The sequence below is a fragment of the Coffea arabica genome, chromosome 1c, assembly GCF_036785885.1.
Source record: "Coffea arabica cultivar ET-39 chromosome 1c, Coffea Arabica ET-39 HiFi, whole genome shotgun sequence".
Lineage (NCBI taxonomy): Eukaryota > Viridiplantae > Streptophyta > Magnoliopsida > Gentianales > Rubiaceae > Coffea > Coffea arabica.
The window spans coordinates 43,961,289-44,033,377 of NC_092310.1; the positions used below are offsets into that span (position 1 = coordinate 43,961,289).

The following is a 72,089-nucleotide window of genomic DNA, read 5'->3' on the forward strand; positions in this document are numbered from 1 at the left end:
CTTGAAGCCAGCAAGAAACACTATGAATGAAATACTTACTTACAATTCCTGTCAATAAGTTGATTTAGTAATTTCTCTGAAAGCAGACACCTTAAAGCAAAATTGATGAAAGAAAAGATGTATCTGTTCACTGTATTTTGACCAAATTCCAGCAGATTTGCACAATTTTTTAGAATAAAAAATCAACTAAAATAACAACATCTTTGTTCATGTTTACATATCTATACTTGAAATTCAGCTTGTAATTCCCCAAAATCAAGCCTGCTTACCAATAACCAATATCAAAATTTAATAAATGAATCTAAGATACATAAAGAATCAAAATTGGCTTCGACTAAACACACCAAGCCAAGAAAGAACATCAGCCACAACTTCCATCACGAGTTAAAAGCAACTAAACAAAAAAAAAATTACTTCGGAAGCGGAGTCTTCGGATTGTGACTGAGAAGCTTTAAGAAATCGGCATCTCCTGCTGCTGTTGTTATTGATTACCGGAATGTTTGCATTTTTGGGCAAACAAAAACAAAAGCCTCTGGAGGAAATGGGTTTCAAGGGAAAATGGGTTTGGAAATAATTTGAAGAAGATGAAGGAAGGGATGGGCGATGAGGAGAAGCATATGAACAAAGATAAGCTGTTGAAGCTGAAGCTGTTGGTGCCGCCGCCATAGAAGTTTCTAGTATTATCACTGAAGATTGAAAGGGAGGAGTCTGGTAATTTCACACCAAGCGGAGGAAGAAGAAGGTGGAGTTGGTGTAGGGGTTTTGGGATAAGAGAAAACGATGTCGTTAAGTCAGAAAGCCGAAAACGACAAAAAAGAATAAAATAAAAACAAAAGGCCCAACTTAGCCTTATTCTAGATACATCTTCACGCGTGTGCTGCATTTTCTGGTCTCTCACTAGCGCCAAAACAGCTGCATTTGAGTTGAGTTCAACAGTTGACAACTCGAATTTTAACTAAAATATCGCTGAGTTTTTAGAAACCGAATCGTGCTAGCTCGATTTTAGTTTAACTTTTCTTTTTTGCCGTAACTGCACGTTTAACATAACCTAACCTACTCTTACTTCTACCAGGGGAACCTACTCTATAAGATGGCTTAATTGAGTCAGAAAACCTGACGAGAACTGAACAATCATTAAACTAAACGGATGCACCACACACTCAATGGATTTTGAACTCTTAACCTCCCACCCCACAATAAATGCGATGACCAATTCCTCTTGAGGGAGTTTTAGTTTAACTTGAGTTCATAAAAATTCGAGATCGAGCTAGATCGATTTTAGTTTTACTTGAGTTTGAACTTAAGTTAATTGAGTTTGATGAAATCTAATCAAGTTTAATGGAGTCTATTCAATCTAATCAAATTCACCTAATAAAATGATATTTCGATATTTCGCTTGTATTATAAACACATTTTTTAATTTACTTTTTTCTATTTTCAACCATTTTTTTTATCTCACGTACATCATATCACAAAAAATGTTACAGTAATTATTTCAAATAATACTCTATCTTACATATAATTTTAAACAAAGAATATAATCGATATTTTACAATAATAAACATAAAAAATAAAAATAATATATATGTGTGTGTATGTGGGTGCATGTGTGTGTGTGTCGGTTAGATTTGTCAAGCTTACAAGTTTAGAAATATAATACTCAAGCACGATTTTTAAGTATTTTGAAGTTGTTTAAACTTGACTCGAGTTTAGTCAATGTCTAACTCAAGCCGGATAGTTGAGTTAGTTACTCGCGAATTTGAGTCTAATAGCTTGATCAACTCGCAGTCCTAGTTTACTGAACGACTACTTGACCCGTGAAAGGGAAAAGTGACCCGACCGGTAGTATTGATTGAACACAAATTTGAACTGTATCCATCCGTAGTTATAAATCAATATGGGTGGGTAAGGGTCAAGTATGCGCTCCATGCATCACTTGACCGATGTCAGGATATGAAATTGTTGAATTGAGATTAATTGGGTATATTTCAATTAAAGGTCAAAACGATGTCGTTTGGGTTAGTAGTTAGTTAAAGTAGTTACTTAGCAATTGCAGGTTGTTAAGTTTGTTATAAGTAGAGGACCCACGCATGAGAGATACAGACTTTGTTTTTGGTAATCAGATGTATTTCAATTCCTCTTTCTAAATTCTATTTCTTCCCCATTCTCTCTGATTCTCTCCCTCTCTGCAATCTTCAGCTCATTTCCCAACTTAATCCCCAATCGTAACTCAGATATAAACAATTGCACTTAAGTTCCTGACAAATTGGTATCAGAGCAAGAGATCCTTGGAAATTACCATTAGCAATGGCAGAAGGCACTAGATTCCGGTCATTGGAGGAGCAAGTTAAGAAACAAGAAATCAAGCTGCAGGAATTGGTAGAATCTCTCCATACATCACAGTCGGAGCAGCAGCAAATTAAAAAGGAATTGAAACAGGAACTGGAGGAGAGTAGCAAACGGATGGAAGGCCTATTATTAGGTATGGAGCAGAATTTTCTCAAAATTTTGGAGCAAAAGCTGAACAATCTTCTGCTAAGGACTCCTATGAAGGAGAAGACTACTGAAGGGGATGGAAGATTGCCAGTAGATCAGACGCCACTGTTACCAACTCCACCAGCTCACTGCAGGATACAACCTGAAGGCGAAGCTCAGAAACTCTTCAAGAAGGACTGGAGTAAGTTTCAGATTCCAAATCCTCCTAAAATTGATTTACAGCTATTTTCTGGAGAACATCCTAGGGTTTGGCTGAGGAAATGTAATAAATACTTTTTGAATTATCAAGTTCCACACGAGCATAAAATTGAAATCATTGAAATGTATCTGGATGGCAAGGCTGACAAATGGTTCCAAGGTGTAAAAATTGAAAAGCCTAGATTAGGATGGGAGGAATTTGAAGATATGTTATGTAGGAGGTTTAATGATAGATCGTGTAAGGATATAGTGGAAGAATTCAATAAACTGCAACAAGTAGGCAGTATCGAGGACTATCAGGAGAGATTTGAGGAGCTGAAGCCTTTGATGATGATCAAAAATAGAAACCTGGATGAAAACTATTTTATTTCCAGTTTCATAAGTGGACTTAAGGAAGAAATTAAGCCTGTGGTCAGGATGCTGAAACCTGCCACACTATCTGAAGCCTTCGAGCTATCTCAATGGCAAGAGCAAGTCATAAGAATCCAGAATAAAAGCTCCAAGGAAAACACCAGGCCAATGGGAGAAAACAAATTTGGCATAACCAGAAGTGCTAACACTTCTGTTGGAACAAATTCTTACAAGGTCCCTGCCACTAGCAATTTTAAGCACACTAAGTTTAGGAGTTCACCAGGGGATACTAAGGAACCAGCAAAGTTGTCTGCTCAGGAGTTGCAGTATAGGAGGAGTAATGGATTGTGTTTCAGGTGCGGAGAGAAGTATGGAATGGGACATCAGTGTAGAGTGGGTCACTCAAATTGTATGACACTGGAAGAGGAGGAGGATTCTGCATTTGAGGATGCCCTTGGAGAACAAGATGAACAGACTGGGAATCTTGGACAGGCCATGGAAGTGTCACTGCATGCTTTATCTGAGGCTCTTAAGAGAAAAACTATTACACTCTCTGGAATCTTAGATGGGGAGGAAGTACTGATATTGGTGGACACTGGGAGCTCAGACAGCTACATTAGCAGTGAGCTTGTAATTGGGATGGACATAGGCTATCAGTGGGTGGATCAACCATTCTCTGTCATAATGGGGAATGGATCATGTGTCACCAGCAATGCAATATGCAATGGGGTGCAGTGGAGGATTAATCAACACAACTTCAGGTATAACCTCAAGGTAATGGAACTGGGAGGTTGGGACATAATCCTAGGAGTGGACTGGATGACACACTTCAGTCCCATCACATTCGACTTCCAACAACTCAGGATATCCCTGCACCATGAAGGAGATGAAATCCATCTACATGGCCAAGCCGATAACTGTGACATGGATTTGATCAGGGGCAAGGACTTAAGAACATTTATAGAATACAAGAAACAGATGTGTATGGCTATGTGTGGCCAACAGGAAAAAGACAGACAAGGGAAGTCAGAAACCACACCTCAAGAGGTAGAGGCCCTGCTACAGGACTATAAGGATGTCTTTCAGACTCCTAGCTCATTACCCCCAAGTAGGAGCGTAGACCATGAGATTCCTCTCAAACAGGAGGCTCAGCCATTCAAACTTAAGCCTTACAGATATCCTCACTGTCACAAGGAGGAGATAGAGAGACAGGTTACTGAAATGCTGCAGAAAGGTATTGTGAAACACAGTAACAGCCCCTTTGCCTCCCCTGTACTACTAGTCAAGAAGAAGGAAGGCACCTGGAGGTTTTGTGTGGACTACAGGAAGCTGAATGAGATCACTATTAAAGACAGATTTCCAATACCCAATGTAGATGAACTGTTGGATGAGTTATCAGGAGCTGTGTTCAAAACCAAGTTAGCAATGGAGGCTTTCAGTAAACAGCAGCAACTAACATTGCAGACAACTATTACAAAAAAGATTCTAAGCTAGAAGAATTACATGTAAACACTGAAAGTTTCAGATGAATTTTCCAGTGACACTCAATCTCTCGTCAAGCTGATTAAAAGCAGTATTATTGCCTTGAAAATTTCGTTTTATTTCATGGTTCCAAGTGTTCAAAGAGTAGCGTAAGCAAAGAAATTTGATCTCTGGATGAGAGGTTCATTGCATATGGAGATTTAACACTAAGTTTGGGTTGGGACATTGGGCCAAATGTAACAAAGTATTACGGGGTACATTCGTGGTAAATTTCATTTTCTGGAAGCTGGAACAGATGATAGTTACCTAAACAAAGAAACTTACTCCCAGATTTATTATGGAGGAAGAGACAATATTTGGCTTTTCTTTTGGGTTGGGGGGGGAGGGGGGGGAATACACCTATTAAAAACTTTTGGCCTTCATAATGTAAATACCCCTTATTTTCAGAGAAAAGAATTTCTTATGGGTGGCATTGCAAGTGGAAGGACATTTCTGATAAGTTGGAAGTATGTCAGGCCAATTATAGAGAAGATTAATCATTCTTGTTCTGAGAGTTGTAACTGATGCTTGGTTACAAAAAGTTACCGAACAAAATGCTACATGGAGAAGCCCAACGGCCTAAAAGTTTAAGTTTTAAGATGAAAACTGCTATGAAATGCTCCTTTACAAATGAATCGGAGATTGACAGGAATCAAGAATTTCCAAACTTGTCTATCTAAGATAAATCACTACTATACAAAAAGCCTTTTCTTGGAAATCAAGTATGCCAAAGCACATGAATTCCAAACCTATTCTTTAAAACTTTTAATAGTTTGGGTGCTATTGTTCATGTTGCAGAAATTGAGGCAAGAATGACCTCTTGCAAAAAAATAAACAAGAGGAACTTACAAGACAAAATGAATCGTGTTCAGCAGCTAATCTAGGACCTAAGGAACTTCAATCTCAAATTGCTAGCTCTCCAAGCTTCGTACTTTTAATTTCATCCAGTTGAGTATTCTCAGCATGAAAAATATCTCAGTCCATATGCATTTTTTGTAGTAGCTTTGTATTTCTCAATTACAATCATGAAGAACAATGCTATTGTGTATCTTTCCACATGGATGCAAACATTCAACACCACAAACCATCAGATGGTAACTGTAAAACTTGACAAGTTCAATGCCAACTTTCTAGGTCTGATCTTTCTTTTCCACATTTTTTATCCCTCAAGCTTGTCACCTCAAAATTTAAGTGTCCACCATCACTCAACAATCACAACCACAACAGCCTATTTTCACCTTCTTGGTGCTGTATTTCAGCTTCCATTGCAGTTTATAAAGTTGTCCTGATTGGAGAGAAGGAAATAGAGCTTTTGGGGGTGTACCAAGACAGTATGAATATGAAAATTTTACTGCCTTCACCCAAAACTGAAGGCCATAGTTCGACTAAAGAGAATATGAATAAAAAAACTGAATAACATAATAGCCCAAAGAGAGTGTGAACAGAATACAGGAATTCCAATAGAGTTAGTGAAAAACATGTAGATGAACCCTTTAATCATTTCTGTTATACACAAAGGATACATCAAATGAAGAAATATCAAAGAAAACAACAATTCTTTTTGGGGAGGCCAAAACAAGAAATCAGAATTCGAAACACCAGGGAGTTTATAATTCTCCATACTTTCTTGGAGTAGGCAATCTTGTGAATTCATGGACGTATAACAAATATACTTCCAAAACAGCCTACTTTTCTTGCAAAAATGATTGCAACCCATAATAGTGGTTCAGTTCTTATAGGCTTGGTTTACATTGTTTTACAACCTGGCCAACTATCATAGTACTTCTAGGTGGATAACTAATCCAGTCAAACTAGGATACCAGGTCCTGATTTAATATGTAAGGGGATCCAATACTGTATCTTCATTACAGTTGCTCCAGCATCATTTCTTTCTCGTCGAGTCTCAGCCTGACGGCCTACTCAAGGGTTCCCCACCAATAATCAACTAAATTTGGAAAACCAAAACTTCACTAAATTTCTAAGCATTAGCACATTTATTCACCAAAAATTATTTAGCCCCTCAGACTAGAGGGTACATTTGCTTATCTGGGTTGAGGTCTCAGTTTTACCATCTGCATCAAAGTTTTGAAAGAGTTCATAAGTGGCTAAATCTGCCACCAACCAATCAGTTATAGATCCTGCTGAAAGTAAGAAAAAAGAAATCAGCAGGAATGCTGGAAGCAATAAGAGTGTTGGCTTACCATAGGATCAAATAATGTCCCAACAGTTGGTACAACAGATACACCCAAGTTCTTCATGATTTCTACAAATTGCTTGTATATGCCCTGATAACTTGCATCAATTTTCTTTTCCTGCTCTGTCTCTAGTTTCATATGTTGCTTGGCTCGTTCAAAGTTATCTACCATAGGCAAGAGACTCTCAATCACTTCTCCCTGGGCATTACTCCTTATTGTTAGCTTCTCATTCTCTGTTCTCTTCCTGAAGTTGTCAAAATCTGCTTGCAAACGAACATACTTGTCCTTCTGAGCACCAATTTCATCTGACAAAACAGAAACCTTTTCTAACAACTCATTCCTCTCCTTTTCTACCATGTGTATTATCTCTTCAAAATCGGATATACTTTTCTCATCTCCATTTAAAATGGCCTCCTTATAAGCTGAGATAGTAGACTCCAATCTTGAAGGAAGTTCTTGGTCCGCTTCCTCTTCTGTTTTACTGAGAGGAGTCTCATCTTCATCATCAGTCTATCATGTATCACATTGATATTATTAAGCATGCAATGGCAGCTATAAAAGTACTCAAAATTTCTACCATTATACAGAAAATTTATATGGTTGATGAAAAATTACCATTACTTGTTACCTTTGTAAATGAACTGAACATTGCATGAGATAAGAACCAATAATAGGTTCAAAACAGAGACACTGACAGAGGAAGCGATCTCTAAACTTTGAAGTATGAGACACACACTGTAAAGTATACAGACATGGTACACTAACTCTCTCTCTCTCTCTCTCTCTCTGTTTTGATTCATTGGTGGTGGTGTAAGGGGAACTCAACTTAACCTCGTCCCGTTTTAATAGTTTTTGAAAAAAGAGACAAACAAAACTTCATTTTTCAGCAGCAGCCTTGAAGCCAGCAAGAAACACTATGAATGAAATACTTACTTACAATTCCTGTCAATAAGTTGATTTAGTAATTTCTCTGAAAGCAGACACCTTAAAGCAAAATTGATGAAAGAAAAGATGTATCTGTTCACTGTATTTTGACCAAATTCCAGCAGATTTGCACAATTTTTTAGAATAAAAAATCAACTAAAATAACAACATCTTTGTTCATGTTTACATATCTATACTTGAAATTCAGCTTGTAATTCCCCAAAATCAAGCCTGCTTACCAATAACCAATATCAAAATTTAATAAATGAATCTAAGATACATAAAGAATCAAAATTGGCTTCGACTAAACACACCAAGCCAAGAAAGAACATCAGCCACAACTTCCATCACGAGTTAAAAGCAACTAAACAAAAAAAAAATTACTTCGGAAGCGGAGTCTTCGGATTGTGACTGAGAAGCTTTAAGAAATCGGCATCTCCTGCTGCTGTTGTTATTGATTACCGGAATGTTTGCATTTTTGGGCAAACAAAAACAAAAGCCTCTGGAGGAAATGGGTTTCAAGGGAAAATGGGTTTGGAAATAATTTGAAGAAGATGAAGGAAGGGATGGGCGATGAGGAGAAGCATATGAACAAAGATAAGCTGTTGAAGCTGAAGCTGTTGGTGCCGCCGCCATAGAAGTTTCTAGTATTATCACTGAAGATTGAAAGGGAGGAGTCTGGTAATTTCACACCAAGCGGAGGAAGAAGAAGGTGGAGTTGGTGTAGGGGTTTTGGGATAAGAGAAAACGATGTCGTTAAGTCAGAAAGCCGAAAACGACAAAAAAGAATAAAATAAAAACAAAAGGCCCAACTTAGCCTTATTCTAGATACATCTTCACGCGTGTGCTGCATTTTCTGGTCTCTCACTAGCGCCAAAACAGCTGCATTTGAGTTGAGTTCAACAGTTGACAACTCGAATTTTAACTAAAATATCGCTGAGTTTTTAGAAACCGAATCGTGCTAGCTCGATTTTAGTTTAACTTTTCTTTTTTGCCGTAACTGCACGTTTAACATAACCTAACCTACTCTTACTTCTACCAGGGGAACCTACTCTATAAGATGGCTTAATTGAGTCAGAAAACCTGACGAGAACTGAACAATCATTAAACTAAACGGATGCACCACACACTCAATGGATTTTGAACTCTTAACCTCCCACCCCACAATAAATGCGATGACCAATTCCTCTTGAGGGAGTTTTAGTTTAACTTGAGTTCATAAAAATTCGAGATCGAGCTAGATCGATTTTAGTTTTACTTGAGTTTGAACTTAAGTTAATTGAGTTTGATGAAATCTAATCAAGTTTAATGGAGTCTATTCAATCTAATCAAATTCACCTAATAAAATGATATTTCGATATTTCGCTTGTATTATAAACACATTTTTTAATTTACTTTTTTCTATTTTCAACCATTTTTTTTATCTCACGTACATCATATCACAAAAAATGTTACAGTAATTATTTCAAATAATACTCTATCTTACATATAATTTTAAACAAAGAATATAATCGATATTTTACAATAATAAACATAAAAAATAAAAATAATATATATGTGTGTGTATGTGGGTGCATGTGTGTGTGTGTCGGTTAGATTTGTCAAGCTTACAAGTTTAGAAATATAATACTCAAGCACGATTTTTAAGTATTTTGAAGTTGTTTAAACTTGACTCGAGTTTAGTCAATGTCTAACTCAAGCCGGATAGTTGAGTTAGTTACTCGCGAATTTGAGTCTAATAGCTTGATCAACTCGCAGTCCTAGTTTACTGAACGACTACTTGACCCGTGAAAGGGAAAAGTGACCCGACCGGTAGTATTGATTGAACACAAATTTGAACTGTATCCATCCGTAGTTATAAATCAATATGGGTGGGTAAGGGTCAAGTATGCGCTCCATGCATCACTTGACCGATGTCAGGATATGAAATTGTTGAATTGAGATTAATTGGGTATATTTCAATTAAAGGTCAAAACGATGTCGTTTGGGTTAGTAGTTAGTTAAAGTAGTTACTTAGCAATTGCAGGTTGTTAAGTTTGTTATAAGTAGAGGACCCACGCATGAGAGATACAGACTTTGTTTTTGGTAATCAGATGTATTTCAATTCCTCTTTCTAAATTCTATTTCTTCCCCATTCTCTCTGATTCTCTCCCTCTCTGCAATCTTCAGCTCATTTCCCAACTTAATCCCCAATCGTAACTCAGATATAAACAATTGCACTTAAGTTCCTGACAAATTGGTATCAGAGCAAGAGATCCTTGGAAATTACCATTAGCAATGGCAGAAGGCACTAGATTCCGGTCATTGGAGGAGCAAGTTAAGAAACAAGAAATCAAGCTGCAGGAATTGGTAGAATCTCTCCATACATCACAGTCGGAGCAGCAGCAAATTAAAAAGGAATTGAAACAGGAACTGGAGGAGAGTAGCAAACGGATGGAAGGCCTATTATTAGGTATGGAGCAGAATTTTCTCAAAATTTTGGAGCAAAAGCTGAACAATCTTCTGCTAAGGACTCCTATGAAGGAGAAGACTACTGAAGGGGATGGAAGATTGCCAGTAGATCAGACGCCACTGTTACCAACTCCACCAGCTCACTGCAGGATACAACCTGAAGGCGAAGCTCAGAAACTCTTCAAGAAGGACTGGAGTAAGTTTCAGATTCCAAATCCTCCTAAAATTGATTTACAGCTATTTTCTGGAGAACATCCTAGGGTTTGGCTGAGGAAATGTAATAAATACTTTTTGAATTATCAAGTTCCACACGAGCATAAAATTGAAATCATTGAAATGTATCTGGATGGCAAGGCTGACAAATGGTTCCAAGGTGTAAAAATTGAAAAGCCTAGATTAGGATGGGAGGAATTTGAAGATATGTTATGTAGGAGGTTTAATGATAGATCGTGTAAGGATATAGTGGAAGAATTCAATAAACTGCAACAAGTAGGCAGTATCGAGGACTATCAGGAGAGATTTGAGGAGCTGAAGCCTTTGATGATGATCAAAAATAGAAACCTGGATGAAAACTATTTTATTTCCAGTTTCATAAGTGGACTTAAGGAAGAAATTAAGCCTGTGGTCAGGATGCTGAAACCTGCCACACTATCTGAAGCCTTCGAGCTATCTCAATGGCAAGAGCAAGTCATAAGAATCCAGAATAAAAGCTCCAAGGAAAACACCAGGCCAATGGGAGAAAACAAATTTGGCATAACCAGAAGTGCTAACACTTCTGTTGGAACAAATTCTTACAAGGTCCCTGCCACTAGCAATTTTAAGCACACTAAGTTTAGGAGTTCACCAGGGGATACTAAGGAACCAGCAAAGTTGTCTGCTCAGGAGTTGCAGTATAGGAGGAGTAATGGATTGTGTTTCAGGTGCGGAGAGAAGTATGGAATGGGACATCAGTGTAGAGTGGGTCACTCAAATTGTATGACACTGGAAGAGGAGGAGGATTCTGCATTTGAGGATGCCCTTGGAGAACAAGATGAACAGACTGGGAATCTTGGACAGGCCATGGAAGTGTCACTGCATGCTTTATCTGAGGCTCTTAAGAGAAAAACTATTACACTCTCTGGAATCTTAGATGGGGAGGAAGTACTGATATTGGTGGACACTGGGAGCTCAGACAGCTACATTAGCAGTGAGCTTGTAATTGGGATGGACATAGGCTATCAGTGGGTGGATCAACCATTCTCTGTCATAATGGGGAATGGATCATGTGTCACCAGCAATGCAATATGCAATGGGGTGCAGTGGAGGATTAATCAACACAACTTCAGGTATAACCTCAAGGTAATGGAACTGGGAGGTTGGGACATAATCCTAGGAGTGGACTGGATGACACACTTCAGTCCCATCACATTCGACTTCCAACAACTCAGGATATCCCTGCACCATGAAGGAGATGAAATCCATCTACATGGCCAAGCCGATAACTGTGACATGGATTTGATCAGGGGCAAGGACTTAAGAACATTTATAGAATACAAGAAACAGATGTGTATGGCTATGTGTGGCCAACAGGAAAAAGACAGACAAGGGAAGTCAGAAACCACACCTCAAGAGGTAGAGGCCCTGCTACAGGACTATAAGGATGTCTTTCAGACTCCTAGCTCATTACCCCCAAGTAGGAGCGTAGACCATGAGATTCCTCTCAAACAGGAGGCTCAGCCATTCAAACTTAAGCCTTACAGATATCCTCACTGTCACAAGGAGGAGATAGAGAGACAGGTTACTGAAATGCTGCAGAAAGGTATTGTGAAACACAGTAACAGCCCCTTTGCCTCCCCTGTACTACTAGTCAAGAAGAAGGAAGGCACCTGGAGGTTTTGTGTGGACTACAGGAAGCTGAATGAGATCACTATTAAAGACAAATTTCCAATACCCAATGTAGATGAACTGTTGGATGAGTTATCAGGAGCTGTGTTCAAAACCAAGTTAGATTTGACTGCAGGCTATCACCAAATCAGAGTGAAACCACAGGACACCTTTAAAACAGCCTTCCAAACTCACTGTGGTCATTTTGAATTCTTGGTAATGCCTTTTGGGCTCACAAATGCCCCTGCAACCTTTCAGTCACTCATGAATCAGGTATTTCAACCTTACCTGAGGAAATTTATTTTAGTCTTCTTTGATGATATTTTGATATATAGCCACACACTGGAAGATCATGTTCAACATCTAAGGATTGTACTGGACCTGCTGAGAAAGCATCAACTCTATGTGAAGAAATCCAAGTGTGCGTTTGCTCAGAAACAAGTGGACTACCTGGGGCACACTATCATTGATCAGGGGGTTAGTATGGATGACTCCAAGGTCCATAGCATTTGACAATGGCCAATACCAAGATCTGTCAAGGAACTGAGAGGATTTTTGGGACTTACTGGCTATTATAGGAGGTTCATTAAACAATATGGACCTGTATGCAAGCCACTGACTGAGTTACTTAGAAAGGACAATTTTAAGTGGAACACACAGGCACAGGCTGCATTTGATCTCTTGAAGCAACTCATGTGTTCAGCTCCTGTTCTTAAATTACCAGATTTTAAGCAGGCTTTTGTGATAGAGACAGATGCCAGTGGAGGGGGCATTGGAGCAGTTCTGATGCAGGAAGGACATCCCATAGCCTTCCTGAGCAAGGCACTATCCACAAGGAACCTGGGCCTATCAGTCTATGAGAAAGAATTGCTTGCTCTGGTGATGGCAGTTACCAAATGGAGACACTACTTGGTTGGAAATCACTTCATCATCCGCATGGATCATCAGTCATTGAAGTACCTACTGGATCAGAAGCTGAACACTGCCCTTCAACACAAATGGATGACCAAGCTAATGGGATTGGACTATGAGATACAATACAAGAAGGGTGCTGAGAATCAAGTAGCAGATGCACTATCCAGGCGACCTAATGATGTTCACCACCTTCCACTTAGTTCCTGTCTAGCCATCACTACTGTTAGACCTGGGTGGATTGAGGAACTGCAGAGGAGCTATGAGGGTGACACTCAGTGCCAAGATATCATAGCTCAGTTACTGTTGGATTCCACCTCACATTCTGACTACACTTGGGTTGATGGAGTACTTAGACATCAAGGTAAGATTTTTGTTGGTAGTGCCAATGAGACCAGGAACAAGGTCATTAGGGTCCTACATGCCTCAGCATTAGGGGGCCACTCTGGTCAGAGGAATTGTTGGCATAAGGTAAAGAGCCTGTTTTACTGGCCAGGAATGAAGGAAGAAGTAGTGTCATTCATAAGGAACTGTGACGTCTGCCAGAGAAATAAGTCTGAGCATGTTCCCTACCCTGGACTACTGCAATTACCATTCCTAAACAAGCTTGGTCTCACATATCCATGGATTTTATTGAAAAACTGCCAAAATCTCAGGGTTTTGATACCATATTGGTAGTCATTGACAGATTCACCAAGTTTGGCCACTTCATTCTGCTCACTCATCCATTCACAGCCAAAACAGTAGCTCAAGCCTTCCTAGACAACATCTACAAGATGCATGGTCTGCCAGAATCCATTATTACTGACAGGGATAGGATTTTCACTAGTGGGTTCTGGAGAGAGCTGTTCAAGGTGATGGGAACTGAACTGCATTATACTTCATCCTACCATCCCCAGTCTGATGGACAAAGCGAGCGACTCAACCAGTGCGTGGAAAATTATCTCAGATGCATGACTGGGGAAATGCCTTCCCAGTGGAGTAAGTGGGTGGCAATGGCTGAGTGGTGGTACAACTCTACTTACCATTCCAGTCTTGAAATGACTCCCTTTGAGGCCCTGTTTGGATACAAACCAGTACCCCTGTCCCTTGGTCCTTACTTAGAGTCGGTAGTGCCAGTAGCTTCTGACATGATCCAGGAAAGGACCAGAATTGCCAACTGCATCAAGGATAACTTAGTCAAAGCTCAACAGAGAATGAAGTATTTTGCTGATCAACACAGAACTGAAAGGAAATTTGCTGTGGGAGACTGGGTGTTTCTGAAGTTGCAGCCATACAGACAACAAACTATTGCGGTCAGGAAATGTCTCAAGTTATCTGCTAAATTTTTTGGTCCCTTTCAAGTGGAAGAGAAGATTGGGTCTGTGGCCTATAAACTTAAACTACCTGCAGGCACTAAACTGCACCCTGTGTTTCATGTGTCATTACTCAAAAAGAAGTTGGGGCCATTGCAGAACAGCTCCACCAAACTTCCAGAGTTTGACACTCAGGATCAATGCCCTTTACAACCAGAAGTCATCCTGAAGAGGAGGGCCATTATGCGGGGAGACCAACCTGTTATACAATTGTTGATCAAATGGGATCAACTGGACTATGAGGAAGCATCATGGGAGGACAAGTCCTTCATTGAGCACCAGTTTCCCACGTTCCAGACTTGAGGACAAGTCTGATCTTAAGAGGCGGGAATTGTCAGGATATGAAATTGTTGAATTGAGATTAATTGGGTATATTTCAATTAAAGGTCAAAACGATGTCGTTTGGGTTAGTAGTTAGCTAAAGTAGTTACTTAGCAATTGCAGGTTGTTAAGTTTGTTATAAGTAGGGGGCCCACGCATGAGAGATACAGACTTTGTTTTTGGTAATCAGATGTATTTCAATTCCTCTTTCTAAATTCTGTTTCTTCCCCATTCTCTCTGATTCTCTCCCTCTCTGCAATCTTCAGCTCATTTCCCAACTTAATCCCCAATCGTAACTCAGATATAAACAATTGCACTTAAGTTCCTGACAACCGAACCGACCTGCACCCACACCCGCATCTTGCCTGATTAGCCAGTTTTTGACCCTCACTTGCCCCATATATCAGCGAGTATTCGATTATCGAATATCCACCAAGATAGAGTTGGGTCAATGGGTACTCGTCCTACCATGCTCTCCATTTGATTTTTTATAATGCTAATTTAATTTTGTATTTTACATATTGATTTAAGATTTAACAAAGATTTTTTTCAAAAAAAGTATTTTGTCAAGAAACAAACATGTAAAGAGAATACAGGAAAAAGGGGAAAAAATTAAAAGAGTTCAAAATCAATGAAAATTTGAAATAAATAATACCTCTTTTAATATATATTCCACAACAATTAAACTCTTTCCTAAAATACATAAGATCATAATTTCTACAAATGAATCTTGTATATAATCTATACTCTCCCATATTTGTGGTGCAATTTGTTCAATGAAACTAATTAACTAGCTCTAAAAAGATTATTTTGTAGTATGTGTGTGTGTGTGTGCGCGCATGCACGGGTCGGGTCAAGTACTCGTGGGTTCTTAATCTTGTGACCTTAAACGTACTGTATATCCGACTCTCTTTTGACTTAGTTAAATAATGAAGATCAGATAACCTATATTCGAATTATATTGTATAGGATACGGTGGATTTTCATGTCAACGAGTAATTTTGTCTACTACTATTATTTTGCGTAACAAAGTACCCGCGCATACTGGAACCTACACTTGATTATTAAAATATAAATAAAGAAAATAAGTATTCTACTATCATGGAGCTGGAAATTGCCGAGTAGGAGTACGGTACAAGTACTTGATTGACAAAAAAAATTTGGTAGATAGTAAAAATTAATGATTAATTCCAAGTCAAGCAAAAGTGACCCATGGCTAAGCAAAACGAGCTCATTGAGTATTTTGCCGTGTGAATCTTTCAACTTGAGTTAATTATGATAAAATCCTTTTCTAATCACTGAATATCATTCGGTATCAAAAACTCTTGAAAAAAAAATCAACATAAGCTTCATGGTTTCAGGCCACCACATCCAAAGCCAGCTTCACAAAAAAAATTAATTTTATTAGACTCAAAAGGAAAAAAGGAATCTAATTGGCCTTTCTTTGACGGTTTCACCTTACAACTTCAAATCTCTCCTGTCCTTAATGCTGCGTTTTTCTGCGTTTTGTTGCTTAATGTTGGATTTTATCTCACAAATCGTTTATTTTATTGAATTTAGATTTTATCCCACCAACTGTTATTTTGTTGAATTTGAGTTTTATTCCACCAACTGTTTATTTTCTTGATATTGGATTTTATCCTACTAGCCATTATTTTGTTGGATTTGGATTTTATCCCACAAACCGTTATTTCATTGGATTTGAATTTCATTCCACCAACTGTTATTTTTGTTGGGATTGGGTTTTATTTCATCCCACCAATTTATTAAGGTTTCACTAGTTGTTCAGATTTGGATTGTATCCAACCGATCGATTTAGTTTCAAAATAACGCTTCAAGTTTTCACTAGTTGTTTGGGATTCAGTCAAATCCTGCCAATGAATTTAAGCACACGTGTTATTTTTACTAATTTCAATTTTGTTTAAGAACTCATTTTGTTTGTTTTGATTCGATTGCAGTTGAAGCAGACAGGTAAATAATTTGGTGTCTATGTTTTTGTCTTGAATTTCTGTGAAACTCAGACAAAAAGGGGCAATTTGTAGAGACCAAAATTTTTATAAATCATTTCATTATTTTATTTTTATTTTTATTTATCTCTATTCTTATTTTTATTTTTATTTTTCTAAGAAAAATAATTTCATCTCATTTGATTTTTATTTCATTGTTTTTGCAGAAAAATCAGAAAGAAAAGGAAAGGAAAAAAAAAAAAAAAAGAAGAAGGAACAATCAGATCAGTTGTAAAAAAAAAAAAAAAAAATTCCCATCACCACATTCACCAATTGTACCAAAAGCAAGGAACCAGTACAAGAGACAGCTGGATTTTTGAACAAATTTCGTGCAATTTTTTTCTTGCTTTTCTTTGTCCCCAAGCCTTGCTAGTACAAGACCACATCACCTCTACAAGATTCATCAAGAAAATTCCAGAAACAAGAGGATCAATGGTTCCAAAACCTCCAGCAAAACCAGCTTTCATAACAACCCTTGAGATAAGGGTTTGGAGGGATTTTACCTCACTTAAATAGCAACAAAACGCAGCATTAAGGATAGGAGAGGACAAAATGGTGGAGGAAAAAAAGAAGAGAGAAAGGGAGAGAGCGGGGAGAGAGAAAAAGAAGAAAAAAGAAGCAGAAAAAATTTCTTGAAAATGTTGAGTCAAGGTTGAACATTCTGCCTTCTTCTGGATCAAAATTCGATCTCAATTTTAGTCATTTAGATGTTTTATTCATTTCTGCACTATCTACAGTAGTAGAGGGACAAAATTTGTTCACAAAACTTTTAGAGAAAACGCCTTTAAGATTGTCGAATTCGGGCTTGAAGTCACGACATTGTTAGCTCTTGAAGTCAGTTCCAAAGAGCTTTCAGCTTCACCTTCCCGCTCTTGGATTCATCTTTCTTCGATGTTTACTGCATTTACTCATCAAAAGTAGTTCCTTTTAATCATTTCCTCTTCATATAAGCCTCAATCCTCACCCAATCCATCAAAATTTTTCCTGCACTTATGCTTGCTATTTCTTCTTTTGATGTTTTTTTCCTTTTGTGAACCATTAGCTCAAGTTTCTATTATAATCTTGAGTAAAATATGATATTTGGTTAATAAGATTGGGTGTTGATGATGAGGTTGCATAATCCTATGTGTTTTGAATCCGAATTTTTTTTGGAAATCATTTGAGAATGGTTGCGGTGTTTGAAGGACTGCAAAGATTGCACAAAGCTTCGAACATCTTTGAAATGGAAATTTAGAAAAATTACAATCTCACCCCCCCATTTTTGCATAATGACACTAAGGCCCAAAATATTGTGAAAAATGAACCAAATCTTCCCTTTTCGAGCCTTGACCCTTTGTTGCATATTTTATGTATGTTTTGAGTAAATTAATTCTGTGTTTTGGGATGTAATTAAGGGCTAAATAATTTTGTTGAATTTATTTTTTTAGGGAGACATGTTCTTTCCTTTCTTTGGATTTAGGAAAATAGTTTAAGAATTGGGTTAAGGTCATTTTGCTGTTGGGTTTTGTTTTTGTGACATGGGTTTTGTACCTAAAGCCTAACCTTTTTTGATTGGATTTACTTAGCCAAATAAACGGGCTAGACCATTCTTTTTCTTTGGATTTTTCATTGGGCCAAAGGAGTTTAGGCCCAGAAAATAAATAAAATGGCCCGTTGGCCTTTTTTGGTAAGAAATTTAATACAAAAATTGCAATCTAGTCCCTAATCTTTTGAGAAATTTCACTATGACCCTAAAATTTTTGAATTTCTTTCAATTAGTTTATTAATTTAATTATAATTTGATCCCTAAAATTTATCTTTTGTTCAATTTTGATCCCTAATTTTTTAAAAATTATAATGTTGACCTCAAAATTTTTAAAATTTTTAAATTTTTACAATTGAGGCCCTATCAGTTTTGATTTATTAAGTATAATTGGTTTATTTTCTTTAATTGTTATTCATGTCTCATTTAAATGCATTTAATTAGTAAAATTTAGAAAGTTTATGATTATTTGTGGCTATGTTTGGATTAGTTGTTTTTGGAGATGTTTTTTAAAAAATTTACTGTACATGTTTTTTAAAAACAACAAATATTGTTTGGATTACTGTCGTTGACAAACAGATTATTTTTGAATAATAAACGTGTTTGGATCCACTGTTTTTGAAAAATAACAATTAAATTTTGTAATCAATCTGGCTTTGCATAGCCTTCCTCCTGGCCTAATTTGTCTATGGTACAATTAAAGATAAGCATTACATAGGTCCATAAGACTACGTGTCATTTAGTTTGGTCGTGGAAACATTAATTATTAAAAAGGCAACAACAATCCCTTACAGTAATTAGAAAGACCCACGAGGGAGAGATCACCATGTTCTATTGATATTGGTGATAGTACATGTGATTGGCTATTGCTCTCCGATCTTTATTCTAGTTAGCAATTCCTCAACTGACATATCGACTGGTTGTGGCCCAAAGATTTGGTTGCCCTGGTTTAAATCATTCGCTAGTGCTCCAACAGCTTCTTCTTCAACAAAATATGTGTCGTTGGGAACATGATCCCGCATGAAATTGTGCCAAGGCACAACAAGCAAGGATAATGTTGTTTTGCATTGCTATCAAATATTTCTGCATGGGCCCCTGTAGCATCGAAAAATGCTTTTTCAACACACCAAATGTGTGTTCTATAATATTTCTTAACAATGCATGGCATCTATTGAAAAGTGCTTTTACTGCCTACTCTTGTGGGGTTTCCCATGCACCCCTAAAGGGAGTCATAAATCTTGGCATATTTGTGTATGTCGCATCCACCTTAAAATATTTGTCTGCATATTAATGGTGAGATCAACGAGATTCATTATTGAGAAATGCATTTAGTTGGAAGAAAACTCAATAGCCTGTGATTTATGAATTAAATTTCACGCACCTGCTGGTGGCATTGGAAAGGCACAATTAGGATCAAGTAAAACATTACGTAAGATCCTAAAATCATGGGCACTACCCTCCCACCCTACCCTAACATAAATGAATCTCATATTATGATCACATGCGGCTAGAATATTTTGTGATATGCCGCCATGCTTGTTTTGGTAACGATCCCTGTCTTTAGCTCTGCACCAAACTGATACGTGTGTTCCATCAGTAGCTCAAACGCAATCCTAATGACATGGGCCAGTGTTACATATTTAATAGGTTTTCATAATGGCTAATTGAAAATTTAGTCCCTAACGTTAAACCATGGCCAGAACAGAGTACTGTTCTGTATTCTTGGATGAGTTGTGTGATAATCTATTGGCCTGACACAATCACATCCCAATCGAATGAGAGATCGAAGGCAACATCGTAGATGACGATCCACTGTCTCTAACGAATGTTGAAATCTCTCGGCTTGAACCCTATGTCGCTCATTATGACTCAAGCACATAAGAGTAATGGTGACAGACTCATGAATTCCAATCTGTTGTGTGGGGTGCGGCTCCCAATAGCCACGCTCCAGCAACATGTCACATAATTGTAGGAAAAGGGGAGCTTCCATGCAAAGATTGTTGAATATTCTATCTCGATGGCCGTTTATTAGCTCTACAACCCATTGTTTACCTGACAGTGAACCATCTCGGATTCGTTGACTCTGGAAAGGGTTTAGGTACGGGTCGAGTAGCGCCAGCCCTAGAAGCACAAGGTCAAAAGGAGCTCATCCTTGTTAGATTCATCAGCTTCGTCGCCTTTGGAAAGGGTTTAGGTACGGGTCGAATAGCGCCAACCCTAGAAGCACAAACATGGCAAAGGTCAAAAGGAGCTCATCCTTATTAGATTCGTCAGAAGTGTCCCCACTATGTGCATAATGTTCATTTTTCATCAAGTCTTATCGGTGCAGCTTCGTTAAAGGTGAATCTGCAGGGTGTAGGCCAATAATATAGATCAAAATCAAGGCCACTAGAAAAATAAACCTAAAGACTTAAAAAGTGCTAAATACCTGGAACCCAAACTCTTAAAATTTGGGAGGTTCTTACGAGGCAAGGCATTGCCTTCCTAACACAATTGAACAATTTCACATTAAAAAAAATGGTATCGTAACAATCAAATGGAAAAAGACTAGGAATTAAAGTATTGACAAAGTATGCACAACTAGAAGAGCAACATATGACTATATGAGTTGGCCACCTATATTATCAATCAACTGACACAACTATTTGCTAACTTGTCTGAATTTATAAAATACTCAAAAAAGTCATGGTATCCCAAAAGCACATGACTTAAAAGAAACAAATGATAGTCGCAGAAAAAAAAAACATTCAAAGTTCTGGTAGCAAATGCTACAACTAAGGTTCTCAAACATAAGCAAACAAAGGCAATGACAGCCAGTTTTAAAGAAGTGCTCCAATGCACAAACGACTATAATGGGGGTGGGGAGGGCTCCTGAGTGCAATATTTAGGTGAGAGGCAGCCACGACGCTTCATAAAGGTGATGCAGTCGGCGTCCGATCCAGCTAAATTCCAAATAGCCAACTCCTGAGGGTCCTTCAATATTTCTGTAGCTGCTATTTTGGCTTTGTAATTCACGTCCTCTAATGCCCGAAGTTGAGCCATAGCAACATCATACTCCGATTTCTTTGATCCAGGGCAAGAACGATGCTTGGTCGGAGAGCTTACTGACACACTCATGCTGCTAGTTTTCTTTCGGCTAACAAGCGATTCAATAGTGTCAAGAGCCTTCAAGTATCTATTAGTCACTGAACCGGACGCAATGGCCATAGGACTACCGCTTGATGTGTCACTAGACTTCCGCTTTCCTTTACCCTTCTTCCCTTTCTCTTTATTTGCCCCTACTACTTGTACATTGGCATCCTAGTCCTCATGCTCCGACTTTCCTTTTTCTCGTGCACATCATGCAGCAGTTTTCATGTCTAACTCATCGACTGAATTACGGGAGTCATTTTTGAAGTTAGAGCTGAAGTCTCTCATTGCGCCTTGATTGACAAACACTTTCTCCAGTAAATGATAGACTAAGCAGTCATTTGGAAATTTTATGAATTTTGGGGTTGACCTTGTACAAAAAAGGAAAAAAAAAAGAAGTTAACAAATTAGTCAAAATAAGAAAAAATAAACATACGCAGCTAGATCTGTAATTCATGAATAGTTGTACCTGCTCCATCCCGGCCCACTTGTTATCGTCCATAAGGAATGTATGGTTCTAGCTATCCCAACCCAATCCCGTTCCCCTTCTCTTAAAGAAAATGTACAGTTTGGTTAACTCTCGCATTACATAGTATTTGCCTCTTATACTATCGAAAGGGAAGGAGGTGCCGTATTGGCCATTCAACCGCCATTGTATTTCGGGAACCACATAGCTAGAAATGTTATTGTCCCTAATTTCATTAGCCCTATACATGTTGACAAGGTGCTGGGCAAAGGCAATTTCGTGATCCTTAGAGAAATGCACACGCTCTGAATATCCGCGCCTTTGTTTTCTCATCTCAATTAACCCATAGACAAATCTAGAAACAATAAACAAAATGCATTGGCAGGCAGTGTATTCGATTAATAGCGTATATTCTTAATAATGTCCAAACAGGAGGAGGAGCAAGAAAACCTTGTAGTAGTTAGAAATGCATTGGATCAAATCGTTCCCCCCCATGTAGAAATGGATGCACGGGTAGTCTGGCTGCTTGCCTGTTTCAATACTAGCAAGATAATTACAAAAAATTATATTGTGTCTTACCTAAATATTCAACAAATCCCAACAAAGCAAATATACCTTTATAAGCATGTTGGGTTACAAGGGGCATGTAGCTTTAAATGGTGGCAACCATACAATCAAATGACAACTTGTTTTTGAGCACACCAGGAAGGATGAATTTAGACAGAGTACAAAGTGTATCACAAGTGGCAGTCGAATTACATGCATTAAATAACCATTAGCCAGCCACATGGAGTTAAAAAATACAGTAGTAGAATATTATGACTACAAGAGTAATTATTTGTATGCAATAAGCAACAATAGCTTCATTGTCATGAGGTGAAAGCAGGCTAAGAAGCAGGAAACAAACATTTATTGCTCTCCTATAATATAGAAATGTATTTAGACCCTAAAAGTAGCCATTTCTATACCAATGCCGGCCATTTCTTCCCCAAAAAAGGAAAAAGATAAAATCCCCTGGAACAGTTTATCAACCAGTAAAGAAGGGGGAAGCTTACCACAACAGCAAATTCGATGGCCGTGGAAGCAAGCTAAGAAGCAGCAAATAAACATTTATGCAATGAAAGCAAGCTAAGAAGCAGCAAACAAACATTTATTGCTCTCCTATAGTACAGAAATGCATTTAGACCTAAAAGTAGCCATATCCATACCAATGCTAGCAGTTTCTTCCCCAAAAAAGAAAAAAAAATGAAATCTCATGAAACGGTTTAGCATCCGGTAAAAAAAGAGGAAGCTTACCATAAAAACAAATTTGCTGGCCATGGAGCGTGCTCTCTGTCGAAGCACCCGGTAATCTGGTGGTCATTTCTCGAACCGAAATTTGCAAAATTGGGAGTAGGTCGGCTGAGCGAATCTGCAGATGGGTGTGAATTACTGTAGCCTCCAACCTTTGCAACGATTGAGCACAACCGTACAAAGATGTGCAAAATTACCGCTGAAATTTGTGTCTCACTGATGGAGAGCTTTCTTCAGATCTGTAACAGTAGAAAGAGAGAAAAACAGGGTATGGAGGGCAACGTCGTTATTCTCAATTGGGAGTGGGTTGTGTTTTAGGGTTGAGTTTTCAGGTTTCAAATACAAGACAATTGGTTCAACAGTTGCAAAAACGACGTAGGTTTGCCTACCTTGTACTATGCACTAATCTGATACTGATTAATAGTAAGTGTGTTGTTTAAAGACAAAAACAATTTTTTGAAATAATTGCAAATCCAAACGTAGCCTTTATTCCTTTATAGTAGTGAAGTGAGTTTGTCATATGTTTACACTTTCTTTTTTAATTATTAATTAAATTGGTGTCTTGACTATTTTGTTAATTTTGAAGTATAACTATAGCAATTCTATCTCATCTAACCACTATTTCAAGGGACGTATTTTTTATTATTATTTTAAATCCTTTTATGTGTTCCTATGTATTTTTTTTATGTGTGATTGCATATTTTGAGTGTTTTTCTTGTATTTACTCATTTTATTCATTTCAAAATTTTATTTATTATATTTAATTTTTATGATTATTTGGAGGATATTTAAACACCAAATTATAATAGATTGATGCCCAAAAAATATATTTAATTAGGCTATGTAATAGATAGATTTTATTTTTGTCCGAACGTAATTAATTAGATAAATATAATAGTTAGATTATTATTTCTTTAAAGTCCACCCTTAAATTGTAATTAAAGCCCCACATGTAATAGTTAGATATTTATGTGCATTTCTTTACTTGTGTGCTTGCATGCTTGTGTGTTTATATGTTTATTCGATTTTTCTAGAATTTTGCATCTAAATATTATACGTATGTGTTATGTGCTCTATTTGATTTGTGTGTTTATTTATTTTAATTACGTTTTATATGCTTTATTTATTTATAATAAATGCATGATGTCATCACGCTAGTCCAATGCTCATTTATAAACTCATTTTTTGTTAAATGAAATTGATAATTTCACATCCCTACCTTAAGATTTAGTACAATTGTAGAAAGCTCTACTTAGGTAAAGAAAATGTAACTCCCTTGACAATATAATATACCTATTTTACTCTTAACCAAAAAAAACCTAAAGCATTTATCCATTTTAGTTTAAACAAAAAGAGGTATTGAGTGTGTTTGGATATGAAACTATTAGAAAATGATTATTTAGAATAATACTGTAGAACTTTTATGATGTAATGCATGTAAGATAAAAACGTGATTGAAAATTGTGTTTATGATATATGTAAGATAATATTTGTTAATTTTTTCCCAAATTATACTATCAAAATGAACCACTATCCTTTGATTCCCCTCTAATAAAGTACTGGAGTACTAGTGGATTTTTTTTTTTGAGTTGTGATAGAAAATATGAAATGTTTAGGATTTTATTTACTGATTTTGCTAATAATAGCTATATTTTAGGTTCCATTTGTTTGACAAAAATGTCATGCAAGAAAGTGTGTCGTGGGAAAAGTGAGATGAAGTGATGTAAAGGTAAAAGAAACTAAATTTCCTGTATGTGTTTGATAGATAAGAAAATAATATAGGAAAATTTGAATTGTTGTGTTTGGTTGATAAATGTTACAGGAAAATTGTTTAAACTTCTTGGATAGATACTATCGAAGTACTAGTACATTGGTTAGAGACTAACATATTGAAATATAAAAATACATTCATTTGCTAAAATATTACCTAAAAGGAGCATAAAATAAGTCATAACATATTTAACTGCATAATTATTTCAAAAAAAATAATAACTAACATGAAAATAAAGTTGAATGACGCTATTAAATCTACGTAATTTATTCAAAGTCATACCATGAAAATAAAGAAAACACAAAAATACATCACCGTCAATAAACTAAAAATTATTTTTTTTCTCTTTATAAACTAGAAATTCTTATTAGTTACTATTTTAATCAGACTCAAACTTTCATAAGCCATTTAAGAAATCCTCACTATAATCGTCGTCATCATCAACCCTGCTCAAGCCGCCAATGTTATAATGCCTCTTTAAATAGATATAATTCTCTTATCAGGTGGATAAGTTAAAAATGTCATTGCTTCAGTCTTATCTGCCACAAGACTCTCAAATATTTCTTAAACACAATTTTCATCCAAACCTTCAACTGCCTTTATGTCGTTAAGCAAAGTAGATAGATTGATAAATGCTTGTTCATCTTTTCTATCAATTGCTTCTGCCATTTGCTTGATACTTGATGCAACTACATTTATGGTCTGAATGTAGGTTTTGGCATTTTTTGCACGATGAGTTTCATCCTTATCAGTTGTATTTGAGGATGAAGCGCCTCGACCCTTAGCAGCAATTTGTTGGGGAGTTTCTTTAACTTGACTGTTATGTTCACCTTCATCTACTTCCACCACATCTTCCAATTCATTTTCATTTATGGTTCCATTCTTTCTCATTTGTTTTGCATTGATATTAGGACCACCTTGACACCATTCGCTAGTTGCTGCATCACTTCCACAAAACGATTCCCAATTCTTCAAGCATTTTAATGCGCTTATGTCTTAATATTTTTAGTCTTGGGTGTGCCTACAAAAAGAATATATAACATTATCTAAACTTTAAGAATAGTTTTAATAATAAACATGATTTTTTTCAGGATGAGTTTTGTTGGAAACTTGGGGGAAAATTTTTTTCTTGTGGGTCCCACTACTTTCGTCAAACAAACGACAAAAAATTGCGCTTCTTTTCCACTTTTCCAGTGAGGTTGTGTAGTAAAAACAGTAAGAGAAGGGAAGGTTTGAGAAACTTTCTAAACCTTTGGCGAACTGTCAACAATTATTTTAAATTTTAGGGGAAGTTTGTCGAATTATCCCTCAAATCAGAAAATAGTGCAGGTGCGGCACCCCAGCACCCGATTCGGTTTACTAAAATTAAAACTAAGGGCCAAAAATCTAAATGGCCCTCAAATTATATGGTTGGTTAATTTTTAACCCTCCAACTATTAAGTACATACCTTTGCCTTTCGAATATGTAAAAGGAATACCCTTCACCTTTTTTATTAGAGATAATTTCAGAAATCTTCCCTAAAATTTATGATAATATCACTTGGTACCTTTACAGTTTTAGAGATATTACTCAACTCCCATATTAATCAGATGGGACCATTAATCACCATCATAATACATGAATTAACAAAATTATCTTCACTACTTTAACAATTTTTAGGCAAAACATTAAAGAAAAGAAAATTTTAAGGCAAAACATGCAAATATAATATTCTAATCAACTTGATAGAAAATTCAATACAAAAGGGTAGAATTGGGAGAGAAATATATATCTCTCATTAAATAATTATTATAAGAATATTTTAATGGTACAAGTGTGAAATTGTTACAAAATGCATGATTTTATGGGAAGTTAGTGAATATTTTTTAAACTATAAGGGTGACAAATAATATTAACATAAATATTGGAGAGGTTTCTAAAATTATTTTTAGCCAGGATGGTGGAAAATATGTCTTTCTACGCGTCGGAGAAGGAAAAACACATAGGAAAAATCGCCAATTTAGTCCTTAAACTATTTTACTAAAACCAATTTGATCCCTCAACATTCTATCACACGAATTAAGTCCCTTGACTAAAATTGTTGTGCTAATTGAGGACCTATACGGCGTCGCTACCCAAAACACATTATCTGTACAGAAACCAACGGCGAGGCTTTGGAAGTACACATCCTAATTTCTACAGGAAGCAAGACAAATCCCATTTTGCATCCAAATTAGGGGAAACCTGTGAAATTAGGGGTTTCCAAGACATAACCCATTTCGCATCCAAATAGCGGAAGAAATTAGGGGCTTGAAACCGATTCCCAATTACCAGCAATGGAGGGAGATAAGATGACGAAAACAGAGCGGAACGGAGAAATTGGTTCACAGGCAGCACATCAAAGCAAGGAAAAGCTCGAGGATGAAAATTCTGACGGAATGGCAGCGAGGATTTCTGGTAAGTCTTGGCCTGCATGTGCGATGTTTGAAGTTAATTTTTTTGCTAATAAGTTGAAATTTGCATCTTATAGACGTTGTTTGTTGTTGAACTACAGTTGGTAGATTTTCCCTTTTCTAATTTAAATGATAGGATTTTGGTAGATATGAGATATGGGGTATGTGTAGTAAACTCTCTTGTTATTTTAGTTTCGGTGGTCCCTTTGCTATGAAGAATGCACTATGTTGTTGTTTTCATGCTACTTAATTGGGTTACAGGATAGTGACCGAGCATATGGATGTCTAATTAATTTTTTTTTTATTTTTTATGCCAAAAAAAACATAGGACATGAGTTGGACTGCTTTACACTAAAAATATATTACGGTGGGGTATATTTTGGACCATCACAAGAAAAGTATGTGGGGGGGAGTATGGAATCATTTGAAGGTGTTATTGCAAATGTAGTTAACATGTTACATCTCCATGGCTTTTGCACTCTTGTCGAATGTGGAAAAAATGTGAAAATGCTTTATAGAGTTCCTTGTGGAGATTGTAGTTTCAAACTATGGAATATAGAAAGTGAGGATGATGTTATAGACATGGCATGTATAGGGAAACAAACTGGCATGGTTGAGGTGTACTTGGTGCAAGAATTTCATATTATATTTATTGATAGTAAAGTGGGCAGTTCTAATGTGGATATTGGAGAGGTTGGTATATCAAATGAAGATGCTTTTTATGTTGACATCATGTTTGAGGAGTCTACCACATTTGAAGAAATCACTGTGTGACAGCCCCACCTTCCCCTAAGGCGAACCAAAGGGGTTAGCGGACTGCCTGTCCAGTTCTCGCCAGGACTAACGGTGCAATTTAGAGCGATCTATTGTGTTCCGGAACTTATAACGCGCGTAAACAAGTCAAAATGGCAAAATAACCCAAAATAAAAAAAATGAAATCCGGAGTCGGTCATGAATAGTAACCGACCCGTCAGAACCCAATCAAACATCAAAATACATATACAACATAACATTTAGTATTTACAAGCCAAAATGGCATACAAAAGTTACTACATGTATGGTTTGCCAAAATTAAAAGTGAAACGGCCCTAAAGGTACATTTAGGGTTTCGATTCATAAGCTATACAAAAGAGACATTCATTTAGCTCATTCGGCAACTAACTAGTAAGAATCATTCCAAAAGTAGTCATATGCCTGTAAGGAAAACAAAAGGAACGGTGTGAGTTAATTGCCCAGTGAGATACTATCACTTAAGCAACCAAGTTCATGTAATCATAAAGCTTTTCATTTCAATTCACCAAGAGTAAACAAAGGCACACATTAATGGTGGTGAGAAAAGGATACGGATGGCTCTCAAGAGCCCTTTTCCCTCGTTTGCATTTCTTGATTGGACGTCATTGACTCTCCGTCAATGTTCAAAAGTAACCAACCGTAGACTCCACTTTACTTCCATTCCTTCCACTTAACATTCCCCTACCAGGCCCGAAATCCAAACACTTGCATTGTGGTATTACTCGAGTAAACCGGAATCGAGAGTCTCTCATACTACAAGATTCCATATAACACTTCCCCAAGGAACATCAATTGGCACGACCAAGCCCTCGCCGGCTCGATTCAATCAATTATCAATGGGGTTGAGCTCGAGGATAACAATTGTAGTCGTTGGATACTCGTCCAAACGACACCAAGTCATGTATTTTTATTTCATGTAACATTTCATATAATATTTCAAGAACATGATAAACAATAAGTGAGAGTGATAAAGTACGCTCTCACTTCAATCAATTAACATTCAACGTATCAATTTCAAGTATCAAAGCCATATAGTAACACACAAGTGAGTAGTACACTCACCAAGCTTGCAAATGGTGTTTCATGCACTTCCGTCAAAAGAACGTCGTGAACCACCGTCACGCCCTAAAACATGCAAACAAGTACAATGAGACTCGATAACGAGTCATAAACCAATGCCAAATACGACCACAATAGGGTTTCATAAGCATATACAAGCATTAGAGGAAACCAGAAAATCCGGAAATGCAATTAGCTTTGCCCTGAAAAAAACAGTTTTTGACCTCATTTTGCGGTAATGGCACCAAAGGCACTACAATTATCGGATGAAGGTACAAGACCCACCATTTCGAAGCTAAGAAATAGGGCTACAATATTGTAGAAGGTCACTCAGCCCAGTTCCGAGTGCAAACAGGTCAAAAATGCAAGATACTACACTAGAACCGCAAAAACAGATTCACAAACCACATTCTGCTGCAAACAGCATAACTCAGCCTACTTAAGTCCAAATCCAGAAATTAAAGCCATCCAAAAGCTTAGAAACAGGGCTACATTTCATCAGAAGACCTCAACAACAAATTCCGAAGCAATGCCAACCAAAACACCCAATTACAGGCGCAATTCTTACATTCGGGTAAAACCAGGACAGCAAGGATAATTTCGACTTTTCTCAGGCTACGCTACTCTGATTGACTTGAAATTTTGTAGGCACCTCTAAAATATCATTCCCTACAACTTTCATGTTTTAAGCCAAGGCCAATTCGGCCTCTAACCATAAGCTACAAAACGGGGCAGAATGTTCCCAATAAAACCCTAACTTTCTAAAATTTCTTCCAAACCAGAAATTGGTTGCAATTAATCACTTTTTTCACCTCCTAGAGTCATTAAACATCATTTCCAATCATCATAGATAGCCACACAATCATGTTCATATTAAAACAGAAAAATCACCAATAAATATAAAACTTCACTAATTCAACCACAAATCAAGATGTAATCCATAATATTACATCTTATACCACCACTAATCATGATTTAAGCATCATTAGAGGAAGGAGAGTGGTTCTTCACAACTCACCTTAGAAACAAGAGAGAGAGAGCAATTGGTCCTCTTAGTTTTCCAAATAACTCCACACAACACCTCACTAACACTCACTTAAGGTTTTCTATGGAACAAAAGTAAGATTAAATGGTTGTTTTGTTGATTTGGAGCAAGATGAAATCAAGAACTTGGAGAGTTTCTTCCTTTCTTTTTGCGAGAGAGGGCCGGCCAAGATGAAGAGCAAAATGGTGAAATTTTTGGTTAATTTTGTGATTTATTTGGTCAAATAGAAAAGGTGAATAGTGGTCTTATGTAAGAAGCAATCCTATGGTGACACTTGTCACCTCATTTAATGACTTGCCTAACTTTTGTCTCTCTTATACCAATCCACTTAGCATCCTCTGCTTATCTCTTAACACTCAGTAAATTAATTTCAGTATCCAAAACTTAATCAAATTGGCCGAATTTTTCTGAACTTTTCGCCCTAGTGGGTCCCACATCCGGTATACACTCTTAATTTCTCAAAACCTATTCGATACTAGAAAAATCATCCAAAAACTATATCTGCTCATAAAAATTATCTAGAAAATTTTCCTACTAAAGAAAATGCAGAAAACAAGCCATTAAATAAATAAAACCCTAGAAAATGAGAAAAGTACGGGTTCTCACACACTGTGCCAATTAAATTAATGGAGGAAGAAAATGGCTATGGGATTGAAGAAGATGTACAATCAGATTCTACAGAAAATGAAAGCTTGGTGGATAGTGATTACGACTTTAAGGATGATGAAGATGATGTGATTTTCAAAAAATCTATTGTCGATGCTAATAAAGAGTTTGAAAAAGTGAAAGAGACAACGGAACAATTGTTGATGAGAGCAAGAATCGGGGCAGAAAAAATGAACAAAAAAAACCTGTTGTTGGAAAAGCATTTAGGCAGCAAAATAGGAATGATACAACTACTGACTTCAAGTTGTACCATGAAGAAAATATTCAAGTGCATGAAGAATCAGAGTCAATGAATTCTGAAGAGTTAAATAGCAATGATAAAGTCTCGGATGAAGATAGTTCAAAGAGGAGAAAGCCAAGATACGTGAGATTTAGACCTGAGCGTGATATGGTCGATCCAAAATTCTTTGTTGGGCTATTGTTTGATGATAAACGGATATTTAAACAAGCTGTTGAGTATTATGGAGTTAAATGGGGTAAACATTTTAGGTGGGGTAAAAATGACACGTCTAGAATGCAGGCTAAATGCAATAGTGTAAATTGTGGCTGGTTCATTTATGCTTCTAAAGAGGTTGATAGTGACGCTGTTGTTATTAGAACCATGGGACCATCTTGCAATTATGGTAGGACTTTTCATCACAAGCGTGCCAATTCAGGTTTTCTAAGTAGACACTATATGGACTTTCTTAGATTAAATAAAAGGGTGAGTGTCACAAAATTTAAGGAGAAGGTGTACTTAGAGCTAAACGTGAATATCACAAGAGACCAAGTGAGTAAGACCTTCATGAAGGCAAAACTTTTGATCTATGGTAGTTTCAAAGAATAATATACAAAGCTGTGGGACTACTGCAAAGAGTTGTTAAATTGCAATCCTGGCTCAACAATACATATGGAGACAACGGTTGATGATATAAGTGGTAAGGAAAGATTTCAAAGGATATACATATGCTTTGAAGCACTGAAAAAAGGCTTCAAGGTTGGTTGTCGACAATTGATTGGTTTAGATGGTTGCCACTTGAGGGGTCCATATCCAGGAGTATTGTTGACTGCTGTTGGGATTGATGTCAACGATTGTATCTACCCCATTGCATATGCAGTAGTTGAAATTGAGAATAAGAGCTCATGGAAGTGGTTCGTGGAGTTCTTGAAACATGACTTGTGCATTCATGAACAAAAAACATGGACTTTCATTAGTGATAGACAAAAGATAATTACAATTTTCTTGTTTTTTGGCTTACCTAGATTGCAATTAATGTAAATATAATACGTATTTTTTTAAAAAAAATTGATGGTTACACACTTAACAGGGATGGGGTCTGCCATTCATGAAGTCACTCCGGGTGTGGAGCATCGGCATTGTGTAAGGCATCTACACAATAACATGAAAAAATCGCATCCAGGTGAATCAATAAAAGCAAGATTTTGGACTTGTACAAGGTCATCATACATGCGCAAATTTGAGAGTGAGATGGATGCTTTAAACGAGTATGACTACAATACTCATAAGTGGCTGGTGGACAATACAAATCCAAGACAATGGTCAAGATCACATTTTAGAGAAACAACTAAGTGCGATATCCTACTGAATAATCTTTGTGAGAGTTTCAATGCTGTGATCTTGGAAGCTAGAGAGAAACCAATCTTGGGTATGTTGGAGACCCTTAGAATTTACCTCATGGATAGGATGCAGATAAAAAGGGAATGGATGAAGAAGAGGACTGATATAATATGTCCAAAGATTCAAAAAAAGCTTGAAAAGGCAAAAAATGAGATTGCCGCCAATATTGCTAGACACTCAGACGACAAAAGATTCGAAGTGCAGCATATCTACGGTGGAACCTATGTGGTTGATGTCGAAAGATGCACATGCACGTGTAGAAAGTGGGAGCTCACGGAATTGCCCTGTTGCCATGAAGTTTGCCGTATTTCACTAATAAATGCCACACCAGAGGACTACGTGCACAGCAGCTACTTGAGAGAGGCGTATTTGGCCTCGTACGACCCAGCTATTGCTCCATTACCGGGATCTAATGCTTGGAGGGATTCTGGTAAGATCCCGATCCTACCACTAAAGAAGTTGAGACTTCCTGGTAGGCCATAAAAAGCAAGGAGGAGGGAACCAGATGAATCTCGAAAGAGTAATAATGGAGTGACTAAACTGTCAAGAGTTGGAGGTACACTAAGTTGCTCAAAATGTCATGAAAAGGGACATACGGTAAGGAAATGTCCATTGGTTATACCAGCTGAGCATTTAGTTGGCCATGGCACTGGAAGGGGTCCTTCTCTCAGCAGCAACAAATGCAGCAAATGTCATGTGGACGGTCACAATCGAAGAACATATCCAACTAGTCATCCCGAGGGCCACTCTGATATTGTAGGGACTGACTTAGACCATAGCCAGGCTGGTATACATCCTCTTTTACATATTTTTAAACACTGCTATTCTGCCAAAATATTGGAAATGTCTTTCGCTGTTTTGTCTTTTTAAAATTTTCTCATATCAACAAGCACAACTAATGGATGAACAACCTGTAGCGGGTGAACAACAAACAGGTGAAGGCTGCCATGTGGACATACAAGCTGTTGTTCATGAAGAAAATGGTAAATAAATTTGATGGCACATGATTAATCTGCGAAAAGTTATATTTCAATGAATTTGACATAAATTCAATATTTTTTTTATTTCTTGCTTTGTAGTTTCAAGTGCACATTTCACTGAAGTTGTTGAATCGAAGAAGAAAATCAAATGCAGCTTCTGTCGAGCTCCAGGGCATAATAAAAAGACATGTCCAACTATACAAGCACAAGGTTGGAGATTAAGGAATGCAAAAATGAATACTTATGGTTAGGGATGGCAATGGAGGCGAGTGCCCGCGAAGGGCTCCCGGGGCGGGGGCAGGGATAATTTTTTCCCATCGTTTAGAAACGGGGCGGGGGAGTATACCCCCGCCCCATCCCCCGCCCCGCCACCCGGAAAAAAAAAGTATATATATATAAATATATATATATAATATGTAATTTAATTAGTTATAAACTTATGATAATGATATTATTAGTCAGATGCATTATATAATGTATATTAATTTATATAATATAATTGATATTATCAATTAAATGAATAATTAGACATGTCTACTAATAGAATTTATTAATTAGTTATACTAAATTTACTAATATATTTATACTAAATTTCTAATTACACTTAATAGAATAGCATTTTTTTCTCAAAAAAAAGCACAAACATAATAATGAATTAGTGATTGTATTTGTACCAAAAATGAAAACTCGACTATTTTAGTTGTATTTATTTCATCATGTTGGATTGTATTCAAATAACTTTTATTTAATTATTTTTATGAGTTTCAATTGTAAAATTACAATGAATAATAACTTGAAAATGTGTTGATATTTTAGTATTTGATAATTTATTAAAATTTAGCTATAATAAAATTTTATTAACCCCGCGACGACAATTTTATTAACCCCGCGGGGGAAGCGGGGGCGGGAGGAGTGGGAGGCGGGGGACGGGGCGGCGGTTGGGGGGAATTAATAGGCAACGGGGCGGGGGGTGGGGGAGGGGTCCCCCGCCCCAACCCCGCCCCGTTGCCATCCCTACTTATGGTCCCTACGTTGAATCGGTTGGAAAAAAACGAAGAACCAAGCAGAAAGAAGGCTTTTTAGCATTAATATGAATTTAACATTTGCTTTGCTCTTTAAGTTATTGCACTGACCTGTACCTGTTGATTATATGCAGGCTCGTAGACTCTTAGATGAACCGGATGATACCAGTCAACCAGGAATAACACAACTTGACTAGCCATGCATGTGCGATGAAGAAGCTCCACTTAGACCATAACTGAATTACAACCTTGGTGCTGTTGTTCTTTGGGTCAAGTCAATTTTGTATAGCTTTAGTTAATTTTGTGCTGTGGGTCAGCCCATATAAGATGATAGAGCATGACTGAAATTTATGGTGCTGTTGTCATGCTGGTCAACCCACATTTTGCATAGCTTTTGTTAGCATGGTTGAACCAGTCAATTGTGTTTTAGCTTTTGTTAAGTTACAATTGACTTCTTTAGTGAACGAATGCTTTTGTTACTGGCTGGAAATGTACCTGACCACATGTATTCATGATTTTACTCTTATATATTGTGTATGTATCACAATGGTTGTTTGGTTGGCAGGTGAAATTGTTCATTTTTAAGGCAACACTTTGTCGAAATTATTTTTAACCTTTTAACACAATATAATGTTATGATATCCAGTAACTAAGGGGCCAAGATAGAAGATGGCAATGATACGAGGCCACACACATTAGTGCTCAGTAGTTCAACATGCCATTTCTCTGGCAAACTTTGCAACTTTATAAGACTAGTACAATAGAGACCTTTTGTTGTTCTTTCATTTTCATTCTTATAATGAGGTAATTTGATGTTTTAGTTTCGTTAACCAGATGATATTTTCACTTCTCAATTACCCTTTAGTATTCCTTGAAGGCATTATTATTTATTAAGTGAACTGGAATACAAGAAGCTAAAATGAAAATGTGAATAGTAATTCCCTTTTGAATTGTTCTGATAAACAAGATTAAGGGTGCCTATTGAGATAGGCATATGAGCTAAGTATTTGTTTTAGAAATTTTTACAACACTCAAAGGAATTGACTGTTTGCAAGTGGTGGTGATCCCAATACCAATCAAGAAGCAAACTAGCAGAGTAGATCATATCTAATAAATTTCTCCATCTCAACAACAAGAATAAACAAAGGTAGGACTTTACAAACAAGAACAGTACATTGCATACCAACTTGGCCTTGCAACTACGCTATTTATAATGCAACATTTTGAGTCCTAGTTCCACAAGCTTTCTTCTTGCATTGTGAACCCATACTGCCATTAATAAGATGCAACCTCCTACCAGTGCCAACATCAACATCTGGGTTTTTTTTCTCAACCTTTGAATTTCTATCCTCATTTCCTTGTTGTTTCCTTCGGCTTTCCCTAGTTCCCTTAACAATTTGGAAATCGTGTTCTTTGTATACTCCGGCAAGGGCGGATTGTACCATAAAAAAAATTTGCAACAATGAGCAGTCTGCATTCAAAATTAATCCATCATTAGTAATAAAACTTAAATAAATACACCCTAACCATTACAAAGATTATTAAAATTTAAGCATTTGGCTAGTCTTATTACACCGTAATTTCTTCATCCATTAAACGGATTTGCTGCAGTCCAAGAAGACACTATTCTACAGGATTCTTGGCGATGGCACTTCATGATTTCCTCTCCATTGTAATATTCAACTTTTCCTGGGCTAGATCCTCCGAAATGTGAACTTCCATAGGCCTCCTTCCTTGAAGATCGATTTGTAGTTGAGCTGGACGATCCCGCATCCAAATTTCTCCATCTGCTATGCACTTCAAAGGATGAACTTGAATACATTATAGTTGTAAGCTGGTAATTGGGAATCGGTTTCAAGCCCCTAATTTCTTCCGCTATTTGGATGCGAAATGGGTTATGTCTTGGAAAACCCCTAATTTCACAGGCTTCCCCTTATTTGGATACAAAATGGGATTTGTCTTACTTCCCGTAGAAATTAGGATGTGTACTTCCAAAAAAACCCCTGCCTCGCTGTTGGTTTCTGTACAGATACATGTGTTTTGGGTGGCGATGCCGTATAGGTCCTCAATTGACACAATAATTTTAGTCAAGGAACTTAATTCGTGTGATAAAATGTTGAGGGACCAAATCTACTTTAGTAAAATAGTTTGAGGACTAAATTGGCGATTTTCCCAAACATATACTTAATAGTTGGTGACTAAAAGTCGACTAATTTAATACTTTTGAGGGACATCCAAATTTGGTGATGATTGTCAGGTACCCCGTTTGCAAACTCTCGTTTTCCCTTTCTACCAAAGACCAAAGTTGCAATTTCTCTGAATTAACAGAGGATTCAAGATGTCTTTAAGCTTTCCTCTTTACCTGAATCCCAGCTTGTAAGTTTTCTCTTTCCTTTTCCTTTACTACTGGGGTTTCACCCTTAAATTTTGTTCATTCATTGCAAGTTCAGATGGTGAAGTTTCTGATATTTTGATTCTAAGATGTTTATTTCAATGCTAAGCTGTTGTAATTATCAATTTGTGCCACCAAAAAGTTGTAGCAGTAGCATTAGGAAGAGTGGAGAAGGCGGCAGCAGCAGCAGCAGGGCTGGGAGTATGAAGGAAGCCTCTGCTGTTTGTTACAAGAAGTTCATTGATTTTGCTCTGGAGGAAACCAAAGTCCATACCCATTTGGCCACTTCTCCACTGCAGGTACCCATTGTTCTATTTCAGTACTGTTTGTTGTTCTCTATTTCCAGGTAAATAAGTAGGCAACCTTGTCTGAAATGCAGAAATTGCAGTCGGAACCCATGTGCTCTTTATTGCTAATTTTAGGACAAGAAACAACTTTAGACCGATTTCATTTAATTTTGTAGAAAAGGGGTTTTAGAATAATCGACAAAAATCTTGCCATACATATCATTGTACAGGGCAATGAAGAAAAATAAGTCAAGATTATTGGTCTCTTTGGTTGGACTGGACATGTTTTTAGTTGGGGTCGTGATATAGGTACTCCATTTTTGTTACTGCCACTATATCTAGTTCACTACTTGTTAGTGGCATTCTATCATGTGTATGCAACTTCTACAGATAATATAAAGCAGGTAAAGTGGAGAATGCCAATGCCGCTGTTTGCTTCCTCTTATTGGTAGAAGTTACTGGGGATGGAATGCCAAGGCTGCCTCCCTTTAAGTTGTGCCTAGCATTGGGAAGTACTTTCAAGCGTAAGACATTGTTCTGGTTTTCTTCCCTCTGGCTGAAGATAGCTTGCAGATGACGTGAGCGGTAGTTACATTCCAGATGGTTTGGAACTGACGCTAATACCTCTCGTCCCTGTGGTCTCCTCAGGAGCCCCATGGTGATAGAAGTATCATGTTCAAGATGTTGCAGTAGTTTCAGCTTATTATGCAATTTTAATCTAATCAAATTCTTACCATAACTGCTACTCTAGCATTCCCGAGTCTGGAAAGTATCTGCTTAAAAAATGTTGTGAAGTGTCAACTATACTGGACAAGTTTCTAAATGAATGTATCCCATTTACTAGTTTCACCTTATCGGTGCTTTATGCTTCTCTGGTCTGATTTTATACCATTGAATAAGTACAATGGTGTATTGTTTCTCTTGCCTACAGAAGAAATTCAATTCCTTAATGAGTATGGACGCGCGAACTGAACTCCAAATGCTCTCATTTGAAGCACCTAAAGTTCGACTTCTCCGTTGTTTGTCAATTGAAGGGAATGACGGCATGCAGGTGTACTTTAATTTCATTCCCTTGTACATCTATACACAGTGTGCATTTTGTGTAGCATATACTTTTTATGCATTCAGTTGCTTAATGTGTTGATTATGAAAGAGTTGTGACTGGGAAGAAGTAGACAGAATTTGACCTGAAAACACTATATCTAATTAGAGTATTCTTGAGTTCCTCATCAAAAGGTTAATGGTAATGCCTCTCTCTTTCTCTTTGTCTCTGAAATTCCAAGAGGATTCATTTGATCATCATGCACTTTCTAGTTGGCTCTGCTTCGGCATATTAGAATAACTTTGGTGTATGGAATGTACCCTACCATCTTTAGGCAAAATATCTAAATTTGTCTAGTTGTTGAAGTCACGGCAGGGTTATTAATGAGTGTGAGTATTTTTTTTTTCTTTTGGCACATGCTTAAAAGTTTATGCTCTACCAACAATTACTGATTTGTGATAAATTAACTCTGGTGGTGGACTCAAATGAACGTTGACAAGAAGATTTGTGTTTCTTGGATCTTTATTTTCACGTGTTTGATGAACTTCACAACTGATTAAAACTTGTTCTGCTGATCAATTTCCATGTAACATAGGTTAGACAATTATTTTGGACCATGAATGTTGTGTTACCCAAGTAGGCATAGACTTGCGTTCTTTACTTAACAGTTATGGAGAATGAAATTTCAAAGTCTACAAATTGCTTACAAGCCACCAAATTATAAACATCTACAATACCGAGTAAGCTATGTGTTGTTTACAGAAATTTGAGGCAGTTTAACCAGGAAGTAATTTGGCTGCTTGGGAGAGATCGAGTTGTTTACCTGTTTATTTTAAAGGATAATCAAATTGGAAAGCAAACATAGAAGATAGCCTACAAAGTGCTTAAATCAGCAAGTGCTATGCCTGTATGACAATCATTATGCCAGTACACACTTGTGAGGGCAGTTTAACCAGGAAGCTGTGGCTGCTTGAGAGAAGATAGAGTTCAATGAAATACTACAAAAATTTCTGATAATAACTGGCCAGCTAACTAGCGTTATGAATTATTATGTGACATGAGATCTTTAGTAAAATATAAGCACAGCTCTTCCAAAATTTTGGTTATTTTATGATACTGGAGACTAAAAGTAGTAGAAGTTATCGTTTTTTTTTTTTTTAGTTTCACAGCCTTATGCAATTCATCTATCTTTTCTAAGTTGATCTGATATAGAGTATTGCTGCAGGTTTTGGATTTTGCGGTGTTCCCTAAGCCAGAATTTGATCTTCCTATATTTTGTGCCAACTTTTTTACAGCTGCTAGCACAAACATAGTTGTATTGTAAGCTATCTTGTTTTCTCTTTTGTCTTTTACTTTTGGCTAAGATAGCACTTAGATGATGTTGTATTCTTCTTCTGTTACTGAAATATATTTAACACTTATAACATTAGAAAGCATAGCTTGTAGAAGTAGCTTGATATAATAGTTGGATACTTGTCTTAATGTGCATTGTTGCAGGGCATAACTTGGTTAAATAGCTAAAAGTTTACGTTAAAAAATTCAGGCGTTGCTCTAGGTTGACAACTAATGGACTTCAGATAACAGGGTTTGATAGGTTAACCATTGGTTCTTTAGAACTTTGGTATCCATAATTAATATGCCCTTTTTTATTTGCTTACGTCTTCAACACATTTTCCAACCACCTTTTTATCTCACATACATCACATCGAAAAAATGCTATATTATTTTTTTCAAAAAATTATTCCACATAATCTACCATCCAAACATAGCACATAGTTTTCCATCCATAATACTCAACCATCTTCTTTTGCTTTCTAAGATTAGTATAACGGAGCCGAGTTAGAAGTTGTATTTTTTTTTTTATTTTTTACTTGGCTTTGTATTTTTACGTCATACATGAGGGAGCAATTATTGTCCAATTCACTTAGCTGCATTTTCATGGTCTTATCTTGGTTGCTTGAGGCAGAGGTGAATGTTACAGCTATATATAGCAATCAGGAGGATGTAATTTTTGTTGTCCAAATTATTGCTACTGTGCTTTTCTTTTGCATTTTTACATCAACCATGATACTCAAAGTTTGTGATATGTGGCTTATTCTGGATTGAAGACTGTTGAGAGTTGTATTGGTGAGCAAGAGTAAATATGGTCTTGAAGTAACTGAGAAATAACTAATCATTCGACTGTAAGTATTGTAGTTTGTTACTGACATTGCTTGGCAAGGCTACATGTTTTGATTAAATTGGTGTTGGATGTAATGGAAGGGACCTCAAATCACATGATTTCCAAACTTGATAACTGGCCTTTCTGTTGATATCAAATATTTTGTCCCATATTGGGAGCTGGCGGATAGAATGATTGTGGTAATGCATTGTCTTGTGACTAGAGTTTGTTTGAGCTCTTTCAGGGACCTCAATCCCTTGCATGCTGTCACAGATCGGGATGACTACAAGGAGAAGTATTACAGACACTTGATTCCTCTTGGCTTAAAGTATGCTGAGGTAAAAAATTGAATAGCGCAGCATCACAAACTGCAGATTCTAGAAAACTTCAATTAACACCAGCTGAAACTGTTGCATGGTGACTTAACACAGATTTCATGCAGCTTTTACCCTGGGGTGGAAAGATTACCAGTGAATCTTTGAGGTTTTTCTCACCAATAGTAATATGGACAAAGTTTTCTTCAAGCCAATACTATTATGATGTTTTATTTTCTGCATTCAAGGATTACTATAAGGTAAATACAACTAACTTGCTTTAATATGTTGCTCGATCAATCTTTCCTGTGATCACTTTCTCTGACACTCTGTAATTTAGTTTGGAAACTGGGTGCCTAATTCAATCGATATGCTTTATACCTCACTCTTCTTTCTTTGAATTGTGGATGATAAGTATGGAATGAATCAAAAGAAGTTAACTAGATTTAAGAATTGGGCTTCAGTGCATTGCTGCGGTACAACCACTGGATGTTTAATATGTTAATGCAAAATGGCCTATATGTGGTAGCCTGTGATACTGATTTTGTTCAGGGTTTTCTCTGTCACAGAAACCACGCTATTGTATTCCATGAGACACGAGTTTAAGTGTTTGGATGAAATTTAGGAATTCTTTTGAAATAACTGTGATGGTGACTTTGTTCTTCCATCTTCTAGGCGTGGCTTGAGTTGATGGAGCAAGCAACTGAAGAGATTGATACATCTGAAATTGTTTCCAACCGTGAGGCACAGCATAGGTATCTCATGTGGAGGGCAGAAAAGGTATTTTTACATTTATATTAAATGCTTTTCATGACTGACTTGACAACATTGTTGTGTAATGTAACTTTTGAGCTAGCATCATTGCTGTCAGCTTGCTGTGCTTATCATTATGGCTTTTCTTACAAAGAAGATTGCGAAAGAAGAAAATACCGAGAAATATTCAAGTATTTATCAAAAGCACATAAGAAAAGCTGAGAGTTTTGAATTACTTTTTATGGGCAATAATCTGAAGGTTTGCCTATCTCTTTCTGAGCGGTCATTAATATTGGTGTAATTTATGATTGTATTCTGATTTTATCTATCCTTGAAGAGTATGTACTTTAAGGTGGAAGATGTTCTCAGTGCATGCTCTTTTGTAAATTGAAATTACATTACTGGATATTGCTATAATTTCTAAATGTCATTGCATAGCTGGCAAAGTTGATGACTACTGGTCACTTTTCTTCACGATAAGTCAAAAATAAGATGCATATAACATCTAGCCTGTCAATAGTTGTGTTGTTTTTTCAAAGTTTGGATCAGAACTTCTGTTTTACGATGTATATACATGGTGCTGTAGTAAACCATTCAACTCGTAGGTTTTCCAGTGCGGCTATTGCATGATTGTTACATGTGAAATGTAAAGTAAGTTGATCAATGTGAAAGTTCATTGTATAATCTTTGATACAAACTTTTGTCAGGAAGTTCAGGTTTTAATGGAAAACCTTGACCTGATCAGTTTAAAGTTCTATTGCTTCATCTATTCACTTTCTGTCAATATGCATTCACCTGATGCAACTTCTCCAAAGCAGGATCCTGGGCATCGACTTCTGAGAAGACTGGTTGGGGAAGCCCTTGCAGAGGTATCCTTTTTTTTTTTGGTTGCTGACTACCAATAAGCATTTAATGTATTAACTTATCCAATTGTTCTTGATCTAGGAAATACTAAGGAGCTTCCTCTTTAATGGAGTTCAAGAGCTAGGGAGCAAAACATTTTTGGATTACTTTCCTGAGTACAGGAGTGACAGCGGGACCATAAACGAGAAGCGAAGCATGATTGGAAAATCGTTTGAAAATCGACCCTGGGATACCGAAGGCAACTTTCTTGGAAACAGTCTTAGATGGTGAAAACTAGCAACTTCCCCTACATTGTACAAAATTGTCTTTTCCTTTCTCTCTCTTGCAGAAAATTTTGGCACAGTGCTAGGTATATGCGTTTATGTTTCTCAAAGGATGTAGAAAACAGTTTTATGTACTTGGCATGAGTGGTTTCGTTTTACCATTTTCTGTTGTTCCTGCATGAACGAAAGCCATAATGTGTAAATCCATGAGGTAAATAGTTTTCATTCTTTCATAGCTATCAGTTCTTTTCATTTTATTTTTTCAAATTGAATAGGATTATGGCAGTCAATTGATAATCAGAAAACAAAGCCATCCGTGGTAGCATTGTGGAAGGCTAGAAATGATTTGGGGCGAATAATGCATTTGACCTCCTGTGTTCAAATAATGAGTGTTCAAGGCTGCCACCACTCCGTTTAAGCATGTTTCAACTTTGCAGATCCTGTGGATGGAGCTCTCAGAGAAGATGCTTCTTCGGATAGAAAGTTACCCCTGATCCTGTTAAAAGGCAAATTCCATATGTAAGTTATGTTACACTAGTAACTCCTTTTCACTATTCTCAAATCTCAAGGGCATTTCTACCTTTGACTGAAACTGGAGGCTGAAGCAACCGGCTGAATTCATCCGGCAGATTACTGCACTTGAAATAGCTTTGCAATTCATAGATTAAACTGTTGCATTTTCGACATGTAATTAGAATTGATCAAGCAACATGCATCCTCCCCCATATGCATACAATTCCAACTTGCATTAATGCTTTACGTGCTGTGGAGCCAAATGTTTCAGGTTAAATCATCAATAGTTAAAAGGGATCAGTTTCATCCCTTACATTTCACAAAAATATTTTTTTCGTCCCTCATTTTAAAAACGAAACAAATTCGTACTTGATATTTAAAAATTGAAGCTATTACTTCCCCATAGTCAACTTTCAATTTGAATCCAACCACCTAACAATTCAATTACAAATTTTGAGAGTATAATTGATAGATCACTTGGTTAAATCAATTTGATATTTATGTGAAATTTAATGAATCTAAAAAAGAAAATAAAAAATTCTAACAATAAAAGAAAGATTAATCTTTTCTATATTGTCATTGCATACTCTGACGGATTTAGATACCTGTCATATCATTTCAATTTAAATTTAAACACCAAACTTTATATATATATAGTATACATCTAGACTTGCAAGTGTATATACTAACGGTGTAAGAAAAGATTTACCCAAAAAAGAAATCCTACTATTCCAATAAAAAGAATGGCCTTTTTAGTTTTTAAAATTTTTTCCTTTTTTTGTTCAATAAATGTCATGTGAATGTGATGGAGTTGAGTAATCTATCAACTTTATGCACGAAATTTATTATTGGGTTACTAGATGATTTGATTCATATTGAAAGTTGGGTTCAAGGACATAATAGTTTTAATTTTTAAATGTCACGAACAAATTTTCTTCGTTTTAAAAGTGAGGGATGAGATGAGACGAATATTTTTGCGAAATGTGAGGGATGAAACAGGTCATTTTCCCAGTAAAAATTCTCAAGATGCATTCACGTGTATTAGAGTAACATTTGATTGCTGAAATACCAGCCCTTAAATAACAGAGCAAATTGTTAGCCTGACGGTTTGAAAACACGAACAAGAACATTCGAATTTGCCTGCTAAATGTTGGCACAAGACTCTGGAATTGCTAGTAGCATACTGCAGCTGAAATGTATTCTGTCAACTACACGTTATTAATTGTTCTATCTGGTACTGATTCTTCTAACCTCCTACCTGCGATATTGGATGCTCAGACTTCATTTTTACTTGCTTTTCACATTATTTTCCTCCTCTATTGAAACCTTCAAATGCTCAGTCCATCAAACAAGCCAGAGATTGGGGGAAAAAGGGGATGAAGCCGGAGTTAATTGGAATCGAATGCATTAAAGAAAGCTCTATGCCATGATGTTGTTCGAGCTAGCCAGTTGAATCTTGGTTAAGTCTCGTTCTTATATGTTGATCCTTGGACTCCAGATCTTTTTATTAATTTTTTTTTTGGAAGTTCCCGTGATCTTCAACCACATATTCCAAACAAGATCAGGGATATTTATACTCAAATCCTTAATGTGTTTTTTTTTTTTCCCTTCTGGCTAAATATTAAATTTGGACAGATTACCGTCTTCTAAATTGTTGAATCTATCCCATTCCAATCCAATCATTAACTCGGAAAGAAAACACCATGATCTGTACATGATTTTGTCTCACAACTAGTGCAATCAATCCTCTTGTTCTTTTATCAATTTTAATTATCTATGGAGTAATTTGTTTTTGGAAAGCTCAATATCTCTTATTTAAGCTTTTGTTTTTATTTTAATTGTTTCGTTTCTTTCGATGACAATGGCAAAATTAGTTACTCTCTCATCTTTTGCACATAAATATATTTGCTTCTTAGCTCGAAGCATTGAATATGTTTAGGTGAATTTCTGATGAACGAATTACAATATTTCAAAATCAGTCCAATCTATACTTTCTCCACAACCGGCTTTCCTTTTTTTTTTTTTTTTTTAATTTAAATAATCATTTATTCAAAATGTAGACAAAACAATTACAAGAGAATTGAAGGGTGCTTCCCCCTACTGAGGCACTAGTCTATAGGACGGGATTTGGGCAGCATCCATAGCAATACAGCCTCGAACCTCCCTAGGAAGCTGTTGAAGAGCATCAAAAACTTGACTGGGACCCCCCCTGTAGAGCAGCTAGCCTATCTGCCACCACATTTGCTTCTCGGAATATATGTGTAAATGACATAGCCACTTGATCCAAAAGGCGACGAATCCGCCTCAGCACATTGCAAAACAACCAGCCTCCCTGAGCCGAAGAGTTGACTAAAGACACGAGTACCGCCGAGTCCACCTCTACTAGAATCCCTTGTAACCCCTTTGCTGCACATATTAGGAGCCCCTCTAATACTACTAGAGCCTCCGCCTGCAGTACTCCTTTTTTCCCAAACTCCTTGTAGAAGGCCACGATAACCCTACCAAAAGAATCCCGAAGCACTCCTCCTCCACTTGCCCTCCCGTTGACCACACTAGCATCCGTGTTTAATTTGTACCGCAGGGGCGGTGGCTTTGCCCAAGTAACTACCACTGGTCGTCGTTTACGAGTTCCGCCGGAAGCGAAGCGTGCCCATACACAGTCCCGGTCACCGTTGAACTGTGCCTTATCCAACTTTTTTGTTCTTCCCAAGTCATGCAAGAAATTGCTCACCTCAACAATGACCTCCCGAGCCGAAAAAGCCTATCCTTCAAACCTCGCTTTATTTCTTCTCTGCCATATGAACCATGTAACCACTAGCGGGAGTACACATCGAATATGATGAGTAGGGATGCGTGTCAGCGATGTGGCCCACTCCCTCCACATGAGCTGAATATCATCCGACGGCAAGTGAAGAATGCCAAACATACCGGCAAAATGCCCCCAAACCTCTCTTGCCACCGGTCCATTGACGAAAAAATGTGGCAAGGTTTCTGCCTCTTCCAGACAGCAGGAGCAGCACCTGGACACCAAAGGCAGCCCTCTTCGTCGCAGCACCGAATCCAAGGCCACAAAGTTGTTTATCAGCCGCCAAGCAAAAAATGAAATTTTCAAGGGTGTACCCTTATTCCAAACCATCCCAGCCAATGATAAACCGCCCCGATGTTGTCGGCACAGCTCCCAAGCCGAGGATAAAGAATGACAACCGGCTTTCCTTTAACATATGTTACTGCATTATTTTCCTATTTATTTTGCCCCTTACAGTTTCTTGGATTTTTTTTGGTGCACCCCTATTAATTGCAACACAACTTATTACTCTCTTGATTTTGTACAGATTTACATGCTTCCACTCTGAATTTGACAAATGCATTACTTTTAGAGTATATTTTGGTTCGTTCATCTATGTAATTCCATATATACATTGAAGGGGAATCGAGTAAGGTAATTTTACTTGAGGTGTTACTCAAACAGGATGAATGCAAGATTTGAGGGTTTGGTGCAATTTGTTCAAAATTGAAACTTAAAATGCAAAATCAAGATTCCATACAAGTTAGAGGGTGCTATAAGGAAATAATCCTTTTACTGACTTGCAATTGCAGTGCCCCTGCATGGTCTCATACTTCTTACGTCCGTTAGTTTTGCTCACAGTGCTCTAGTAAATTTTAAAAGTTCTCTAGTAAATTTGTTCCTCTTCCCTCAAGAAATGTTGATACCTACATAACCAACAAAACTAATTCAATAATAATCTACGTATAGAGGAAACTAAATTTTTTATTTATTTTAAAATCACTACCATATGGAGTTAGTATGATTGGATTTAGGTGGTGTGGGTGTCTATGACAAGATAGAACTTTATCACTCATGTTCTTCTTTTTTATATTTATCTTTTACTTTTTTCTAGAGGATTTATTAAATTCAATTTAAAATACATTAGTACTCTTCATGGAGACGTTAAATTCAACATTGGATGAAGGTTATTTTTGTCATTTTACACAATGAGGGGAGGTATGTCTAATTTTTCAAACTTGGAGGGTACTGCATGAAAATGTAATAAATCTCAGGGGAGGATTGTGAAATTATCCCCTGTTAAATTGCAAATTTGTAATTCCTAATACACGTTTAACTTGAATGTTACCGTTTTTTGGAAAAAAAAAAAAATACATGTTTGACTTGCTAATAGGAGCAACGATACAAGTAAAATTGTTCTGGACAATTTTCAAAAACCTGTTAATAAAATTTTCTTTTTACCAAAAAAAAAAAAAGAGCAAATCATCATAGTATAATCGCTATACGGATCGAATTGCAAATTGAACGGATTAGTTTGTTAACATCGTATGACCACTTTCAATAACAGCCATAGGAATATATATATATATTTTTCAGCAGGCAACTACTCAAGGCCCAGCGTCATTCCGAGCTACCACCACTAATCCTGGTAATAATTGGAAGACCTTGCTTTCTGCAAGTATATCAAATCTATAATTGGAGTGTTTTGATAGGAAATCTTATTAATTCGACCAAGGGCTCATCCACAGGCAATATTAATTTATTATAACCAGGATGAGTGAGACAAGCATTTAGAAACTTTTAAGCAGCCAATTGATAGAAGCTCATAGTTGAATCCAGAAATTCACCCATTGATCGACAGCTAGCATAGTTATCAAAATATAGCAAAAATTGAAGAAAAGTAGGCTGTAATTTTAACAAATTGAACCCTGAATCACCCTGGTAGATCTGATAATCACATTGAACCACAAAGGGGATAATTAACTGTACGAGTACTTGCTAACATAAGTTGGCTCAGTTGATAAGAACTGGACATTTACTTACAAAAAATCCCCATTGCTGATATGAGGGTTATGTTGATAATCTGTAAGAACTCCTAGTGATCTATGGTCCCGGAATCATGTTCATTAGAGTTGTGTAGGTGGACGACTTATAAGATCCCCTATAAGTGATTTTGGGTGCATGTTCATATAAGTGCTGTGTTAGTAGGCGATCCGTAAAAATCCTTATAAATGCTCTATGGTCTCAAAGGCATATTTTGGATCGTGACGGTGATGGAACCAAATCTACCCAAGATCAGAGTTGTGTTGGTGGACGACTTATAAGAATTCGTATAAGTGATTTTGGGTGCATATCCATATAAGTGCTGTGTTAGTAGGCGATCCGTAAAAATCCTTATAAATGCTCTATGGTCTCAAAGGCATATTTTGGATCGTGACGGTGATGGAACCAAATCCATACAAACTTTTTCTTAACAAAAAAAAAGACTATATGAGTGCTACGAAAAGCTATCATGTCTATTTCTTGAATTAACAAGTAAGCACAGGAATTGAATACAACGTTGATATAAAGCATAAGAGGAGCTGAGTGCAGCTGATGCTCAGCTTGCAGAGATAGAGAATGTTCTTTATTGTTGATAGAAGAATTAAATGTGAAACATATCATCAATTTGTTTTTGAGTTCTCATTGTCATCAGAAAAATGCTCCTTTACATCTGGGACATTCTCATTGCAAAATGCCCCAACTTCATTCCCGACATAATTGAATTTGGTTAGCATTATGGCGAAGCCAAGATTTCAAAGCAGGGAGCCAACATATAAATGTACATACTACACTTTTATGAGAAGAATATCTAAATATTGGTCGTTTTAATTATTTTAAACAACAGAGGAAGTAGAATTAAGCACTTAATATACTATTTGGTAGATGAAACTATTAACACAAATTAACTATTTTGGCAATATACACATTATTAACATTGGATGAATGATAATCATGCAAAATTTGAATTTGAAATTTAACTTTTTCACATATGTCATGAATTCAACGGTGATAGGATAGTGTATATAAGATTTACTTTTTTTTTGTTAACGCAACGAAATTTTTAAAGAATAACATGAGATGTTAAGTATAATACCTAGAATAGTATATATTACTAAATCGAAGAATCTTACAAGAAGGATATATTAAGACTTCTTACGAGACAAAAACTGGAGAATTTTTATTCTGATTGATTTTCGCCATGGAATAGAACCCACCATAAGATCGATCCTGTGCTGTAGAATTTCTTCTTTGATCTCTGTTTGAGCAAAGCAAACCACAGCAAGATTGATGCAGAGAATCAAATGGATTCTTTAACTAAGTTGAACTCTTGTGCGGTTCAAAATTGACCCATAACTAGATAAATTGATTTCCTCCACTAACTTTAAAACGAAGTGGGGGCACTCGTGCAGGTACCGTCCATTGTGCGGATTTGTGCAGGCTATAAATTCTTTGGGATAATTTCAGAAACCTCAGGAGAGGATTCTGACAATTATAGATATCTCTTCTGAAGTTTTTAAAATTACACTTATCTCCCTTGTTTTTCCTGTTTATATAACAATATAGACCCAAAAGACTATTTTTTTCTCAAACATCCTAAATTACCCTTTTTGTTCAAAAATAAAACAAAAATTATTTTGTCAGTTGCTTTTCTCCATATTTCAACCAAACCCACCATACTAACAAACTAGCCTAACAAATAGTCTAATTCCAAATTCTAAACTCAAGCAATTCCATCATCATAGTCAAAAAATTACTTCTCCCAAAGTATGCATTCAATTCTGAAGATTCGTTCTATTCTTCAAAAATATTCTCACCATATGGTTCTATATAATGGTCAAACTCACAGTCAACTGCTCTTATATTTGCATAATCTTCAACATAGCATGCCATAGTTTGGTTCTATATAGTGGCTTAACTCTTACTATATGAACCACATTATGGACTTGAAAAAAACCTTAGGGGAGATTTAGGCATGGATGGGATTAATCAAATTTAAGAGAAGGAAAGGCATCATTATGACTATAGAAATTTTCAAGAAATTCATTTTGCTAAAAAAGAAAAATTTTATTTACAACTAATCACACCCCAAACTTCAAATCCAATACCCACACCTTCTCAAAACAAAATAATCTTGTTTACCATTAAATCTCCAAACATGTTAACATCTTCAATACAGAAAAGAAACTCTATCTCCATAACGAAACCACAACCAAAATTTGTCAAGCATAAAAGAAAATATTAATGTACTTATTAACATTTTAAAAAGTTTTTTGAATGAATGATAGACAAATTAGCAAATTTACCAATTTCAGTCCCTCTTCCTCTTTTGGCCAATATTGCATTATTTGTTCCATTATTATTGTGTGCCTCTTCATCTTCTTTTAGTTTGACCATGGAATCAGATTTTATTTCAACCATCAAATCTAATCCCTCAACTAAACTTGTGATTTAGCAATTCCAAAGAAAAGAAAAGAGGAATAGGAATATATAGTAGAATTTGAGAGATCACTTGTGGTATGATTGGCTGCAATTATAGGTAATGGTGGTGGTAATTTGAGAGCAAATTATAGAAGGAAGGGATTGATGGATGAAAACGGAGTGATAGTAATTTAAAGAAAATTGTCGTTGGATGTAATTTACAAACAGGATAGCAGAAGATGTCAGGTTTCTTTTTTTTTAATCTCATTTCATTATATTGTAAATTGTTGATTAAGTGAAGGTCATTATAGTCATTTTATTGTGACAAGGGAGGTCAGTGTAATTTGTAAAATCTAAGGGGAGTCGAGTGAAATTGTCATAACCTCAGGGGAGGTTAGTGAAATTATCCCAAATTCTTATGTACACTATAATTTTATCATTGTCCCTCATTTAATACATTATTTAATTAATTTAATACAACTCATGTATTCAAAAAATTAAAATTTGTTATTTATCATTAGATATCAAATCACATATAGCATTAAAAAATAGTATATTATTTTATATTTTTCACTTAATATAAGATCCAAATTACTCTTTACAGTTATATACCCATTGTCAAATATGATCAACAATAAATAATCAAAAAATTGACAACCAAAATATTATAGAGAATAAATTTTAACATTTTAAATATTCTTCTCAATATATTAAGGTTAACTGTTAAGATTTTTATGGTATTAACGTTTGCTCATTGTTATATTTTAGTTACAGATTTTTTTATTATTTGTTGTTGATAATATTTGGCAATGGGTTTGTAACTGAAAAGAGCAATTTGGATCTTATATTAAGTGAAATATATAGAATGTTATGCTATTTTTGATGGCATATATGATTTAATCCTTAATGATAAACAATAAATTCTAATGTTTTCTTTAATATTTGGCCTCGTATTAGATTAATTAAAAAGTTTAGTAGATGACGAGTAATGGTAAAATCACATTACCTTTTCTATTCTAATATCATTTTTTAATTGTTGATTGGATCTAAATACTATAATATAATAAATCTCAAGAAAAATTAGTGTAATTTTCAAAACTTGGAGGGATGCTAGTGAAATAGTAGAAACCTTAGGAGAAGTTTCTGAAGTCATCCCATTACATTATACCGTCGTACTATATATGTATATGAAATATTTTATTTTACTCACGTAAAGTAATATTATACAATAAATAAAGCAAATAATGCCATAAGCATAACAACGGCACAGGCCTCTGTCCGTTGAAATTGCTTATCTTCTGGAACAAGTACGAAATTGTATGTCACTTTTTTAATTATCACTATAACAATCTTTTCGACTTGCGGTTGTTTATAAAGAATCAGTGCTAACGCAAACAAAAGTGTTTTTAAGTTACCAAAAACTAGACCCTTAAATTACAAAAAATTAATTATCAAACACTCAAGAAGCACTTTTAGTATCTAAAAACATGTATTTTTTGTAAACACATCGCAACCCCAAAAGTCTAATTTGCCTCACCACTTCAAATCTATGTCTTGCACCTACAAATTCTATTAAGGGGGAGAGGAGAGAGCAAAAAAGTACATACAACTTTTAAGGATAATGCCTCTGCTGAAAATTCAGAGCTACATTTTCGATGATAATGCTTGTTCTGGTCCAACCCAAAGAAAGATATTTAAAAGCAAAATCCATTCAACATAGAATAGTATCCCCATGATTTCCTGCAATATAAGAGAATTTTTTTCCTGATTTCCTTATCAAGCATGTGAACCACGACAAAAATTGAGGCAAAATCCATTGATCCCACAGATAGGATTCTTCAACTGGGCAAGAATCCTAATCAGGTGTGACTACTTCCTTTATTCTTCTAGGAGTTCTTTCAGATGTTTATCTATTTTTTATGCCAATCGAAAGCATATATTCTTTTTGCTTGATCATGAACCAAGTTCTGAAAAAAAAATAGCATGTATTGTACCCAAAGTTTTCATAAACTCGAACTTAGAATATGTACCGCAACATGTTGGGGGCTGTGGTAAGAAACAATTGTCTCAAAGAATATATGGCCTCAAATTAGTTAATAATGTCAAAATTCAAATTATAAATTCGAGAGAAAACCACACCATCTAACACAACTAACATGTACAGCTTCACATAACTGAATATAACATTTCTGTCACAAAAAACATACAAACTGTTTACAACAAATTATAACGTGTTTAAAAAGTATTATGCCATCAAGAAAATGTAGCACTTACAGTTTCCCATCCTTTCCCTAAACTAGCAAGTTTGTAAGTGCACGTATACCACAAAAACTGGACACAGAGCCAATATTAGAAAGTTGGGCATTTAAACTCCAATATTTCCAAAAGACTAGTGGAAGTCCAGTGATATTTCCACTGACAAAAGAACCAAAATATGGAACTTGGGTACTTCCTAGCCAGCAAATAAATTCTTTGTTTATTCTCTGTCTCACTAAAAAAAGGCTAATAAAGCTTCTAATGACTAATGGAGCATTTCCTTGAACAAATTCCAAAGACAAACCAAATGGTAAGCTATAATTCCCTCCACAATCTCTTCTCCACTTGATTTCTTTAATACCCTTGTAGGTTTCTCACCACAAATTTAATTATCAAGCATTTTACGAAACATTCTTTTCCCTTTCCTTTTGTGAACTGTTCATTAGTATATATACACCTAATCTTAAGATTGTTGAGAGGCAAAGCTCAAACATTTCGTTTCCAGTCTATTCTTGTGCCTTTGCTCGTCCATAACAGGCTTTTTTATTTGAAACGTTGCAACATGGGAGATAGGTTACGTGTGGCTGTAGGAATAATGGGTAAATCTTCACTCTTTTTTTTTTTTTTTTCGTTTTCTTTACTGGACTTCATATTGCAATTTGGTGCATGATGACTTTTTTTTTTTTTTTTTTATATATCTACAGGGAATGGCGCCGCTTTGCTGCTTTATGCTGCACCAATGTAACTCAAGTTTTGTTCTACTGTTTATCTAGAGATGGGATTTAGTACTATAGCATTAGTAGGGGAAAAAAACTAAGTTTTATACTAGCATATCTAGAATACACACCTCTATGTATTATCTGTGTCAAAAAACAGTCATGCACACATCACAAATAGCGATATATAAGACGATAATATTGGTCGAGGAGATTTTAGTTTAGTGACTAAAGTATGAAACGTCAAGATTTTAACATCCCTTTCCCTCCTCTTCTATTCAAATAAAAAAAAATAAAAAAAGACGATAACATTTTAATTTTGGGAGTAATATAAAAACGTTATAGTATCATTTTACTTATTTTCTTCTTCAGCATTCTTACATTAAATTCTCTTGCAGGATAACTTTTACAAGGGTGCTAAGAAAGAAAAACACTGAAGATTTTTCCTGCGTTCCGTACATCGTTGCATTGCTGAATTGTTTCCTCTATGCTTGGTACGGCTTGCCGATTGTGAGCCGTGGCTGGGAAAATTTCACCGTTGTCTCAATAAATGCCATTGGGGTTCTTTTGGAGCTCTCCTTCATCTCTATATATTTACGTTTTGCTCCAGCCAATGCAAAGGCAAGCTACATCAGTTTCTAGTATAACTCTTTTAACAATTTCAATGGCTAGACCAAATATATAAATCATTCCATGAGATAATTCACATTGATAAATGACATGTATATAGACAAATATATATATATATATATATATATATATATATATATAATTCAATAGTATGTGTGGCTTGAGGTAAGTGATTTACTGTAATATGTTAATACTGATATGACCAATAAGAATTGTTGCTTGTAATTGGACATTGTTATAATCTATGAATGTACCTTGGCATTACACAAAACTTATTCTAAATCAATGAAGGATTATCAGTATCCCAAAAGACAGTGGTGAGAAAGATTGGCCTTCTATTTTCTCACACAAACGACAGGATATGAGATTATTTCTCTTATGGGTTTATACTAATTAGTTTTATGTATTCAAGTTACTAAGGTTTATTATAAAGCAGAGGTACTAAAATTCAAACGTTATATAAGAATTTCATGGATGACCCTTGCCTTTGATTTTCATTTCTGCTTGGATTTTAAAGTTCACACACAAAAACACATATACATACATATACATATGCGTGTATATATATATATATATATATATATATATATACACATACATATATACTGAACATAATTATTTTAAAAACTCATAAGTTCCCAGTATTTTAGTTAAAACACATGGGAGGGAAATATGACTTAGCTAGCTCCCCAAATCTGATTTCATAGTCACTTGTTCCTTTCTTATGAGTGCAGAAAAAGGTTGGAATATTGACAGCACTAGTCATCCTTATATGTTGTGCCACTGCTATATCATCAGCCTTAGCAATTCACGATCATCCCCACCGGAAAATATTTGTGGGGAGTATGGGAGTAATAGCTTCCGTGGCAATGTACACTTCTCCTCTGGTGGTTGTGGTTAGTCTTCTTTGTTTGGAATTTATGCTATCTTTGGATTTTCTTCCCTCAAAAACATACTAAACTACCAATCACCCTCCTCCCAAAAAAAGAAAAAGGTGTCATTAAACTAAAATATGATGACTATTATATGCACATGTATGTATATTATATGTATACATATTAATTAAAAGCACAGTGAGTCTTAGAAAAGATAGTGCTAACAACTTTTGGTTTTAGTTTTTCCATTCCCAATTTATCCTTATACTTTTAATGAGATGACTTTTGAAGTTTGCCCTTATATGACAGCCCACTCAATCTTGTCAAAAAGCATAAAGCAATTGAAGAGTTCTTAATTGAATATGACCTCATACATTATGCTCTTTCTGTATTGGTCTGTTTATTTAATCAAATGAGATACAAGAAAAATAAAAAAAAAAAGAAGAAAAAGGAACAAAATGAATCCATTGAGTGTACAATGATGATTAGAAATCTTGAATTTTTTAGAACAATTAATGTGTACTTAGGTAGATTGTTTGTGTGATTTTTGGAGTTTTTTGCCTTTTTGTTTATTCCTACAAATAAATTAAGTAGAAAAAACATATGACTCCATCAAACGTGAAAGGGATAGTTATGATTTCAATCAAATAGATTGTTCAGCTAGGAAGTGAGTTGAATCTTTGTGCCCATTAGGCATTCAAATACCATATGTACCCATATTTCGAATTATTCTAATAAGTGATTTAATTCATTTTTACTCTTAAAAGAGACCAAGGTCTCTTAATGCACACCACCATGGAACAGACGGTTAAAAGCATTTGAAGCTATTGAATTGATCTTACCTTTTTCGTAGATTCTTAACATGCCTCCACATGATATGGTTTAAGCAATTTGTAATTCTGTAGACTATAAGAATTATCTCCTTGTTATATACACATTGCTCTAAAAAAAAAATGGAATACACCTTCAACTATGTTCATTGCATGCTGTAAACAATTGTAGTTTTACCATGTTAACGTTATTTTAAAGATGAATTCGAGATGTTGTATTGATATTCTTTATTTTTTGGTATTTTAAAATTTTCATAAGATTGAATTTTAATGAAGCAAATTTTGCTTTTATGCTCCCAAAAGAGATATAATTTTATCAGTAAGGTCATTTTCAATTACTCCTTTTGTTTTGAGGGAAAAAAAAAAGAAAAAATGGTCACTCTCAATTTAATAGGCAAAGTACGAAATATCTCAAAGATATTTTAATTTTAACAATACATTGTGACAAATTATCCAAACATGTGATTAATTTTTATACCACATCTTATTATTGAAAGAAGTATGTATTATGTTTTGTGCAACTCAAAAACTAAAAGAAAAAAAATAGTTTTATTAGAAATTTAATCACTAGCACAACAAGATGTTTTCTTTGTCATTATTTTTTTGGTCTTAGATCCATAATCAAATTGTGAATGAGCATTTTACAACGATATGACATTGTCAAAAAAATGTTTAGATTTTGAGAAAACATTAGTAGTATGAATTTTATTTTTGTTCTTTTTATCATAACTTAATGGATGCTATTTCTAACATTTTATTTTTATTTGGTTTTAAATACTTCTATTGGTTTGAGAATAATAAATTTTCTAATAATTACAAAAAGGAAAGAACAAAAAAGAATCAAATTCATGTGCAAAGCGCATGATTTATTACTAGTAAACATAAAATGCCTATTTATTTATGGATAAATTTTTTATACATTAACAGTGTATATATTAACAGGTATAGATATATGTCACATATACAAAATTTGATGTTTAAATTCAAATTCAAATTCAAATGATGTGATATTCATCCAATCCCGTTAGTGTTCACATTGACTGTGCAGGAAAGATTAATCCTTTATTCATTCAACCTTTGAAACTTTGCTTAATTTCCACACGAGAATATCTTTTTGACAAACTACATGATTCTTAATGTTGGCAGAAACAAGTGATACAAACCAAGAGCGTCAAATTTATGCCATTCTACTTGTCCCTTTTCACGTTTCTTTCTAGCACGCTGTGGATGACCTATGGATTCATAAGCCATGATTATTTCCTTGGGGTATGCTTCAAAACCAACATTCAATCCTTGCTGTTTGGAAAGTTTCTTTTGAGTTGGACTTTGGTAATCAATTAATAAGTATCAAGTTTAAATTATGTTCTTTGCTTGCAGTCTCCTAATATGATTGGAAGCCCTCTAGGACTCTTGCAGCTCTTGCTCTATTTCAAGTACAGAAAACATTATACCATGGATGTACCATCAAGCTCGGATGTAGAGAAAAACAGTGAGAAAATTAAGCAAGAGATGCTATCCCATGCTGAGGACAATAATGACAATGCAAAAGACCAGTTGCAGCTCGTGCTTAGTGAGGAAACCAAGGGAAAAATGTGAACATGCATGGACTTCTCAGCAATCACTAATAGAGATGAAGAAAATAGGTTTTTGAGAATTTGTTCCCATATGTTCTTGTTCTCTTTGCATTTTACCGTCATGAAATTTTCTGACTGAGTTTTTACAGTCAATGTTTGCTGTGAGATCTTTCAGTGAATTCTATAATATTGTAGTGAAGTGACAGAGCCAATCTCATCTGAACACTTTTTTTCTTTTATTTTTATTTATTTATTTATTTATTTTTTTGCTAGGGGAGGAAGTATAGGATTTAATAACTAGGGAGGGGACAAAGGTATTAGAATCCAAAATCTCTAATTTCTGAGTTTTCAACCTTAGTCATTAGACCAAGACTTCCTTGGCCAATTTGTTCTAAACACGTATTCGCTCTGTAATTGAGAAAAAAAAAAGAAATTGAAAAAGACTCTGAAAAAGAGACTCTTTTTACTTTTTCAGTCACTAATCTTTGGTTAGTGCTGTAATTTGGATGAGGTAACACCAAAAATCCTAGAAAATGGCTGAAAAAGATCTGTCGTATCTGAACGTAAACCTGAGCATCATGCGCAGAATTTCAATCATTCTCCAGTACAAACGATGGACACAAATTGAGATGCTTCAGAGTTGCATAAGTCAAATTACAACGAACAATGATGGACACAAATTCATTATTAAAGGAAAAATTGAGTCAAGAAACCACAAAATTCGAAGGAGAGGGCAAAGGACTAAGATTTCATGGCACGTATAGTTGCGATACTTTTTTTTTTTTTTTTTTGTCGAAACATCATAACTTCATTTCATTTTGTAAACTTGATATTACAAGACTTGGGTACATCAGATTCGCTTCCTCTGAAGTCACTTTGGGCTTCCTCTTGGAGCCACATGGGAAAACATACATCCCATTCAATATTTGTTGTTAGCTTTACAGCAAATTTTGCTACACTATGTTGCGATACTAATAATACAAGTTTAATTGTTAATAGTACAGGCTATCAATGCATTAAAAGAAGCAAGTTTAGCATTTCTCATCACTAACATCTGCGGTTTTAGGGGCTATTGTAAATGAATGAAAATCATAATCTAGGATATTTGTGACTAGATTTTATGTCTACAAGAGTTTTATAGATTTAAAGACCTTCACTACATCCAATAAAGGGTAATTAATTATTTAATTTTCTAATTAAAATTCTCATAGGATTGGCATCAATCTCCACAAAGGTCCTTTTTGCCTCATAAAAGTGCCAGAAAAGAAAGTAGTTACTGTATGTATTACTATAAGTATATAATAATTTTGCAAATATGCATGTTTTTGGGGTTAATTTAGAGGTGGCAAAATGGGCGGGATGGGCGGGATTTGCTTGGGTTTATGATGGAACCGAGTCATATGAGTTTGGGCCCAACCTTACCCATATGTGTTTTGGGACTAACTTGGGCGGGATCACTTTGGGATGGGTTTAGATTGATCCCGCCCAATACCCAAATCTATTTTCTACATATTTTTTTCCCTTTAATTCATTTTTATTTTTTATATAATTTTAATATTTTTGATTTATTAAATTTTTTTTAGTTTTATTAAATAAACATGCAAGTGCTTTATACTCAGGATTCCCATCAAAAATTAGATTAACAAATAAAGGAAAAAATAGATATACAATCATATTCCAACATATATCAAGATGACCAAGGTACTTAAGGTGTTGAATATTTATTCTCATCATTGTCCAAAGATGACAGGTCTAAATTGACTGAAATGTTGAAAATTCTTGTGGATAATGACTAGGAAAACTACTAGATTATATTCTCTAGTATGACTATAAAAATTGTTAAAGATAATTTTTGAATCTAAGACTCCGTTTGGATTGGCTATTTTTTCAAAAAATAAGTTTTTCAAATACAATGTTACAGTAATATACAATAACTCAAAAAATATCTCATCCATATTAGTATATCAAATATTTCAAAAAAATTTTATAGTAAAAATTTTTCATATACACTGCTATAATAAAATATTTCAAAAATACCTCCCAAAAATAGCTAAACCAAACAGAGCCCTTGTTATTTGAACCCAATGGGCACCCAAGTATTTCCCAAGTATTCCCATCAATTAATGGGTACAATTGGGATTTGTCCCATTTTAAACCCAATATCAAAATCTAATACCCATCCCGCCCAAAGTCCCCATGGGCATGGGTAACCCATTGGGACTTGGGACAAATTGCCACCTCTAGGTTAATTACATTGCTCTGCTGCCCAACTGAAAATTTTCCATTTATTTAATTGTTGTCATTTATGTATTTGGACTCATCAAAAAAAGCTGTTTTCATTTCGAAAAATTCTTCACTAAGTGCATGATAGATACAAATTAAAAGGTGATCACCTCTTGATTTTGAGGAATTTTCATATTTGTATCTATCGTTTGGTCATAATGTCATATTTTTAAATTCACTTTTTGTAGTTGAATTCTTTCTTTTTTATCTTTTTATTCTTGTCATTTATACATTGGGACTCATCAAAAAAACTTATCACAATGGTTAAGTCCAAAGTTCACCAAATTTTCAATGCTTCTAACTGTGTTAATTAGTTGCGAGAATAGGGTAAACAAAATGAATGTCACTAATAATTCAACATTAAAGGACCAAACCCAATCTGTGGTAAATGAACCAAATAAAAGTTGGAGTACTCACATTGATCGATTAAAGAATATAAAATAAACTCCATCTTTGTAATTAATACTTTTGTAAGATAATACCCAAAAAATAAAAGGGTTTGTATAACGGCTAATGTTTGACACTAGTTAACAAACGTTCAGGTGTTCAGTTTTGAAAAAATAAAGCTAAATCGACAAAATATCTCAATGCAAAAGGGATTATATGTGAGTGTTCTCGTAACAAAAATGTAAATTTTTTTATATGAATTAGGCATATTAACCAAGTTGAGACTCTACGAATTAGATATTCTAAGTTCTAATTCCATTGTCTCTTCTCACTTTTTAAATCTTATCCTTCCCTTGTTAGAAAAATTGAAAAAAAAAAAATCAATGCCACTAAGAAAAATAAAGATATTCTGAATTCAACTGCAATTGAAACATCGGACCAAAGTGTGGGAAGCAGAAAATTATGAAAAACGAAAATGTAATACGCGTTGAAATTTATGGTAGATGTAAGGGTCTGATAACAAATGAAAGTAAAAGGTAGGAAGGAGAAACTGTACCAAAATACGTAAGATTGAATTTCTTGAATTAATTTCAAACTAAGAAAACACCGGCATATGATATAAGAAAAAAAATTAACAATTAGAGCTGATATGCTTACGGACCACAGTTGACATAGAATAATGGAAGATGTAACGGGGTGAACAAGGCAATACGCAAAAAAATCAGGAGGTTTATGTGAATAAGAAGAGTCTTTCAATTTTTTTTTATTATCTTTTTGAGTGCATAAAAGGCAATGAGTATTAACGAGGCTGTGTTGTTTTACCGGTTGAGTAAAATGATTATTTTTCTATTTGAAAGCTCATGATTGGGGAAAAATTGTGACGGAAATAAGATATTCTATGGTTTGGACTAATTTCATTTTGCACCTCTGAGCTTGTGTACCCATTTTCACTTTGCATGCTAAACTTCAATTTGAAAGTTTAATGTCTTGACCTATCATATTTGTCAAAGTTAAGTCCAATAGATAATAGTGTTAGTAAAAATTATTAACAAAATAGAGGATTGTATTTGTATACACAACGTATACCTCAACCACTATACTAGGTGATAGTGTATTTATCATTATCTCACAGTCCTCATCAGTCACTCATAAAACAGGTTGTGTGCACATATTCTATTCCATTGTTTTTAATAAAGTTGCTATCTTAAACATCAAAGTTTTCTAGCAAGCTAATCAAGCTAAACCTTGGTTATTTTCCAATTTTATGTAGCTTTCAAAATTTCATAGTAATTTTTCTAATGGGTGCCAATCTAGCTAGTACACCCAAATTAGTAGTTAATTTAACAACATAAAATCACATTTATTGCCTCTCTATAATTTAAAGACGTGTGCAATCTAATTTAACAATTTGAAAAAGTTTATACTGGAGTTCCTCTTAACTAGGGCTGCAAACGAGCCGAACCGAGTCGAGCTTTGAGCTAATCGAGCCGAGTCTCGACTAAATTTTACCGAGCTCGAGCTCGACGAGTCGGCAATTTTCGAGCTCGAGCTAGACTCGAATCAAGTCGAGCCGAGCTCGAGCTCGAAAAAAAATAAAAAATAAAAATTTTATTTTTAAAAAAATAAATAAAATAATATTTTTTCTGAATAAATAATAAAATATTAAGGATATATATGTAATTTTACTATGAAAATAAAACAAAATATATATATATAAAATATACGTAATTTTATTATTAAATAAATAAATAAATATATATTTATTTATTTATTTAACGACTTGCGAGCTAACGAACTTAATATTCTTAACTCGAGTTCGAGCTCGAGTTTGACTCGATCCGGCTCGAGCTTGACTCGAACTCGATTAATATCGAGCTCGATTAATATCGCTCGCGAGCGGCTCGATTCGTTTGCAGCCCTACTCTTAACAAGGGATTGGGGCTTCCACACTTGCTAGTACCACTTACATTGACATAATATAAACGTACACTAATACAATATATGTCACTATTAGTGTAACAAATGCAGACATTAATTAATACAATAATATGCAAAGATTCAACGACCTTTGACACTTCTTAAACATAATGTTCCACAAAATCTTACCTAATTTCAAATTAAACCCGTTCTCACAATTAACTGTACCCTACAATCAAAACTTTGATTGCAAGAGCCTCCATTCCCATAATCCTTAACAAGGGCATGATAAAGGCTTTTGATAAACTAAACATTACTCATTTTCCTCTTCAAGAATTTATTTGGCCAAATTGCTGATTATTCATAAAGCTATGCCTGGAAGCTTGAGTCATCCCTAAAGCTTCCATTTTGATTGCCTCAGTCATCAAAGTACTTATTTTGAGCACTTTAGTCTCCTAAACTAGTCAGTCAACGTGTGAAGTGTGTGACTATGTGTGAGTCTACAACAATAAACAAGTAAGAAGAATGAATGATTGATGTAGAAAAATGCCAACCCTATTGCACCCACAATAGAGTGGAGAAGAAGAGAAAAAGGAAATAAACTAAAAAGAGCAAATTAGGAGAAGAACAGAGAAGGGGAGAAATCGAGGGAATCGGTAAAAGTAACAGCCATTAAATTGGTGATAATAAAGAGAGAACCAAGATTGTGTAGACAAAGGAAACAAAAAAGGAAGGTGCGAGTAAGAATCTTGTACTCTATTTGTCAGTTGTCTTAACGAAGTTCAACCTAAGCACAGTATTTAGTACTAAATCAAATCTAGCAAAATATAATAATTTCATTCATACCACATAATAACAAACTCTTTTTAGACGAGTTGGCTATTAGATGAAACATAACATACATGTCTGACTTTAGGTTAGGGGTTCAAAATATTGTATCGCAGTAAAAATCTAAAAGGTGTGCAGTAGTGCAGGTTAGGAGTTCAAAACATTGTATCTGCAATAAAAATCTAAAAGGTATGCAGTAGTGCACTGCTCCGCACCTTTGGTCTAGAGATGGAATTCTCTCTTTCTAGCCCTTCTTGGTGCAATTGGTGTGCAGTAGTGCACTTGTTTAGTGTAGATGTAGGATTCTTTCCTTCTAACCCTCCTTGGCGCAATTGGGTCATCTCTTAGTAGAGGTTAGTGAAGGAATTGGAGTAGGAATTGATAATTGACAAGAAAAAAACACACCTCTTAATGGTAACTAATATATTAGATCAAGTTTTATTCTAAAGTTCAGTAGACAAGTAGAAGATTACAAAATTTAGGTGAGTTTGTGTGCCTAGTGTGTGAGTATTAGTGAGTATATACGTATAACATGTGAGTATGTGCAAGTCTACAAGAAGACAAAAGAAAGAATGAGTGTATAGAAAACTTGAGGTAGCTAGAAAAGCTTTGAAATAGAGAAGAAAAAGAAGAAAGAAAGAAAGGAAAACAAAAGGAACAAATTAATAGTGGAAGAGAAGAAGAGAAATGATAGAGAAATGAAGACAAATATCAAAAGTAGTAGTTATGGAAGAAATGACGATGAACATAGAGTCAATATTGTGTAGACATAGAAAACTATAAATAAGTATCTTATATTTTGTCTAATCTAATACTAAACCAAATCCAATATAATGTAACAATTTGGGGAGGTTCAGTGCATCTGTGCGTATAGCGTGTGTGTGTGTGAGTGGGAGATACACAAGTAGCTTTAAAATTTGATAATTTGTTCATGTACATAGTTGCCAGATTTTCATGAATAAAAATAAGAGAAAATCATACAAATATTATCTTTCATATTAGATTTGTATTTTTTTGCTCATCCTTTATTTTTAAAATGATGCAAATTTTTAGTTTGCCCCTCGTATATACAAAATGCACCATTTAGTGCTAGAAACCCATCTTAGATAAATTTTAATTTAAAAAAATCATACTGCCACCATGTGATAGCATTTTAGCCCCCAAAAAGAAATTAGGAAGTCAAATTTTAATTCTACGAGACCAATTTAGATTATGGCTGTTTGAATTTTTGAGTAGTTTAGTTTTGAGAGGTCTGATAAGCTACTACTTCTTTGATACACTCCCTGAAAAAGATTATAAAATATGAGAAAAAAGTTAAACTTATTTTTGACCTAGGAGATTGAAATTAAAAAATGAGTTGAAAAATAATTCTTTTTAGTTTCATTTGGGATGCATAAGTTTTATTACAAATCTAGAATAAATAAAAGTAGAAAAATAGAGGGTGGGATTAGAAATGAAGGGGATTAAAGGTCAGGGTTTGCTGGTCAAGTAGATGTGTTCAATTGGCATGCATTGAGGCTCATCCTCATTAGAAGCCATAGTGTTTCAAAAGCAATAGCAGATACTGCATAGGCTTATACTGGACACCATTTTTAAATGCATTTATCGAACATGGCTAGATCACTTAAATATGTATAATTTTTAACAAAACTAGACTTTCTCCTTTAGCTACACTTTCTTCTAACAATAAAGCATCTAGTTAATCATTTGTAATATATCCTCACATTTCTTATGGCTACCAGTTCCTCCTTTCAGTTCATTAATTTTAAGATTTTTCTCCTTTGGCTCTTCCAATGGTTCAATCCTATAGGTAACTAAATTTATTTTTCTTTTTATTCTCTTTCTTAGTACCTCCAATATTATTTATACCACAAATCCTACCTTCTCAGTTGTAAGCATGGGTTGTTAAGAGGAGAAAATGATAATGGCTTCTCAATAATACAAATCTTTCTAGGTGGCACATATGAAGCTCTTCTCACCTTTTTTTTTTCTTTGGAATTGAGTGCTTCCATGCTTATGCTTGTATTTACTTATTGTTTACCAAAGTGCAAATTTCATGTCCAACCAAGAGATACAAGTCAGGGAAAAGAATAACAATATAGAAGAGAAAATAAATGAGAAAGCATGTAACATATCTCTCTTTGATGGCCTGTATAATGTTTGAACAAGAATAAAGAATTTTTTTAAAGTCTCCTATGTATTACTTGCCTCTAGCTAGATAGGTTTACTTTAGCCCAAAAATTTAAACAAAATAATTAATCAATAGGCTTTCTAGACATTAATTAATAGTAATCGAAACACAATATCTAGTATTAAAACAAACCTAACAAAATTTAATTTTTTTTGTTTCTATGACTTAATGGTTTTAAATAGTAAATCTAGATTTATGGCAAATCTGTGACATTAACTGATGGCAATTTTAAACTTCCCTTTGACGTGATACTTTGAAGTATGAAAATTTTTTATTTTGTTTTCTAAAGTTAATAAATAGAAACACAATCATAATGTCATTGAATATGTGCTTGTAGTGTGTGAATATTAATGATTCCGTACTCATAGCGTGTGAATACTAGTTAGATTGTGCAATAGCTTGATGTGTGAGTTTTTATTTTTTGTGGGTACAAGAGAGACAAAAAAGAAGTTAAAGAGATTGATATTTTGCTGGACTACATAATCATTAAATTTTTATCAATAAAACTAATGACCCATTCGTGAGCTTTTCCTCTGTGGTAAATCGTTAGATCTTTTTATACATACGAGCCTTTTAATGAAATAAGACTTCCTCTCTTTAGCTTTAATGCAGCAACCTTCTTAAGTGGACTCTTTAGGAGGCTATTTCAAGTTCAAGTTGTTATGGCAATAGAGGCCCTTATGAATCAAGTACAAATCAATCTACACTGCCTTATTTGTAAAAGCTGTTATATACTGTTCAATAATCTTAAAATTAAACTTATTTGGCTTTTGAATGACTCATGCCCATAGGTAATTGAATTCATGCTATTATGACTCTATACATAGGTAACTGAATTCATTCCATTCTCATTCATTATGTTAGTGGTTTCAATGCTATTCACATTATTGACACTAGCTTCCCCTATTTATTATGATTGGGCCATTGAGAGATGATAAAGTAAAGGCTTTTCGAGAATGCAAATCTTTGCACTTGGTACAATATATAATGCTATTGTTGTTGTTTCTTTGTTTGAGATTGAGTGCTTGATTCCATCTTTGTGAGAAAAAGCAGAAATCTATTCAAAGGCCTCAATAACATATGAACAGGATTAAAGATTTTCCAAAGGCCCCGCTTTTGACCAGTCTAACTTTAATAAAAGAAAGAATTAATCTTTTATGCACTGACAGTATATACATTTTTACTATTGGATGTATGACACATAATCCGAATTTGAATTTGAAACTCAAATTTTGTATATGTGTCGTATATCCAACCGTGATAGTGTATACGCTGTCAAAATTTGGGTTTCAAATTCAAATTTGGATTATGTGTCATACATCCAATAGTAAAAATGTATACACTGTCAATGCATATAAGATTTACTCTAAAAGAAATTAAAAACTACTAATCAATTTTTTCAGGGTAAACATTGTTCAAAAAGTCCTAAATAATCTCTTCGTATTTTGGACTTATTTAGAACTAGTATATAGATTATCCAAACTAACAAAGAGTACGGTACAGTACAGTTGCCTCATGTGCAAGTATGGGTGATAAAAATAATTTCTTGGTAATAAAACACAGGAATGTTGTTTGGGATTTTTGCACAATGAGGGGGTTTTTGACCTTCACTAAAACCATAGGGGAGTTTTTATGTTTTTTTTTATACATTAATGTATAGCAGTCTAACAACATATCTTATACTAAATTAAATTCAACGAAGTTTGACATTTTTCTTCATACCACTTAGTAGTAATTTAAAGAATAAATTACCTACTTGCTTCCCACAATTTTTAAATTTTTTATATTACCCTTCTATCCTTTAGAAAGTTATAAAAAAAACCCTTTGTGCTTTGACAAATATATCAAAATGATGGAAATTATTCTACATTAATTAATGTAATGATAATTGATAAATGAGCACGTGCATATAATGTATGAGTAAATGAATATTTGTGTGCGTGTGAGTAATAGACAGCAAGCGAGAAGAATTTGTAGTCCAGCTAAACTATATAGTCATTAAGCTTTTGTGAGTAAAAATGATATTACATTCTTAGATTACTTAAAGTAAGGGACCCTTTTGACTCAACCTGTCGTTCTCTTTTGAGCACCAATACGGCTAAAGATAATGAACAAATTGTAGATAATAAAACTTTGCAAGCCATTTTCAAGCCCTAGTACGTATTTTTCTAACAGATCCATTTTGAATCAATTTCAAGTTGATCTACACAATTCTCAATGTCAATGATTGCTCCGTTCATTTACTAATCTTAAGATTTAACTCCTTTGCCTATTCCAATGGTTCAATCCTATAAGGGTATTAGTACTTGAATTCATAAAACTTTTCTTCACTTTTTTTTAGCCATTTCAACATTATTCATACTACAGACACTAGTTTTTCTATCTGCAATATTCAGATCATTAATATAGAAAGAACTATGCATGAAAATATGCATTGATTCTTTACCCAATGCAAGGTCCATATGCATTCAGGTGATACGAGCAAGGTAAAAACATGGACACTTCCTAGCAAATCATTAAATGAAGAAACAAAAATTGAACATTTACAGCATTAGAGAATGGGGGAAAAAGCAAATGTCTCTTCAAAGGGCTCAATAATGTCTAAACTAGACAATTGATTTTTCAAGAGCTCTCATATTTTAGCTGCTTCCTTCCGGTTATTCTCACTTTTGTGAAATGAAATTAAAAAAATATCTTAGTTGATGATTTTTCTTGATATTGATGAAAAGCAATCTATGCATGCTACATAGAACTAGAAAGAAGAACCATTTTCAATCTCACCGCTTTGCAGTAATTTGAAAATCAAATGCGGATTTATCTGAATATGTGACCCTAAATGATTTCAACTTTGTTACTTTTCATTGATGCATAAGTCCAATTTTTGGTGGGAATCTTGAGTATAAAGCACTTGCATGTTTATTTAATAAAACTAAAAGAAATTTAATAAATCAAAAATATTAAAATTATATAAAAAATAAAAAATGAATTAAAGGAAAAAAAATATGTAGAAAATGAATTTGGGTATTGGGCGGGATGAATCTAAATCCATCCCAAAATGATCCCGCCCAAGTTAGTCCCAAAACACGTATGGGTAAGGTTGGACCCAAACTCATATGACTCGGTTCCATCTCAAACTCAAGCAAATCCCGCCCATCCCGCCCATTTTGCCACCTCTACTCTAAAGTGAGTCTCTAAATGTAGCATATGTTAGAGTATCTGTAAGTTTGCATGCATAGTGTGTGAGTATGTGTGAGTGAATGTGTGTTTGTGTGCTTATGAGAGACAAAGTAACTCGCCATCTGAGGAGACACTGAAGTCGAACCTTTTCTTTTTTGTCACCATCTAAGAAATTTCCAGAAACTCATAAGAAAAATGTGGAGAACCAACACATATTTAGCCAAGAAAAAACGATTGATATGTTGTAGAATAATCGTTTAATTTTTGTAGATAGAAATAAGGTGCTATTTGTAAAGTTTTGGGCATGATACATGCCCTGAATCACTTAATTATACTAACCAAGCATATAGTTTCAACTTCCCAAACACTTACGTGTTTCAGTTTAGGAATGTTTTTCAAGTAATTGCTCATATCAAAACTTTTATATTGAAATGATAATATACTACCCTGGCTTGCAAATGCTAGATAAATTATTGTACTTAACTTTTAGGTATAAAAGAATTGTACTTTATTTATTACTTGAAAAAAGAAAAGAATAGAACAAAAAGTGAAGAAATTTACCATTAAGACTAGTCTAGTACAAGAAAAAGGATACCCTGTTAAGTGCATGCATCACTCAAACAAGTAGATAGAATCTCTCACTAATTAGTAGCTCAAGCAGCCATAAAGTCAAAGCTAGGAAAACTTTGATTGTGCTTTTTTTTTTTTTAAATTCTTTTATAACCAATTAGTGCAGTAGTAAATTTAATTTTACAAAAAGAAAATTTAATAAATCAACCATACCATTTTTAAGAATTTATCCAACTTCATAATCTATGAAAATTAAGCAAAATTTTTCCTTCAATAGTCTTTTTATTATTCTTGATCTAAACTTTGTCAAGTTATTAGTGGACTTACGTGAGTACATATGAGTAATTCAAAGTAAGGAAGATATGGAAAGTTATTGTTTTATCTCTCAACTCATTTCATGCTTAAATTCAATCGTGCAATGTTTTATAACATTTAGATGAAACTTTATTTAGCTAACAAGATCTCCAGTTCTTCTTCCTTTTTCTTTGGTTATGGAATTCCAATTAATTTTATTAGATAATGCTTCAAATTGTATTCTAAGCTATAGTAAAACATGCCATTTCTTTCAGAAAAGGCAAAAAAGATTATGTACATATTGCAATTAGTGTCCCAAATCATTATCGGAGATTTCTGCTTAAATTTTGACGTATAGATTAAATTCTATTTACTTTAAAAGGAAAAATAATACAAAAAATGTATATTATTAAAATGAAAACTTATGTTCCTTCTAACTGTTTACTTATATATATATATATATATATATATATATATATATATATATATATATATATATATATATAGGGGAAGTGAAGTCTGATATGGTAGTGAGTAGTGTCTTAATCCCATAATCTCCAAATGAAAGAGATTCAAAGTTAAACTTTTTTTTCCTTCACTTTTGCCTCCTCCTCTATTAGACAATACAGTGTTAGTTATATTTGACGATTAAGCAGAAGTTCAAGTAGGATGATCAATAAGCAAGTCTGTCTTCAAAAAATTAATTATATTCTTATCTTAAATAAATCAATTCTAAGATACTGTTCTATTAAATTTTCATAGTTCATGTTAGTATATACTTTAATCATTGAGATTATAAGAAGACTCATGTCTGGCATAGGACTTACGGTTGATTTAACCATATTATGGTTGGTTTATTGATTAATGTTGAATTCATAAAAGAACTAGATAAGTTTACAGATTTTGAGGTAGAAACTACAGAAAATTTAAATGGTTAGGGTCATAGCTGGAGAAACCATTAATGGAGGAGAGGGAAAGAGTGGCGATCAGGGCTTGTGTAAATTGGGGTTTTGGGATTTTTTGTTTTTCAGGAAGATGACCCATTCAACCACTGGGCCAATGGCTCAGTGGCTACCAGGAAGGAGCTTAAGTCTCTCTTTGAGCTGTAGGTGAGGGTTCAAACCTTACCTCCAGCGAAAAAAATCTAAGGGTTATGCCATAGCACTCCTTTAATCTAGTTAGATCAATATATCCACTAACCTCCTACCACAGCCTACTTAGACTCCCCCTCCCCCTAGATTAGGATAGAGTAGGTTATACAAATGTATCGTTACTATTTGGGTTGCTTGATTAGAATGTTTGGGCTAGCTTATAGGCTGGTGATTGGCCATGACTAAAAAGATAATAATAGAAACTATTTGGGCTAGCTGACCTAAGGGCCAACTTGAGCTAATAATGAAGAAGGCAAACGTAATTGGGCCAAAAGTGAGAGTTGGGCCTATTTAGTTTTCAATTGAATACCCCTATGGGTAAGGTTTAAACAATCTGATATGGGTTTACTATTTTGTTATTAAATAACAAGGCCCAATATAATTTTAGTTAGGAAATACAAATTAAATTACCAAGACACATGCTTTAATTGATTAAGCCCAAGATATTTCAATTAAAGCCCAAATTCTATTAATTAAGTATTGTCAAATGAACTCAAAAACAATTTTTATAAGCCCATATTATTTAAGCAACCATTTACAAAAAGGAAAAGCCTTCTGAATGAGGAAACTTTGCCAAAAATGAAAAGTTTCCATCTTGGAGAACTTTTCAATTACACTCTAATTGAATGTCTAGACATGAATCATAAATCTATTTAGAATAGGAAAGTGTAATCTTCAAATAGGGAATACAAGCTAATTAGGACATATGTGTTTGATATAGGTATGAAGCAAGCATAAGAAGGGTTAAAGTTATCTCTTGTGAGGAGTTTGAAATAGGTGGTACTTAACTCTATGTGTTTTCGAAATATTAAATATGAATTTTCTCAAATGAAAGTTTTATTTTGATATATGTAAAATGGATCATATATGCCTATTTGAATTATTTTGGTATGCTATGAAACATGATATGAGTGGCATGATTTTATGAAATGAAAGAAATATGTTTGTGATGTGTGAAATGAAATTATATTACAAAAGATTCTAAACGATCATGAAATAAACGATAGGGCTATAGTCCTGATATGTTATGTGGGTTATGGTAGTTGTTGTACTCGACCGATTGACTTATGTTATGTTATGTTATGTTATGTGGTCAAGAGATAATCATGAAACCTCTTGGTCGTCCTTCTAGAAGAGGTTAGTCTCTAGATTGAGTACTAAGAAGTCAGATATTGCACTTATATTATATTATGTGGTCAAGGGATAATTATGAAACCTCTTATAAGGACTTAGTCTCTAGGTTAAGTATTTAGAAGTTAGATATTGTATGTATTTGTTTATGAGCTATATTTTAAGAAATAAGATGACGTGATTGATATGTTATATGAGTTACAAAAATTTTCTATGAATATGATCATGTCATGTTACGTGTTTCTATATCTCGTTCAACGGGAGCCACTTTTATAACGGTGGAACTAAGTGTCACAGTGGAGACCACTTTTGCTTATGCCACTCACTTCTCAATGAAATATATATATATATATATATATATATATATATATATATATATATAATTTATGGAAAGATGCCAAATATTTTTCAAATTGATATATGCATGTGGGGTTATGTGACCAAATTTAAATATATAGTATGTATATAAATACATGGTTCAGCGGAGGAGTTGGTATTGCTTACTAAGCATTCATTACTCAAACCTTTATTTTTACTATCTTGTAGACCTCGAGAATTATGAGGTAGTCTATGTCGAGGGCTTAGAGGATGATTTATTTTAGAAATATGCATAGAGGATGAACAGTAGAATCTTAAATAAACATTCAAAGTTTATGTAATGTTTGATTGTACCAGAATGTTCAAACTCTATGGTTAAGAGTTTTATTAGTGCTTGGGCATATATGCTCAGTTAAACTTTTATGTTATTTCAAATTTAGACATGTACTGCAGTATAAGTAGTTTATGTGGCGAATATTAAATATAATATCCAAAGAGGAATTTTGTCTTGAATATTAAATATAATAGTTTATGTGTCTTGAGGATACAACGAATATCCTGTGCCTAGCGTGTGCGGGTTAAGGGCATGATAACAAATTGGAATTGATTGATGAAACCAATTATAAGATATATTGATCTAAATTGACTAGTAAAACCAATATATTTATATGCATCAACTCTAATTTAATTATTCGTTCTTGTGATTGTAGGAAGTGATTCATGCATAGTAGGGCATT

The 72,089-nt window shown here is 34.9% G+C and overlaps 4 protein-coding genes and 3 long non-coding RNA genes across 19 annotated transcripts in view; 3 read left to right on the forward strand and 4 right to left on the reverse strand.

Annotated features, from left to right (window-relative positions):
• The window catches only part of LOC113724097 (uncharacterized), a 7,851-nt gene extending 7,076 nt beyond the window's left edge, over positions 1 to 775 (reverse strand). The window contains exon 1 of one of the 2 annotated variants that reach the window (XM_027247039.2): positions 415 to 767. In XM_027247039.2, coding sequence (XP_027102840.2) covers positions 415 to 666 — 252 coding nt within the window. In that variant the 5' untranslated portion in view covers positions 667 to 767. Of the gene's footprint in view, positions 1 to 414 lie in introns of both variants that reach the window. The other variant, XM_072070402.1, reaches the window with a different exon arrangement.
• A 3,309-nt stretch (positions 776 to 4,084) lies between these two features.
• On the reverse strand, positions 4,085 to 8,434 carry LOC113724104 (uncharacterized). Of its 2 annotated transcripts, XM_027247047.2 has the most exons (4): positions 8,070 to 8,434; positions 6,768 to 7,271; positions 4,347 to 4,447; positions 4,085 to 4,229 (listed from the first exon to the last, which is right to left on the reverse strand). In XM_027247047.2, exons 1-3 carry the CDS (start codon positions 8,319 to 8,321, stop codon positions 4,391 to 4,393), a joined length of 813 nt encoding a protein of 270 aa, XP_027102848.1. In that variant the 5' UTR covers positions 8,322 to 8,434; the 3' UTR covers positions 4,085 to 4,229; positions 4,347 to 4,390. The 2 variants fall into 2 exon arrangements, with proteins under 2 accessions (XP_027102848.1, XP_027102851.1); XM_027247050.2 differs by lacking the exons at positions 4,085 to 4,229; positions 4,347 to 4,447 and adding an exon at positions 6,005 to 6,638 and having other exon boundaries at positions 8,070 to 8,433.
• Positions 8,435 to 20,759: 12,325 nt separating this feature from the next.
• Positions 20,760 to 23,377, reverse strand: LOC140016765 (uncharacterized). Its single transcript, XR_011822976.1, has 2 exons — positions 21,714 to 23,377; positions 20,760 to 21,614 (listed from the first exon to the last, which is right to left on the reverse strand). It is a non-coding gene; the product is annotated as an uncharacterized lncRNA (long non-coding RNA).
• Positions 23,378 to 26,920: 3,543 nt separating this feature from the next.
• On the forward strand, positions 26,921 to 34,915 carry LOC140006545 (uncharacterized). The gene is made up of 2 exons (XR_011814200.1): positions 26,921 to 27,211; positions 34,524 to 34,915. It is a non-coding gene; the product is annotated as an uncharacterized lncRNA (long non-coding RNA).
• Positions 34,916 to 35,469: 554 nt separating this feature from the next.
• Positions 35,470 to 36,446, reverse strand: LOC140016880 (uncharacterized). The gene is made up of 2 exons (XR_011823129.1): positions 35,963 to 36,446; positions 35,470 to 35,860 (listed from the first exon to the last, which is right to left on the reverse strand). It is a non-coding gene; the product is annotated as an uncharacterized lncRNA (long non-coding RNA).
• A 146-nt stretch (positions 36,447 to 36,592) lies between these two features.
• Positions 36,593 to 43,224, forward strand: LOC113739999 (phytochromobilin:ferredoxin oxidoreductase, chloroplastic-like). 11 transcript variants are annotated; one of them, XM_072070638.1, is made up of 10 exons: positions 36,594 to 36,765; positions 36,891 to 37,080; positions 38,000 to 38,119; positions 39,336 to 39,430; positions 40,516 to 40,609; positions 40,714 to 40,845; positions 41,261 to 41,365; positions 42,157 to 42,207; positions 42,284 to 42,468; positions 42,903 to 43,224. In XM_072070638.1, coding segments are annotated over exons 1-10 (1,011 nt in total). In that variant the 5' UTR covers positions 36,594 to 36,727; the 3' UTR covers positions 42,904 to 43,224. The 11 variants fall into 11 exon arrangements, with proteins under 11 accessions (XP_071926849.1, XP_071926739.1, XP_071926688.1 ...); XM_072070587.1 differs by having other exon boundaries at positions 42,741 to 42,976; XM_072070613.1 differs by having other exon boundaries at positions 38,003 to 38,119; positions 42,741 to 42,976.
• A 9,684-nt stretch (positions 43,225 to 52,908) lies between these two features.
• Positions 52,909 to 57,317, forward strand: LOC140016892 (bidirectional sugar transporter SWEET3b-like). Its single transcript, XM_072071019.1, has 6 exons — positions 52,909 to 53,079; positions 53,185 to 53,221; positions 53,595 to 53,817; positions 54,561 to 54,722; positions 56,678 to 56,797; positions 56,909 to 57,317. Exons 1-6 carry the CDS (start codon positions 53,043 to 53,045, stop codon positions 57,125 to 57,127), a joined length of 798 nt encoding a protein of 265 aa, XP_071927120.1. The 5' UTR covers positions 52,909 to 53,042; the 3' UTR covers positions 57,128 to 57,317.
• The last annotated feature ends 14,772 nt before the right edge of the window (positions 57,318 to 72,089 follow it).

What these genes read in the sequence shown, in the direction of transcription:
- LOC113724104 (XM_027247047.2), bottom strand. Translation starts at nt 8,321, where the DNA reads ATGGCGGCGGCACCAACAGCTTCAGCTTCAACAGCTTATCTTTGTTCA. An exon ending in CCGAAGACTCCGCTTCCGAA is followed by an intron (nt 7,272 to 8,069) that starts GTAATTTTTTTT and finishes GATACATGATAG; the next exon opens with ACTGATGATGAAGATGAGAC. An exon ending in GGACATTATTTGATCCTATG is followed by an intron (nt 4,448 to 6,767) that starts GTAAGCCAACAC and finishes TTTTGAACACAG; the next exon opens with CTCCTGATAACTCATCCAAC.
- LOC113739999 (XM_072070587.1), top strand. Translation starts at nt 36,728, where the DNA reads ATGTCTTTAAGCTTTCCTCTTTACCTGAATCCCAGCTT. An exon ending in AAGGGAATGACGGCATGCAG is followed by an intron (nt 38,120 to 39,335) that starts GTGTACTTTAAT and finishes GTATTGCTGCAG; the next exon opens with GTTTTGGATTTTGCGGTGTT. An exon ending in TTGGCTTAAAGTATGCTGAG is followed by an intron (nt 40,610 to 40,713) that starts GTAAAAAATTGA and finishes GATTTCATGCAG; the next exon opens with CTTTTACCCTGGGGTGGAAA.
- LOC140016892 (XM_072071019.1), top strand. Translation starts at nt 53,043, where the DNA reads ATGGGAGATAGGTTACGTGTGGCTGTAGGAATAATGG. An exon ending in CTGCTTTATGCTGCACCAAT is followed by an intron (nt 53,222 to 53,594) that starts GTAACTCAAGTT and finishes ATTCTCTTGCAG; the next exon opens with GATAACTTTTACAAGGGTGC. An exon ending in GCCATGATTATTTCCTTGGG is followed by an intron (nt 56,798 to 56,908) that starts GTATGCTTCAAA and finishes CTTTGCTTGCAG; the next exon opens with TCTCCTAATATGATTGGAAG.